General features: G+C 37.1%; 6 protein-coding genes across 7 annotated transcripts in view; 2 read left to right on the top strand and 4 right to left on the bottom strand.

The window, feature by feature from the left end:
• Nucleotides 1-6,249: 6,249 nt before the first annotated feature.
• Nucleotides 6,250-11,042, bottom strand: LOC121829084 (olfactory receptor 5M10-like). The gene is made up of 2 exons (XM_076568647.1): nucleotides 10,962-11,042; nucleotides 6,250-9,342 (listed from the first exon to the last, which is right to left on the bottom strand). The coding sequence occupies exon 2, from the start codon at nucleotides 9,330-9,332 to the stop codon at nucleotides 8,385-8,387; it is 948 nt and encodes a 315-aa protein (XP_076424762.1). The 5' UTR covers nucleotides 9,333-9,342; nucleotides 10,962-11,042; the 3' UTR covers nucleotides 6,250-8,384.
• A 3,146-nt stretch (nucleotides 11,043-14,188) lies between these two features.
• Nucleotides 14,189-20,328, bottom strand: LOC143272704 (olfactory receptor 5AP2-like). 2 transcript variants are annotated; one of them, XM_076568645.1, is made up of 2 exons: nucleotides 20,265-20,328; nucleotides 14,189-15,882 (listed from the first exon to the last, which is right to left on the bottom strand). In XM_076568645.1, the coding sequence occupies exon 2, from the start codon at nucleotides 15,875-15,877 to the stop codon at nucleotides 14,924-14,926; it is 954 nt and encodes a 317-aa protein (XP_076424760.1). In that variant the 5' UTR covers nucleotides 15,878-15,882; nucleotides 20,265-20,328; the 3' UTR covers nucleotides 14,189-14,923. The 2 variants fall into 2 exon arrangements, with proteins under 2 accessions (XP_076424760.1, XP_076424761.1); XM_076568646.1 differs by having other exon boundaries at nucleotides 14,190-15,877.
• A 4,232-nt stretch (nucleotides 20,329-24,560) lies between these two features.
• Nucleotides 24,561-25,514, bottom strand: LOC143272703 (olfactory receptor 5AP2). Its single transcript, XM_076568644.1, has one exon. The coding sequence runs from the start codon at nucleotides 25,512-25,514 to the stop codon at nucleotides 24,561-24,563; it is 954 nt and encodes a 317-aa protein (XP_076424759.1).
• Nucleotides 25,515-35,006: 9,492 nt separating this feature from the next.
• LOC102918720 (olfactory receptor 5AR1) lies at nucleotides 35,007-36,005 on the top strand. Its single transcript, XM_006989678.3, has one exon. The coding sequence runs from the start codon at nucleotides 35,007-35,009 to the stop codon at nucleotides 35,937-35,939; it is 933 nt and encodes a 310-aa protein (XP_006989740.2). The 3' UTR covers nucleotides 35,940-36,005.
• A 15,447-nt stretch (nucleotides 36,006-51,452) lies between these two features.
• On the bottom strand, nucleotides 51,453-52,388 carry LOC102918412 (olfactory receptor 10A7-like). Its single transcript, XM_006989677.2, has one exon. The coding sequence runs from the start codon at nucleotides 52,386-52,388 to the stop codon at nucleotides 51,453-51,455; it is 936 nt and encodes a 311-aa protein (XP_006989739.1).
• Nucleotides 52,389-71,780: 19,392 nt separating this feature from the next.
• Nucleotides 71,781-72,089, top strand: part of Or9g1 (olfactory receptor family 9 subfamily G member 1) — a 918-nt gene continuing 609 nt past the window's right edge. The window contains exon 1 of the mRNA XM_016008028.3: nucleotides 71,781-72,089. This exon is cut by the window's right edge and continues 609 nt beyond it. Within this exon, the coding sequence (XP_015863514.2) occupies nucleotides 71,781-72,089 (309 nt within the window).

Genomic DNA, 72,089 nt, shown 5'->3' with positions numbered 1-72,089 from the left:
TGGGTTTCCCACTTTTCTCAGCAGTGATAATATCTCATTTCAGATACAGGATAAAAAAATTAATATTAACTGCTGCTTTTCACCTACAAGTCATAGATGCCTCACCTAACTTTAGTTATCTAGAGAGAACTTAATATATAGAATTTGTCTTTTAATATGTAACAGATTCAGAATCCAAATTACTCTTTCTTTTTTTTTTTTTTTTTTTTTTTTTTTTTTTTTTTTTTGGTTTTTCGAGACAGGGTTTCTCTGTGTAGCTTTGCGCCTTTCCTGGAGCTCACTTGGTAGCCCAGGCTGGCCTCGAACTCACAGAGATCCGCCTGGCTCTGCCTCCCGAGTGCTGGGATTAAAGGCGTGCGCCACCAACGCCCGGCCCCAAATTACTCTTTCAATTGACAGTTCACACACTTATTCTTGTGCACAAACAAGTGGCATTTTTTATTCTGTTCCATTATAGGAGATTATAACAGTTAGCAAACTCTTCCCATTCCTATAGCGTACATTACACTGTAAGTATCAATCATAGCAAAGTGATGCAAATGAAATGAGCCACTTTCTGATGTTAGAACATCTCTTCTTATAAAGGTAGCCTTTAAACAGTCAATAAAAAATCCAACTATCTTAGAACAAGTGCGGAGTTTTGGGTTTTATTTTTATGTTATTAAATCTTTCATGAAAATAGTTTATGGAACCACAGGTGTTTAAACAATGTCCTCTCTGTTATTGTGTGTGAGGGGCTAAATATATAAAACCACAAAGCTTCCTCTTGAGGCATCGCACACACAGCCAACTGTTCCCCAACTGTATATTTAAAGAACATGCATATGATCTGGATTCTTTAGTGACACAGAAATATGAATAGAATGGTCAATGGCACTTCTTGAAATAAAAATGTTTTCTAAAGTAATAAGACAACACACTAACATTCAAGATACATCTTTACTTACCAAATGCAGAAAATAATTATCTGTGGATATGTATGTACCATATATTATAGAAACAAGGTAGAGGGATTTATAATATATTGATTCAAAATAGTCCCATGGGTTTCAAAAATAATTCCAAAGATCCAATTAATATAGTCTTTGATTCTCAGGGGCAGAACATTAATTTGATGGTTTGAGGAACTGATTTTCCTTTGAGGCCAAAATCTCAACTAGATTTCTGGGTACACAAATTGACATAGGATGCATAAAATCTTAGCATGGATAGAAAAGTATACTGGCATCATTATTAGCCTTTTGGCTAAGATCAAGTTTTACCTCTTCTCAGTTTATTACTGCTATATCCTTAATATGAAGAAAATATATTAAATAGACTTTTGGAATTATGGTATGAAAAAAGACATTGCACATCCTGCCCACATGTCAACTTAATATTGCATCACTGCCTGAAATAATTCATACAAAGGACTAAAAATAAATAAATTGTGTGCCAGAAATCTCAATATATAGGCCGTAACATGAGAATTTTCTTTTATATTTTGCTTTTACCAAGTACACTAAGTACACAACTGTTTCTTCTTATGAACGCAGACTGAGGTCATGGGGAAGAAGTTCTGCTGTATGAAGGGTGTGAAAAAAAATAATTGACAAGAAATTTGAGCAAATCCATTAAACTGGTGTGAAAGAAGCCAGGTGGTGGTGGCTCATTCCTCTAATCCCAGCACTTGGGAGGTAGAGCCAGGTGGATCTCTGTGAGTTCAAGGCCAGCCTAGACTACAGATTGAGTTCCAGGACAGGCTCCAAAGCTACACAGAGAAACCGTGTCTCGAAAAACTAAAATGACTGGTGTGAAAGAACTGATAAAGTCTGGGGTATTTTATAGAGCAGAGCTTCAGGACTTAGACTGGGATTAATGTGACCTGTGCAGTTATGTTTTCAAGAAACTAAGAAGCACAGACAAGTCCGAAAAGTACAATCATTTACAAACGGAATGTCTTACAACTTGTTATTGAAAAGGACATTTAATAATAGATTCAAAAGGGATTGAATACTGTTTGGCAAGGCATTAATTAGTGAGTGAAGGAGGAGGCAAATGCTTTCTTTGGTACATATCTTTCAATGTGCAGATAAGTCCAATTCAAGCCACTTAAATGTGTCAAAATACAGTGTGATGATTATAAGAGAGGCATCCTCAATATCCAAAGGCATCTAAATAATTCTATGACAAATCAGTATTCTTTTCTACATTTTTAAGTCAAAATATATTTCTTTCATCGTAAAACTGGAGAATTCAGCACCTGCCAGGTGAATCTTTTCTAGCCTGAGTATGAAAAATGTTCTCTACTTCCATTATAATATGAAATAAAATTAGTATAAAATAGCATAATATAGTTCTAGATTCCAGCACCCTGCTGGGGATGGGGAGATTGAAGCCTAATGTTCCTAAAGAAATATCTTCAAAGTTCTATGTGATATCTCAAAGGATGAGAATTTTGACTTATATCAAACTTCCAGCTTTGTTGGAGCTGTTTCCACTCTGCTGTGTTCTTTTCCTCTCAAGAATGTCTTACTTGTCTACTTAACTGATGGCTACATAGCTACTGTTGTGGTTTGAATGTAATTATCACATATAATCTCATAGGGAGTGACACTAAAAGATGTGGCCTTGTTGGAGGAAGTGTGTCACTGTGCTGGTGGGCTTTGAGGTCTTCTTTGCTCAAGCTTACCTCAGTGTGACACTCTGACCACTTCCTGCTGTCTAAGGGTCAAGATGTAGGACTCTCAGCTCCTTTTCCAGCACTATGTCTGCCTATACATTTCCATGTCCCACCATGATAATGGACTAAACCTCTGAAACTGTAAGCCACCCCAATTAAATGTTTTTCCTTTATAAGAATTACTGTGGTCATGATGTCTCTTCATGGTAATAGAAAGCCTAACTTTGTGCCTTTTTTACTAAAATGGGGACCTATTGAAGAAGAAATCCAATGTCAACCTCAAACACACACACACACGCACACACGCACACACACACACACACACACACAAGACACACTCATATACACAGTTGCATAAATTAAACACATTAGCAATAAATTCTGAATCTCTAGTTATGTATCAGTGTCACGTTAAGTAAAGAAATAAAAGCTTAGTACGTAAACTGATTACATGGGAAATCCAAGGCAAGTAAGGTAGATTGTTAATGTCATTCTATTAAAGACAGGTTAAAGAAACAAGCTGAGTACACAGTAGGGTAGCAGTCTCAAGTCTTATGTTTATTTCAACAAAACTAATTGCTTTTTATTAATTTTAATAAAATATAAAGTAACAGATTTTATTTTGAAATTTAACTGAGTGAGCTCAGATTTGAATTCATGACTCCATGTTTCCTGTGTCTCCCACTCTATCTGTCTGTTCTATGAGTCTGAATCTGTTCCTGCCTGAATGCTGACTCCTGTATCTGTCCATACGTATGTGTATTTCTTTGTGTCTGTTTCTAACAAAAGGGCTTCACTCTGTTTTTATTGACTAGCACTGAAGCATCACATGGGGAAAGAATGGTATCCTTTACAAAATTTTTTAACAGAATTTTACAAGGGATTAAGTCACTGGCTTCAAGTGATCCCCACTGACTCAGACAACAAACAGCACTAGAAAAAATAATTAATTGTTTATTAACCCATATCCATAAATGTTGATTTCAAACTTTATGGTAGATTTTAGAAGATTGCTTTCAACCTCTGTATTTGATGCTTTATCAAATGATACACATGCAATGGTTTTGGTCAAGGGCACAGAAATGTACACAATTTAAGATTACAGCTATGCATTAGCTTAGGTTATAAAATTTAATTACTTACCTTGAATTTCCCATGGAATCAAATTTTATTTTAAAATTATTTTTCATATTACATATGAGCCACAATCCTTCCCACCCCTCCTCCTGCTCCCTTTCTGCCCCCATCCCCATTCAACATCCTTTAATATTGTGCAGATATTGCCATAATCTAATTTTAGGCTACTTAAAAAATTTTATTGATTCTTTGTGAACTTCACATCATGTATCTTGATCCCATTCCCATCCCTTCATATCGACCCTCTGCCCTTGCACCTTCCCTTACAAAATGAAATAAAATAAAATTTAAATGAAAAAAACTCCTATTGTGGATGCTGTAGGGTGGCCCAGTGAGTCACACAGTATACCCTTTAGTTCATATACCTTTACTTACAAGTGTTCATTGCAATGAGTCTATGGTCTGGTTTGAGACCTTTGGCTTCTGTTACCCTACTGTTCCTGTCCCCTCACTGGGACTCCTGTTGGATATCCTGTTGTTGCCCTGTGTCATGGAGATCTCTCAGCTTTGGATCTGCAGGACTGGCCCCTTCACCTGCTCTAGTGTGCTTCACTTTAACTGATGGGGTGGATGTTGGGGTGGGCCAATCCATAGCCCTGGAGGGTAGCTCTGTTGGTAAGCCCATCAGCTCTCCCTCATCCTCACCACCAGGGTGAGCGCTCCAGCACTGACCTGACTAGTTTACCCAATGCAGCTGGCAGCAAGGGGTAGGGACAGTTCTGATCTCACATCCTTGGGACTGACTCACCTGCATCCACACAACCAGGTGTGGATTGCCCAGCTCTACTGCATTGCCCAGGCAAGGTGCAAGGCCCACTCTCCTGAGTACTGCAGATGGTGATGGGCAGGGCTAGCTCTCCCACTCTCATGCCCCCAATTTCAGCTCTTCCACCTGCCACAGGTGGTGAGCGGGGAGGGAAAGAGCATCTTTCCCTCACCCAGGTTACCACATGGCAGATGGGGGGCAGGGTCATCTCTCCCACTTGCAGGGCCAGCTCGCCAGAACCCTCACTGACAGAGTCAGGTCTACTGTGCTGCCCAGGCAAGAGGCAGCGCCAGATCTCTGGAGTGCTATAAGGAGCAAGATCAGCTCTCCTGCTCTCATGACCTCAGGGTCAGCTCTCCCTCCTGTCAAAGGCAGCAAGAGGTAGGGAGAGCATCTCTCTCTTACCACCACATGGAAGATGACAGGTGGAGACAGCTCTTCCATGTTCATCTGTAGCTTGATTTTTTCGCCTTGCCCACAGTCAGGACAAATCTCTGTCACCCGCCAGTCCCACAGCCGCTCAGACCCAACCAAGTAAACACAGAGACTTATTTTGCTTACAAACTGCATGGCCGTGGCAGGCTTCCTGCTAACTGTCCTTATCTTGCTAACTGTGCTTTTATCTTAAATTGATCCATTTCCATACATCTATACCTTGCCATGTGGCTGGTGGCTTACTGGCGTCTTCACATGCTGCTGGTCATGGCAGCGGCTGCAGTGTCTCTGGTCATGGCGGCGGCTGCAGCGTCTCCTTCTGCCTTTCTGTCCTTTTTTTTCTCCTCTCTGTTAGTCCCGCTTATCTTTCCTGCCTAGCCACGGCCGATCAGGTTTTATTTATTAACCAATCAGAGCAACTTGACATACAGACCATCCCCTAGCACAGCCAAGTGCAGACCATCTCAAACACCTGCACTCAGGCCCATGGTCCTAATCATCCTCTATACGGACCTGCTGGGTAACGCCACAAAGAACCCAAGAAGGGCTCCCACAGGACATACAGAACATCCCACAGCATTCATCCTCTTGGGACTTTCTCACCCATGTTCCTGTTACCAGGGATTAGTTCTACTGTGCTACCCAGGAGAGGTACAGGGACTGCTCTCTTGAGTGCTGCAGCCAGTAAGCAGTAAACTCAATTCTGTGCTGCTCTTTTCTCACCACAGTGAGGTGACAAGAGCCAGGGACATCAGCATAGACCATGACTGGGGCAGGGCCACGGGCCCAGACATGGCCCTTTGCAGCAGTCCAAGCCCATATATTACCATGGCCTCAGATGGCAAGCATTTTACCCACCTCAGCTCACTCCTCATCCTCTTCCTCTCTTCAGATCTGCCTCTCTCCATAGGACATGAACCCTTCTGCCTCTCTCTTTCCCCCATACTCCACCATATATTTGTTCACCATAATGGCACCCAACCACTTGGCCCCTCAAGGTGTCTGTAGGCCTGTGGATTCTTCTTCCCACCCATGGCAAGGGATCTCAGGTGGGTGTGTGGGTCTCTTTCATCTGCCAGGTCCTAATCCACTTTCCTTTAGTATAAAAGTCACTTATAGCATTTTTGCTTCAACAGTATTATTAGCTATAAAATTTTGTGTATTAATCACCAGTATCAGTTTATAAATTAATAAAAATATGCATTTGCTATCTTATATTTAGTTAGGCCATAACAATTACAGATTGTTTAAAACTATTTAATATTAGCTTTGTAAAAGTTTATATAATAAAATTGAATATTGATATAATATATTTTAGTATAACATACCACTAGTATATAGACAGTATTTAGTCCATCTTCAGGAAAGTCTTTGTGAATAAAAGTAAACTATTCTACCAAATTACTGCTTTGAGATAGAAAGTGGACACTCCACGCCTCTGTACCTTTCTCAGCACTCAGAACCTTCTATTTATTTTGTAGGTGGACATTGTATATATCAAACCATAAAAATCAAGAGCTTTAAAATCATTCAAAATAGAGCCAGTGAGATAATTGAAGGGGATAATATGTCTTCTGAGATCAACCATTGGGACTCAAAGAATGGAAAGAATCAACTCCTATAAACTGTCTTCTGACCTCTGCCTACCAGCTTTGGGATATATGTGTTTCCCTACTCTCAATACAAGCGCAAAATGAACCAAAGATAATATTTTTAAAAATATACAAAATATTTAATTCAGAAATTCTGATTCTAAGAATGTATCCTAAATGGAAAAAGAACATTCAAACAAAGAAATAGAACCATATAAATATGTTACATGGATGCTGTAGTAAAATGATTTGCAGGAGGGTGAAAGAAAATATGTCTTTTAGTGAAAACTACAAGTTAGTCTTGTTTTGATTCCTTGTATATTTCAATAGTTTTACATTTGTTATTCCAAATTTGATGTGTATTTTTAACAAAGACAAAATGACAATTACTAAGTATAAAACAATGAATTATTTATGTATTTAAGTATTTATAATTAAATTCTTAAGTATAGAGATGATATTTCCTAATGAAAATCAATGTTGATTTTCATGTATGGCATAAGATTTCAATTTTGCTTTAAAGCTTTATTGATACATGTGAACATGAATTTACTTAAAACAATTGTAAAAGAGTATAATGAACCTCATTCATAGTGTTAGATAAAAGGATTATAAATTTCTTCTTCACATTCACCCTGAATTCATAGTTCTTTTAAGGGGTGTGTGAGCATTTATATTAAGAAAATGCAGTCTAAATAGCTATAATAATTAAATTTTTCTTTCATATGAAACAGTAAGATAATTCTATCTAAAATGGAGAAAATTATTATTTTACACAGAAACTTCAAAAAATTAGGTATTAGATATTTCTAAAAAAGAAAAATCACAGACACCATAACCATCTTTAAAGTTTCACTAATGAGAGTAAATGCATGGTTTAAACTTGTGATAACACCATCCTCAGCATCCCATCTAGCATTCTGATGGGTGGGAATCGACAAATCCCAAAGTTAGGATAACACAGTAGGAATGAGAAAATGAAGGGCTTTTATGTGTGTTATTGTGAACTTCTGTGTAAGTTTATTCATTTCTATGCCAAGGACTCCCAGGCCATAAACAAATACAATGACTACCTCATTATTTCATTAACAATGTATAAGTCAAACACTCATACAAAAATGAGAATTAAAAGTTATTTTGAGCTGGGCAGTGGTGGCACACACCTTTAAATCCCAGCACTTGGGAGGCAGAGCCAGGCAGATCTCTATGAGGCCAGTCTGGTCTACAGAGCAAGATCCAGGACAGGCACCAAAACTACACAGAGAAACCCTGTCTCAAAAAAAAAGTTGCTTTGATGTTTTGAGTAATGATTTTTTATTTGTTTTATGCCATTTAATTGATGAGTTGGAAATCAAAGTAATCATTCTGTAGTGTTCTTTATAGTAGACAAGAATAACCATTGTTAAAAAAAAAACTATAAAATCATCCATCCTTTTTGAAATGCTCTATACCTTCAAGCATGCCACCATTCATAGGGTATAAACTTACCGTGTTCTCTTTAGGACAAGTTAGTTAGAAACTAAATTTTATATAAATTAAGACAATATTTTTATATGGAATTTTGAATAGTAAATAAAGAATACTCTGAAATTATTTTGGTATTTTCCAATTTCAATATGGTAGATTTATTTTAAAAGTATAACTAGAAGGTATAAAGTACAGAGGAAAATGTAAAAAAAAAAAGAGGTGGCTACTAGAGGTATATGCTGTTACACAAGTAGTAAGTCTAAAATACTAGCTTTATCCTACAAGGATACTATGTTATCAGAGATTATAACTAATAAACACTTTCCTAAACCAAAATTTTCTGACAGAAATTTCCCTTGATCACCTGTTTCACAGCATTGATGACATCTTTATTCCTTAGGCTATAGATCAAGGGGTTCAGCAATGGACTTAAAAAGGTGTAAAAAACAGCAATTACTTTGGACTCCTCTACAGATTTCTCTGATGGAGGTTTTAAATACATGCAGAAAAGGGTTCCATAAAATATGGTGACAGTTGTTAGATGGGAACCACACGTGGAAAAGGCTTTTTTCCTTCCTTCAGCAGAACGGATCCTCAAGATGGCTACAAAAATGCAAAAGTAGGACATAAGAATGACAAAGAGAGAGCTTATGAGAGTGAAGCCAGCTACCACAAACATGGCCATCTTTTTGACATGAGTGTCAGAGCAAGCCAGCATGATGAGAGGAGGGTCTGCACAGTAGAAGTGGTTGATTTCATGGGAGCCACAGAAAGACAAGCGGAAAGTGAGCAGAGTCTGAGAGAGCCCATTCAGGAAGCCAAAAACATAAGGGAATGTGACTAGAGAGACACAGACATTCTTGGACATCCTGGTACTGTAATGCAGAGGACTGCAAATGGCCACATAGCGGTCCAGTGCCATTGAAGCAAGGATATAAAACTCAGTAATCGCCAGAGCAATGAAGAGGAGACACTGGGTAAAACATCCAGCATAGGAGATTGTCTTCTGGTTGGAGATGAAACCATGCAGCATGTTGGGAGTAACATTGGAAGAGTAGCAAATGTCTACAAAGGAGAGGTGCCCAAGGAAGAAGTACATGGGCGTTTGTAGGTGGGAATTGGTCCTGATGAGCATAATCATGCACAGATTTCCTGCCAGTGTGATGACAAAGATGAGCAGAAACACCACAAAGAGGATCCTCCCCAACACTGGGCTGTCTGTGAGTCCCACAAGAATGAAATCCATCCCTGCAGTATGATTTAGGGAGGTCATTTTCTTACACCTTGCAAGTTGAAAGTGACAAGAAATGTGAGCAGTGCCTTCTCATTTAATGATGAACTGTGCATTCATCATTGATTATTTGTTGATCTGCAGCACAATTCCTTTTCTCATCAAGAGCTTCCAAATACTTACATTTTGTACCCAACCTGTATGTTTTTGGTAATCTGTTTCTGTTTTTTTCTTTTCATTGTATTTCTCCTAATCACACAACAGACAAGCAGACAAACACCACTGAGGTCTCACTGTTTTTCCTCTTCTCTCTCAGAATTGTATGCTTATTCATCATAGTCAAATATTGTCATATGCATACTTACACAAGTACACCTATGTTCTCAGCAATATCCATGTAGAATAAATTTCCACATTTTTAAAAAAAAATTCTTGATGTAAAAGTTTTAAATGCATGTCACTTCATCATTTCTATCAAGTAAATGAAGAAATGTTTGTGTCCAGTATTTGAAGCTAACATATGCTGTGTATTTGAAGTCAGAATAGAATATAGACATCTACTGGGCAGTGGTGGCACACACCTTCAATCCCAGCACTCAGGAGGCAGAGGCAGGTGAATCTCTGTGAGTTCAAGGCCAGCCAGTTTACAAAGTGAGTTCCAGTACGGGCTACAAAAGCTACACAAACAAAACAAAACAAAATGAGCATCCAATGCAGCATGTTACTTACAATCCACAATTGTCAATAAGAGAACAAAGAGTCCCTGAGTTCTGATGTTTGTCTTTTAAAAATTATGATAGTATCATAATCAAGGCAAATTTTCAACAGACTATGGTGCCATTTGCTTGAATTCTCAATAACCTGGGTGGTTGCATAAAGAAGATTGGTAATATCGGCTAGCCTTGGGAAAATTAATCCACATAGCAAAACCATGTCTACAAAATCTAAACCCCCACCAGTACCACCAATGACAACAAAAAAATAATCCTAAGAATCTAAGAATCTAAGAATTTTTCTCTCTGTGTTGGATGATTATCAGTACATTAACTCCTGTGCACTGATATTACTCATCAATGTAAGTATAGCAGTCATCACATCTTGTGCCCCCACAGAGTGTATGTGGTAGAGCAAAAGGAATAGATATTAATTCATAGAAAAAGCTATGCAACATATTGTCAAGTGAAAATAATTTATGATATAAAAAATAGTGGAAAGGTTTTAGATGGAGTATAAACTCTTCCTGAGAGGGAGTATTGAACAGTCAAAAGGACATTCAAGTCTCTAGAATAAACCCATCTTTATAGTGTGAATTTTTTGTGTGCAAAATGTTCTTGTATTCTAACCTATTCATAAGATCATTTGCTAGGGAAAACATGGATTCTTAAATATGGTATCAATGCCAGTGGGATCTATCACCTAGGATTTCTATGTGTTTGTAACGTGTGATGAAATCGTATCAATGCTTCACTTTACAACCATTCTTTACTTCCTTCTCACACACACATCAGAGTTCACATATAATAATGGATTCTTTAGAGTCACTAAGATATATTGACATATGAATAAAATGGTCAAGGGTAACTGACAACCTATTTCTGCACAATGATAGATAACAATCCACATACAAACAGACAAATATGTTTTAGTTATCAAATACAAAATTTAACCTACCTGTAAATGATGACTTACTACACATCATATAAAGTAGGAAGACTTATAATGTATTTTTTTTGGTATAATCCCCTAAGTGTCTAAAACTAGTCTTACAGGTCCAATTTAAATGTTCTTTGATTCTCAAGAGAATAATCTTAATTTAATGTCGTGAGGAGTTGTTTTCATCTATGAAGCCAAAACCTCTCCTTAACAACCTCCCTCTCTCATCCACATGCTTTGTGTGTGTGTGTTAGTGTGTTATTTTTATGTATTAATTTCAATAATAAAAGACAAGTAAATATAGTTAGATCATGTTTTGTATATTTAGTATATAAAAGTAAAAGAGACTCCACCTGGAGTTTCTCATTTATCTCTGTTCATACTAAGAAGAAATTATCCAATGGGATTGAGGGATAAAGTATAAGTGATAGTCTTGAGGAGAGATCACTGAAACAATAAAATACAAATACAAGTGTTCACTTGTTCCTCATTTCTTGAATTTCATTGAACTCCACAATTAAATTTTTTGTTTTTCCAAAGTAACTCTATCTATACAAATTACAAAAGTAAATTTTGCTCCCTCATAATCAAACAAATCAAAATATTCTCTGAATATTTAGTTTTAAGGTGATAATAAGAAGAAAGTTAATGATTTGGAAATTACATTTCTTCTCTGTAAAAAACAAAAACAAATAAGTTAAATAAAATGGAACAAAGAAATTGTAAGCATGTAGATCATCGGAAATTAGTTTTTTGTACATAGTGGCATCAATGTTCTGGTAGAAACCAAACACTTTCTTATTTGATTCAAAGTCTGCTTTCACAAGATGGTTACTGCTTGCTGGACCAATAACCCATGGCTAATTAATACATAAGCCTAAGGTATAACCTGATACTATTTCTATGCTAAATGAACATATTGTTAAACTTCTCACTAAGTTCTAATCATTACACTCATGTATTAGTGAACCTCTCAATCCTCATCAGAAACGTTTCTTTTTGTAGTAGATGGAGATTAATAGAGACTCTTGACTGGTCAACATTTGAGAATAAGAAACTGTGAAATGCTGCTATAAATGAAATGTCTATGTCATATTCCCTCCCTTCAAGGCTCGGGGATGACTGGAGAAGGAGAGAATGAAAACTTGTAAGAGTCAGAGGTACTGAGCATCTGCAGCAAAATATGTTTTGTTGGACATACCATGACTGTTACACTGGGAGATTAAGTCCCAGTGGCTTTGTCTGTATCCCTGAAACCTGCAAAAGTTCAAGCTAGCCATACTTATTTTATGAAAGACTAGAAATATTTTATGAAAGACAAAATCAAGATACTGTAGCTTTGGTTGATTTTTAATTATAGAAGAATAAGTATAATTCCAATTTTATTGTGGATCATGTCAAAGCTAAGGAAATAAAGTATACAAAAATAACCAGGAATAATTAATTTTCTGCTATAAGATTGTAGCATGAATCTTACAGTGTCTTATTAATAAAATCAAACTTGAGGCCAGGTATTGGGGTGAATGCTGGAAGATCAGAGAAGCAGAATGAGCTACAGCATCCTCACCTTGACAGTTCCTCAGCTGATCCTGTTTCCTCAGACTGGAAGCCTCTGTGTCCTCATTTGAATGGGTCTCAGCTGAACTGTTGATAAAAGCCTAAGAGCTTAACCAGCCAAAATGCTTCTAGTTTCTGGTCTTCACGCCTTATATATCTTTTCGGCTTTCTGCCATCACTCCCTGGGATTAAAGGCTCACTTTCTGGGATTAAAGGCGTGAGTCACCATGCTTGGCTGTATTTTTGTGGCCTTGAACTCAGAGATCCAGACAAATTTCTACCTCTGAAATGCTAGGATTAAAGTCATGTGCTACCACTGCCTAACCTCTATGTTTAATAGTGTAGCTGTTCGGTCTCTGATCCCAGATAAGTTTATTAGGGTGCACAATATTTTGGGGAACACAATACCACCACATAAGATTGTGTCTATGATGATCTGAAAACATATGTATTATAACTCTTTATTCCTTATTGAAGTTAAAAATGAAATCTTGGCTAATTGTTAAAATTAAACATCAAGAGAGTTTAGAAGACTGCAAAAGGTTGTCTGGATGACATAAATTGTTATCAGTTATTGAGAGCTGCTGAGCGCAAAAGGCCATGGGAGTATACAGCAGGACAACTAGGGTTCAGAAGGTAAACCTATCAAACCAAGGGTTATGGTGGAGGAAACCATCAAACAAGGTGTATGGAAATTATTGTCTTTTGAATGAATCGGCTGTTTCTTGTTGTAAACTTCTTACGCAATAACAGTTACGACATCTTCCCATTACTGTGCATTTTCATAAAATGTATAAATATAATTTCATGATTACATCTCAATCTTATGGGCACATATATCTGTAGGTGGTCAGGAAGATGACTTTTCATTTAGCTGTATAATTTTGATGTATAGAAAATATACTAGGATATGCTTCATAGCCAGATCCATTGTCCCACCAGACTATAGACACTTACAGGTTTCTTTGTTGCTTTTGCTCAGACTAACACAGAAAATAATAATCTCCCCTTACTCTAACACAAGCTGCACACATTTAGCTCATTTTTACCTCAGAGCAATTCCAAACTAGACTAAAGGCTTTTGTCTATAGATGATAAGTTTAAAACTTTACAATTATGAGCAAGGTCAGAGTCTCAGGTGTCTCACCAAGGTTACTAACAAAAAAACAACCTAAGAAAGACCTGTCAACTCTTCTCTTGCCAAGTCTGCTGAATAAAAAGCCATGTCTTAGAGTTGGTCATACTGGGCACTGCACCCCCCAACTCCAGTCCTGAGACCTGAAAACCTTATGTCACCATGGTAATGACTCTGCTCCTTATTGTCTATTCTAGGAATGTGCTATAACCTTGAGGGTTTTGAAACTTTTCTCAAGATTGCAAGGAGTCTCCTGTTAGAAAAGTGAGAAGTCAGGCAAGAGAGGAGCTAAGGATAAGAGCTGAAAAGAGGCTGTAGACTTAGACAGAACAACAAAGAGATCAGAGAACTGACTTAGAACAATAAAGTGAATGGACTAAAAAAGCATGGTGTGCATAGATTCAACTGATATCCTTAAGATTAGAATTTCAGCCACTTGGATGCATGTTCCTTGGACTGTGGGAGAAAATTATTAGGGTGGGACTTCAATAGTTTGTGATAATCAGTCCTCCCTAAATTTATTTTCAGAGATACAGTAATAACATTTGGATCATACAGCATAGCAATTTTTTTTAATGGTCTGAGGCAGTTGATAAAATGGAAAGAGGCAAGCATGAGACATTTCTTCAATTTAAATCACCAGAATATCTACTTCAATATGGTATATTATCACAAATAATAGTTGTCACATTGTGCCAGCATCGATTTTCTCCTACCTCAATGGAAAACATAGTGCACATATCTAATTTAACAAATGTTTAATAACATCTCCATGCTATTCTGGAAGAAATAGAAGTAAAATAATGAAATTTGTATTCTACCTTCAACATGCTTCAAATAATTCAAAAAGTTCCAAATATTTCCATGTTATTTCTGATGATCACATTCTATAATATCCAGTAAGACTTTTTGTATTATACATTGTATTCTTGAGACAAATATGAAAAAAATGAGGTTGATAATGCTAATGCATGTCTGATAAATTAGTCAAATGTGCCTATCATGGTTGAAATATTTATTTATCATATACCACATGTTTTGGCAACTCAAAATGCACAGCTCATTTCCATGTATGACATTGACCATACTGAAAAAAATTGTCTTGGTAAGATTTCTGATTCTGCTAGACAGTGCACAACCTTTACTTACAATATTTATTTATCAGATGGGTAAAATAGGCATCTTTTTTTTCCATGCAAGAAGTTAAGAAGTATCTGTAATTCTAACACATCATCTTTAATACATAGAAGCAATTTAAGAAATCAGCATAAAATAAGAATGCACAGCATTACAGAAGGTGTTTCTGTAAAATTTTTTTCACTGCTTCTTTCACATCTTTATTTTTTAAACTGTAGATAAGAGGGTTAAGCATGGGAATTACTACTGTGTAAAATACAGAGTCAATCTTGTCCTGCTCCATTGAGTAGCTAGTAGTAGGTCTCAAGTACATAAAGAGAATCGAACCAAAGAAGATGGTAACAGCTGTGAGGTGGGAGGCACAGGTGGAGAAGGCTTTGTGTCTTCCTTCTGCAGAAGGCATCCTCAATATGGCAATGAGGATACACAGATAAGAAATGAGAACAATCAGAACACAACTGAGAACAGTAAAACTGGAAAAAACCATGATCACAATGCCATTGATATGGATATCAGAACAAGAGAGTTTGAGCAGGGGTGGGGTGTCACAATAGAAATGATTGATCTTATTAGAGCCACAAAAGGACAATCTGAAAGTCATCCCTGTGTGGATGGCTGCATTGCCAAAGCCTGCTAGGAATGAAGTAATCACCAACATGAAACAAATTCTCCCAGACATGAGAACTGGGTACAACAGGGGACTCCAAATGGCTGCATAGCGGTCATATGCCATCATGGCTAGCAGGAAGCATTCAGTTCCCAAGAAGGAGCCAAAGAAGAAGAACTGGGCAGCACACCCATTGAAAGAAATGCTCTTATCCTCAGCCATGAGGTTCACCAACATCTTTGGAGTGACAGTAGAAGAGGAAGAAGCATCAACAAAGGAAAGGCTGCTGAGAAAGAAGTACATAGGTGTGTGCAGACAGCGGTCAATCTTAATCAGTGCCATCATGCCCAAATTACCCACCAGGGTCATCATGTAGATCACCAGAAACAATGCAAAAAGGACACCTTGCAGATCTGGATTGTCTGAGAGGCCCAAGAGGATAAATTCTGTCACTTCTGTCTCATTTTTGCCTTGAACTCCTTTCACAGTTCTGACCATCTGTGCTGCAACATAGAAGTTGGAGCTTTGCATTAATTTAGATGAAAGCATTGTACCAACACAAATCTATATATTAAAACATACAAATGCTAAAAGAATAGTGAAAATTGAGGAGATCAATAAAAAATTTAACTCATCTGATATCAGGTTAAGAATAGCGTGTCTGAATATTGTGTGCCAACTCCTAAGGACCTAGAGACAAGTGCTTTATTATCTGTTAACTTTGATCACATTTAATATCATTTATTGGTTAAGTACAACATGCCCTTAATAGGTATTTATACCAATTATTATAAATAAATTGGTATTTTTCTGGAGAAATAAGTCACATTTTTTGAACCACAGAGTATTCCTTAACAGGACTATGGAAGAATTAAAAATAACAAATTTGACAAAAAATAATCAACAATGAGAAAGATAGATACTAGTTGAATTTGTGAAGAGGCAATGGACTATGAGTTGCTACAGCCGAGGAAAGAAATTTGGGATATTCTGATAGCGCCAATCGAGTTTATTATCACCCTAATTTTAGAGAGTTAGAAACTATAAAAAGATTTGTCTATTCAATATTTAGAATTTTTAATAATTGGAGAATCAGTTTGTAAAATTGACAGGAAAGCCTTGATCAAACAGGCAAGACATTCCAGAGCAATGCAAGCTTATAACTGAGAATCACAGATTCATAACTACCCTACCATAATTTGAAACTGTATACTTATCCTGAAATAAAGCATTTTGCTTGTTTTTCACTTTATGAATAATAAACTGTAAAAAGATAGGTATGTTAACCTCATTTATATATTATAGAACATATGTACCAAATGCTCACTGGTTATCTCATTAGAATATACAGTTTTACATTTTAGCTTTAAGCCAAAATCAAGTTTAACGATAGTATCAATAATAATAATGATGATGATGATGAATAAGCACAAAACACTAGAGATAGCATAAGTAGTTTTCTAGCACTATATTAGATCAATATAATAACAATAGATTGTAATTTAAGTGGAAAAATCAATCTATTCTTGAAAATAGCAATGGAGAGGGATAAAGTACCAACAGTAAAAAGTAAAACCCAGAATATATGTTCAATCTATTCATTCTAAGTAAAATGTAGATAGCAATAACTATCAGTAGGTTGGTTCAGTTATAATCAAACCTTCATACTGTTAAATAGTAAAAAAAAAAAAGGTACTAGAATAAGTATAAATCCATGCCTTAAAAATAGTAAACAAAGCACTGAATTCCACATCACTCAAAGGAGATGGATAATTCCAAACTTAGAACATGCTATGCTCTATTCTATCTAGTTTTTATTGAATAAAAAATTTAAGAACTAATAAAACTTTTATTGCACCTGCAGTCTGATAAGAGACTCCCCACAAATCAGGGGTGGAGAATTAGCAGATACTGTTAAAAGACTATGAATGATATTATCTTCATATGCTGGGGCTAAGGAAGTATGGAGGCACTCACTAGCCAGTGGAACATCTTAAGGCAAACATAGCTTTGTGATGTAACAAAATTTTCCCATCTTCAAGATCATATTGCACTATACCTATGGTCCCTGACACAGATGGATACCTTGGATCCTCTTTTGTGAAATGATAGTCACCTGTTAACATCAATAATAATAACTTCAGAAACAAGGAAAAGAACATTGGGTATTATTAACAAAATGCTCCCTCTGAGAGTATAAATATAATAAAACAAATGAAATAATAAAATGCCTCAGATGTGGTAAACATACAAAAATAATAATTAGTAGAAAAAACCCACACACATAATGTATAAAATTTTAATGACATCCTGTGCCTCACATGGGTAAGTGTTCACTGTGTTGTTTTGTTTTTATTGTTTATATTTATTTTAGGTTCCATGGGGTTAAACAGTGTTATCTCCTTTTGACAGTGAAGAAATGTAACTTATGAATCATCAACTCACTGAGAATAACCAAACTAGCCTAATGTAATCTACATTTATACTCAAAGTCTCATTCTACTAACATTTATGCTCATTCAAAAATGTCAAAAACTGATGTGAACAGTTGTATAAAGAACAGCCATAGTTAATTCTCTCAGCTTCCTTAACTTCCTTAACTTAACTAAATAGAAAATATTTAGTTACTTCAAAAATTAAGATGTTACTGAACAAGAGCATGTGATTGCTGGAAATACTTTGTTAGAAATCTAAATAATGAATAATTTTTTGTTACCCATGCACAGAATGAGTTGCATCTCATAGTATGAGCAGCAAGCTTCCACCTCTACACTTGATCTTAGCCAAAAGGCCGAGAAGCGATAGCTTCCACCTCTATTATTAAATATATTAGCTTTTCTGTTCCCCTGCAATAGCCATCTTCATGCTATTGAAATTTCTCAAGCTGCTATCCCACAGATGATGGTTTTTAGCTTAAATTTCCATGAGTTTCCAGAAATAGCTGTGAGATTTCATTAGCTGTTTCTTATAATCAAAAATGCTCCAAATTACTCTGGACATTGCGGCATACACCTTTAATCCCAGCACTCAGGAGGCAGAAGCAGGCAGATCTCTGAGTTTAAGGCCAGCCTAGTCAACATAGAGAAAGTTCTAGGACAACCCTGGCTATGTAGATAGACTCTTTATCTCAAAAATGACTCTAAATCATAGCATTTATACTGTATTTCTCTCCTGACAATCTGAAATGTTTTAGTAATGAAAGTGAGTATAGCATTTATATCAACCAATGATGATTGGACTCTGTCAGTGAGTGACTGAGCAAATTCATAACATTGTCAATTTTCTTCAGGTCAGGTGGCACAGTAATATCTGAATGGAATGGCAGAAGTCATAAAGCCAGCACAGCTGCTTGACAAAGCTCCAGCAAAGCTGAGCCGCATGATGGCTGCCATGGCACCTTTGATTATCATCTCCACTTGTTGCATACTTGAGGGAATTTTAATATTTGTACAATTTGTGGATATTGAATTGATGGAAAATTTCTTAAGAATCATTTATGCCTTCTCCCAGGAATGCTGCTTCTAAGCTTCTGCAGGAAGTTCTGAACATGCTATTCCCCCCGCTTTTAGGGAGATATCCTTAATTACTTGAGGGTCTTTCTTACGCCTTGGAGGTTGTGACACACAAAGAAGCCAGAGGATTCTTCATGAGGTTATGAGACATTCTTGAAACATCTGTTTCTGTACTTACACAGGAACAGGATATTCAAAATGAAGTAAACTTAAAAAGGTCAACAAGATTCAGTAGGCTAGGTGAGGTGGCTACAGTTCAAATTACAAGCCTCTTCCCACTGTGTACTCAGACAATTACACAACATATACCTCTGCCCTGCACAGAGACATATTGATGAGCAAAGTATGGAGTGGGAAGATGATAAAAGTATGAGATGTCAGGACTTCCCTCTCTTAGAAAAGTTAGCTCATGCAGAGCCACTATAATATCATATGACCAAGGAACCACACAGAATGTCAGGATTAGACATAGAGATAAATTCTATAAAGATATAAATGTGAACATTGTATTAGCCAGAATTTGAATAACTGCAGCAGTATTAGCCTGATAATTTTTTTCTAGGCATTCTGACCATTAGAGTTAATAAGACATTGCTTGGAACATGGCAAAATGCCCAAGATGGCTTGAAGATTTTATTTTGGTCTAGCATCCTTGAAGCAACCAAAGCCACCTTCCTGAGAACAGGCTGTCATATGCCTCTGGATTCTTAAAAATTGGGTTATGGTTAATGAGTAAGAATGATAACTGTTTATTAGTGATGTTAAAACCTGAGGGAAAATAATTGGAAATGATAACTCTGTTCTGTCATAATTTATTGATGATTAAAACATGAGCAAAAGGAAGTCAAACACATGTTCAAAACCAAAAATGGTATGATCTATGTTTTGGGATATCATGACTGTATTTCTGATTACTAAATTCTGTACAAATAAAGAAACACTCTTGCTACTAGTCAGTCAGGCTGCAAGATTCTCCCACCTACCATGACCTGGTTTACTTCCTTCCCTCGTTAACTCCTTACATCCTCTGCAGGACCCATCCACTTGGGTTGACGGCTCTGGCAGTCGGGAAGTTAAAAAAAAACTGCAATTATTTACATTGTTTCATTAACTTTTTCAATTCCTTGAATGCAATTAGATCTGTCTGCTTCTATTTTTTTCTTGCACAAATTCCTATGCACAACAACTCAGAGGAAAAACAAAAAACAAATGTCCTTCGTTTTAGGGAAGGCATGCTCTTTGATTGTAAAGAATAATAGTTCAGACAGACTTAAGAGACTGTTTAGTTCGAGAATAGGAAAATATAAATTCTTTTCTCTGCACTCAACAGTCAATTGATTTTGTCCTTTACTTATCATGTCAGGATACAGTACCTTTCAAACCGCAGTGTCACTAATACAGCTGCTAAACGGTGCACAATTATGACCACTTAGAGTCTTAGGACACACTGGACCACTCTTATTTATTTTAAGTAGGATATTCTTCATGTTCTTTCATCTCTAAAGGCTGAACCTCCTATGTTGCCTCATTGTAATCTACTGCTTTTCCCCTCTGAAATTAAGATAATCTCAATTCTCTTTTGTGTTTCGTTGCTTTCCTCTTGGGATGCCTAAGCCCAGTGGAGAATGATCTGGGATTCTGGATTCCTAACCTCCCTTCATTATCTGTTTATTTCCAATGACAGCTGGAGCTTGTGTGATTAGAAATAATGAGTCCTAAGAATGTCACAGTGCTGCCATCTCTGTTCACCTTCCTATGATGAACTTAGCTGCATAGATAATTGTGGTGAATCAGCACGATGAAGAAGACACCCAGTAGTTGAGAACAAAGGCTGAATAGACGAGCTCTGGCCATGTAAATCACAGGTTATGTGGCTGACTTTTTTACTAAACTTCTTACACCTTAGCATCTCCATTTCTGTTGCCTACATCATCAGTGTCTCCAAAAATCAAATAATGAATGTGAGGTACCATAATTGGTATGTCTAGATGGCAGATATTTTAGAGACTTCTGAGGCATAATCCTCCTTGTTTTCAGAGTAGGAAACCAATACCAGCTTATGTTTTCTAGATGGAGACCTTTAAGATTTGCACTATCCAAATACTCCTATCCTACAGATAACATGTATGAAATAAATTTATCAAAATCAGGTTATGAGTGCATTGTTAGTGCTATTTGTCAAAGTATTAATCATCAATTTCTCTAAGTATTAATCAATGCAACTTTACTACATGATAGAGAATGAAATATTCAGGAGATATATTATTTAATATACAAAAAATCAAATAAGAAATGTTCACATTGTTTGCCTTCTCTCTTAATCTACTACCTTACTGTACTGATAATCTGGAGTAAAAAGAGATGCTATGCAAATTTCAATACAAAACCTGAAATACATTGGGCAGGTGACAAAGATTTACTTACTAAACAAATAAATAAACCCTATCTAAATGCAGACTAGCTGTTTTGTAGGCAGACTCCTTCCTAAATTACATGATATTAGACATGTGAAACTGAAGTGTGTGTAGGAGTTTGGAGAAAGATTGCAAAATCTTGAGTGAATCAGAAGTTATAAAGGAGATCAAGGTATCAGTCAATAATGAAGTGGTAAAATTAACTACTAACCAATAACTAAAAAAGTGCCATGAACCAGAAAGATGTGGAATGTAGTGAAATGCAGGTTATAAAACAGAACATCAAAAAAAGTTTGAATATTATTTTAAAAGTATCAGGTGACACTTAGTGTAACTATCTACTGAAGTTCAAGAATCAATCCCATGAAGTGTGATCTTTTGGTAATATTCTGAGAACTAACACTAGGTATACAGAACATTATAAATGATTAAGATGCTATATTATGGGTAATTAAATTATAATAAACTTTATGAAGAAATATAGGGCTCTAAAACCCATAATTAATCAGTAAACAAATACTAAACAACTAATAGGGAAAATGAAGATATTTGTCATCTCCAATTTGGAGGAGTCAGATACCATTACATTAAAAATACAAAAACAACTTTAATGTATATGAGATATTTTAACTTGTACATACAAAACAAATAAGACACACATTTAATTAACAAGAGCAGAAAAGAGAGGGCAGGCAGCTGGGAGAGGGAAGAGGGAAAGGGAGATAGAAAAGTGATATGACTATTGTAATTAAAGATACATTTATAAAAGAAAATAACTTACTTGTAAATATTGGATAATAATGTTTAGTATAATAAGTGGGAAAATTTAAATATAATTAAGGGATATAGTTCCCTGAGAATTTTCAAAATCAATTCTAAAGTGTGTATTTATTTTTTTATTGCATGTATTTATTATATGTCTACGTGTAGGCTTAGGCTTGTCACACGAAACTTGCAGTGAACAGAGGACAACCTGAGAGAGTTAGCTCTTTCTTTCCATCATGTGAATCAAGGGGATCATACTCAGTTTATCAGACCTGGGAGCAAGTGCCTTACCTGCTGAGCTATCTCAGCAGCCCCAATATTCTTTATTTCTCAGGGTCCTCTATAGCCCACAGCTCCTAAGGGCATACTCCATACCTGCCACAGGAAGTTGTGTTTAATCAATCATGGCTTTCAGGAACAGCATCACCCATCCCTGCAGAATCTTTTCTTTGTAACCTAAAGTTTTTACCTAGTTTACAGAGTAGTAGGTTGTCATATCACTTTTCTTTTCAAGGTGGTGAAAGTTAGTTTTTCTTTTTTTTTACTAATATTTTTGAGATTATAATATAATTAAACTTCACCCTTTCCTTCCCCTATACTTCTCCTTATTCTTTTTTCAAATTTGTGATCACTTTTTTATTGTCATTAAATTCATATTTGTATACATATATATATATATATATTCCTAAATATAATCTCTTCAGTGTGTATGTTACATATATATATATATATATATATATATATATATATATATATATTCAAGGCTGACCATTTGGTATTTGCTAACCTATTAGTGTGCCCTTCCCTGATGAAGACTATTTCTTCCATTCTCAGAATTAGAGAGTTGCTTCACCAATATGATTCCCTAAACATGATCTGAACAAGGACAACACAACTAGACATACCAAAGTGAAGAGGGGAGACCCATGAGGCCCCAACCCTGCACATATCACCATTTCTCTTTTCTCACACCTTTTGCTCTTGTTAACTCTCCTCGTCTTCTTCCTTATTCTCCCAAATCCATCCTTGAGTAAATTTTCCACCCAAGGAACCCCTCTCTTTTTTTATCACCAATCTTCTCCTACCCACCTCAATTGAGACATCATTCACCCCATTAGCCCTCTTCTCTGAGGAGACAAGATAATTGAAAGACTAGACTTATTATAAATTTAACAGAAGAAAGGTGTGGGCTCTAGTCATAGCGGAGGGTCTCATAATGTGTAGAACTTTTGCATCTATGCCAGAATTAATCTGACTTATTGAGTTAATGTCATTATCAAATGTGGAATTCAAGACAGATTTGCAAAGCAGACTTGTTTATAAAATATGTAATTAGCAAAATGACCCTTCAAGATAAATTTTAAAGACACAGTTTTAAAAAGCAATGAATATTATTGTTGGAAAAGAAGGTAGATACATATTTACAGTTTTCTTATCTTACAACACATTAGTATTTCCTGATCCATCCAAATGTAGCTCTGAACACACACACACACACACACACACACACACACACACACACGACAATTTACTTTGACAAATGTTTATTGAAAAGAACCTGACTCTTTTAGGTAATATAATAACAGAGTTAAAATACTATAATTCTGACTCCAAAAAAATTAATAAATGAATTGACAAAGTCAACAAATAATCCCTTACTCTTGCTCTAGCCCTTCATTAACATATTACTTGCCAAGATTCCTTCTTGAGTCTCATGTAGGATGTTTGGCAGCAAAAGGCATGAAGGTGCTGCCATCTGCAGTCACTGAGTGATATGTAGACCACTCAGAGTATTTGATGGTTTCCTAAATTCTAGGTATTTGTGACACTGACAGTCTACAACTGTCTTCCATGTTAGGTTCTATGCAGTGCTGAAAGGACGATCATGTTTCAAATTATTGATCTTCCTACTGCCCAACCCACAGACAAAGAGGCCTTTGTTGAGCTGCAGTTTAAGACAAGCAAGTAGTAGAGTTCCAGAGCAGAATGCCATGTAGGATCCATTGAGTCCTTTATGCTGTGCATCATGTTTCAGCCCAACCCCTGATCCTGCTTTCTTCTTAATAATACATTCTAACAACTATGCTAAAAACAAAATCTCTTTATTTAAAACTCAGTCAAAGAAACTAAAATAAAAAATCTGTAAGAAAAGATATCCATATACACACAGAGAATTTTAAACACAACTATGTATATATACGCATACATATTGAAGCAAATTGCGTAACTGCAATTATCTAATATGTAAATTGAAAGTTGAGCCCATGTCAAATAATTTCCAATATTTTGATACCCACATCTCCTTCAAATATTCTTTTGATTAATCTAAACATAAGGGTCCAGGTCGACTGATATAATACACTAGGAAATTAAGATGAATGATATTTCAAATCACCTATGCTCATCCACAGGTTTTAAGCAATTATACTATTTAAAAATAACAAGAAAAATACAATATAATCAACATAAGCTAAAGACATATACCTGGCATCAAAGCAAATGTTTCTGTAGGATTTTCTTCACTGCCTCTTTCACATCTTTATTTTTTAAACTGTAGATAAGAGGGTTAAGCATAGGAATCACTACTGTATAAAATACAGAGACAACCTTGTCTTGTTCCATTGAGTAGCTAGAGGTAGGACGCAAGTACATGAAAAGAATTGTTCCAAAGAAGATGGTGACAGCCATGAGGTGGGAGGCACAGGTAGAGAAGGCTTTGTGTCTTCCTTCTGCAGAAGGCATCCTCAATATGGCAATGAGGATACACAGATAAGAAATGAGAACAATCAGAACACAGCTGATGACATTGAAGCTGGAGAAAGCCATAATCACAATGCCATTAATATGAGTGTCAGAGCAAGAGAGTTTGAGCAGGGGTGGGGTGTCACAATAGAAATGATTGATCTTATTAGAGCCACAAAAGGACAATCTGAAAGTCATCCCTGTGTGGATGGCTGCATTGCCAAAGCCTGCTAGGAATGAAGTAATCACCAACATGAAACAAATTCTCCCAGACATGAGAACTGGGTACAACAGGGGACTCCAAATGGCTGCATAGCGGTCATATGCCATCATGGCTAGCAGGAAGCATTCAGTTCCCAAGAAGGAGCCAAAGAAGAAGAACTGGGCAGCACACCCATTGAAAGAAATGCTCTTATCCTCAGCCATGAGGTTCACCAGCATCTTAGGAGTGACAGAAGAAGAATAAGAGGCGTCAACAAAGGAAAGGCTGCTGAGAAAGAAGTACATAGGTGTGTGCAGACAGCGGTCAATCTTAATCAGTGCCATCATGCCCAAATTACCCACCAGGGTCATCATGTAGATCACCAGAAACAATGCAAAAAGGACGCCTTGCAGATCTGGATTGTCTGAGAGGCCCAGGAGGATAAATTCTGTCACTTCTGTCTCATTTTTGCCTTGAACTCCTTTCACAGTTCTGACCATCTGTGCTGCAACATAGAAGTTGGAGCTTTGCATTAATTTAGATGCATGTAGAGTATACATGACATAAGTATTCACAAATGTTATGGTAAAATGCAAATACTCATGTAGATTTTTGTTACACACAAATTCTTACAGAATAATGAAATATTGATACCATAGTCAAAAGTATCTTGGAACTTACATTGAATCATACCTGAGTACTGGATCCTCAGGACCTTAAACAAATTTAACTTCTATTGACTTTAATTGTGTTTGTGTTTAACTATTTTAAGATATAACTGTCTTCATTATAAATGATAAAGAAATTTGTAAGTATGTATGCCTCCTACTTACAATTGAAGAAAATTGGCTCATGTTATTTAACCCACTGACTTCTCTTCCTCAGTCCATATATAGTAACTAAAAATGTTAAAAGTTAGCAAAATGAGTCAAGAGTAGCAAGAAGGGTCTTTGAATTTCTGTGTACTTTATATTTTTATGGACAATGAAAGAAATTGAAGCTATGTCATGCACTCAAGGGATTTAAATCAACTAAACATCAAGAGAGTTCAGTAATACATTCTAAATGAACCAGATTGTAAGGATGTATAAACACTCATGATGAAAAAAATAGCATAGACATCCAATACAGTTCAAATCATTGCACCGAAAGTTATAAGATTGCAAAACTATTATAAAGCAGGTTAACAATGGATAACAACTATGTACTAGATTATTCAAGCTTTTAAACCTGATTTAACAGTTACATGAATTCAAGCATTATTGGGGAAAAACTGCATGTTACTCCTTGAAGAAACACGATTGTGATATTTGTCTTCATAGTTAGAATAAACTTAGTTAGCAATACTAACAAAATAACAGGACCATAAAACACAGCACATAGAAATGCCTAATAGCAATAAAGAATCAAAAGAAATACTTTTGTCGGGCGGTGGTGGTGCACACCTTTACTCCCAGCACTCGGGAGGCAGAGCCAGGCGGACCTCTGTGAGTTCGAGGCCAGCCTGGGCTACCAAGTGAGTTGCAGAAAAAAAGAAAGAAAGAAATACTTTAATAACACAAAATCGGAATGTAAGTAAAATTAACACCTAGCAGCATGGAATGAAGTCAAACAGAGGATAAAATAGTAAAAAGGACAGCTCAGAAGAGATGCCAGCTTTATCCTCTAAGCAACAACTTATACAGCACTGCCATCCAGATGGACTTTTCACACCTATTCCAGGACCCCACACTTTTTATTATCTCATGTTATTTACCAGTAAACTAAATTGGCATAACCTCCTCAGGAAATTATGGTTCAGTATGCTGGACCAACCTCTTATCACTCACAGAAAGGTGTTTCCTTGATACATTGTAAAATTAAAGAATAGGGACAACATTACCTATTACCTTTGCTCACAATGATAATTAAGAAGTTATTAAATACATACAGCTGGTTAGAAGAGAGGACAAGATCTGATTTTTGTCTTTCAGAAACACCCATACATACAAATGAATATTGATATATAGTTTTCATTGAGATAGGCACTCAAGAGTTAATCACCACAAACCCTCATATTTTCATATTTACTATAACTCTGTCGAGGTATCATTGCTTCTATTACTACATATGAACCTCACCAATCAGTGATGGAGTATTGGAAGATACAATCCCAAGAGTAGACATTGGAATATGGGGGTTCTCAGCTAACCAGTGGTACATTTTGTTTCATAATATGGATATTATATTGCCACAATATTTGCCCTTTCTCAACATGACATTGTCCATGTCAGTGATTCACTGGCACAGACAAACTTTGAGAATGGCATCTTCAGGCTCTGGAGAGATGGATCAGTGGTTAACAGCACTGGCTGCTCATGCAGAGGACCAGGGTTTGATTATCAGCATCCACAAATAAGCTCAAAACCATTTATATCACCAGTTCAAGACAAAACACTCATGCACATAATATAAAAAATAGACATTAAAAATAATTTCATCTCCAGAAAATAAGAACAAATCTTTTTTGTCATATTTCCAAGCATAATTCCCATGAGAATAGAAGTCTAACAAAAATAGTGAAAATAAAATGCCTCAGAAGTACTAGAAATGATGAATAGAAAGTAATCATCAGTACAAGACCAGAAGTAGTACAATGTACTAAATATGCTTTTAATCATGTCTATGTTGTATGAGCCCTGAGCTAAATGTTCGGTTATGTTATTTTATTGAATGTCTATGGGATGAGCAGAGAGCAAATATAAGCTGCAAACTATTAACTTCCCAAGAGTCACAAAGCTACCTTAATTGAGCATAAACATATACTCAAATTAAATCTTCTTAATAAACAATTTGAAATAATTTATAATATCACCATCAATGTTGAAGTGGGCACTGGTGCATGGCAGCTCAATTATATGAGCTCTATTCATACTGCTGAATTGACATAGTTACATTGAAGTCATGCATCACCTGGGGATAAGCTCAGTGGTAGAGCACTGACCTAGCATGTGTGTGTGTGGTCTGGGACAACCTTAATTGCTGCCCCCAAAAGATTGTATCTCCAGCAAAGGAACTACGAGTTCACATAGTTATAGCAAAATAGGATCTGTTTTACAACCTTATTTGTGAATCATGCTCTTGAGTCTTCTTTTGTTTTCTTCATATGTAGATCCTCCCTGTGTCTAAATTGGAACTGGAGACCATCCTACCACAGCCTCTCCACAGCTGCGATTACAGGGATGAGCCACCAAGCCTCACATCCCTTCTCTATTTTAATAAGAATATGTCCTGTTTCTCTGCAATATGATTCCTTCCCACCCTGTTGTGATTTTGCAGGCAAACCCACAGTCCAGACAATATTGAATTGGTCTGTGCACATCTACATGTATTGGAAAATAACTGTAAATTTTTTTAAATTACTTCTTACATTTAAAATGTCAAGGAAGGGTATATAGGAGGGCTTGGAGTAAAGTAGGAGAAGGGTAATGATGTAATTTTATTACAATCTCAAAAATAAATAAAAATGAATTTTAATAAGTCATAGAATCATATTTCGTATTGATGTTTATCTTTAACAACTACAAATCTCTGAGCAATAAAAATGGACATAGAATTAATTTAATACATTTCCTTCATCCCAAGGTGCTTTTGGAATTTTGAATCAGTGGGTAGCTCAGGAAATTAACACCAGAATGGCTTTTGCTTCAGGTCAGGCCTCTAACAAAGCAGAATATTGAAAGTACCCCCCTTACCTTATGTAACTGTTTAAACTCTTCTGATTCTGCTGTTTCTTTTCTATCAAATTCACAAATAAGCACAGCTTCAGTGAGAATACGTCTTTCTTCTTGAAGGAGTTATTGAAACTCTTGACTCCACACACAAAAGAAATTGAGATTTTTTTTCTTTCACGTTTCCTTAAAGGTGAGCATCCCAACTTATTATATTGCAATGAAGTTCTCTTCAAAAAAGACCATATGTCACTGTGGTCCAGCGCCCACTCTTGCCAGAGACTTCAGAATATACTGGATAGTATCCACACCAGTTTTAAAGAGGATATGGTTCTCATACCATGGTCTCTGAGGACTGATTCTCTCATCCATGAAATCTACATGTTTCCTCTCTGAAATTTAGAAAATATCAAGTCTCCTATGTATGTCTTTGCTTCTCCCTTGGGAAACCAGCACCCATTGGAGAATGATTTCTCTGTTCTATGTCCCTAAGCACCATTGTACCTTCCTCTGCCTCCTCTGAAAGCTGGGGCTGTGTCTGCTTGGACAATCTGAGTCCACAAAAGAGCTTGTTAGGCCCATCTCTTGTGTCACTGTCTGCAAGAAAGCTATGTACACACAGAGGTTAGGTCACTGGGTGACAGTGACGGGTGGGATGGGAGGACACTGGGTGCCTGAGACCCCAGGGTTGTTTTGAGGGGTGACACCTCTGTTCTTTGTCTCAGTGACTGTGTCACTTTGGAAAGTTCCCTAGGTCTTTCTTAGCTCTATCATTTCTCATGGCTTTGGAGAGAAGTGTGAACTGCTGCATCTAGTACCCAGAGACAACCAACAAATGGGAGCATGTACATACAAATTATAAAAGAAGACGAAGAAACATAAATTTGTGAGGAAGTAGAGGCCCAATTGGTATTGGATGGGGGAAACGAAGGCCTGGGAAAGATGTAAATATAGTATTCATGTATCAAAGTCTCCAGAAAGTTAAAATTTAAAAATCATTTCCTCACCATTACACCCATTTTATACACATATCTAAAATCTCCAAAAACATAATTATTAAAATACAGAATGGTGTGAGATTTCCTTGTAAGACTTTGAAGCCATATTGCACAAACCTCACAACTGACCTGATCACTCCAGTGTGTGAACATAACCTGGCCTACCTAGGGAAACCCTGCCTCAACTTACTGTTTTTAAGATATTGCATCACCCACAGATGACACACTAAAAAGAACTTCACATAGTCAACATGTAAATTTGGATGCATTTAGACATTTAAAACACTGATGTTATACAGAAAAGTTTAATTAATAGACATAAACTTCTGAAAGTTTTCTTGTCTTCCTTTCTTTTACTAATTATCCACAACACTTTTTCTTTAATACATTAATGTCATTCTATAGGAAATGGCTTTTTCAAAGGACTTTCAGGTATAAACAGAAAGCCTTCTCATTCATCTCTTAAATCATACCACAAAAGATACTTTAGCCTAGACAATTTTTAAAAAGCCTGTCTATGCAGGATGTGGTGAGGCACACCTTTAATCCCAGCACTGGAGAGTCAGAAGCAGGCAGATCTCAATGAATTCAAGGCTAGCCTGGTTTACACAGGGTGTTCCATTCCAGCCAGGGTTTCATAATGAGACTCCATATCCAAAAAACAAACAAAACAAAAAACAAAAAAAAAGAAATGAAATGAAATAACAGAAAATTAAATGGCAGTGTTTACACCAGATCATTATTATAGCATCATATTTTAAAATAAACCTGTACATCTTTCTTTTATTACTCTCAAAGGATGGAGAAAGTTAAATTCCTTAGGGGATAGCACTTCAGCATATCTCTGAGTCTCTAGTGAATGCAGAAAATCATTTTGTGATATTCCTTCTGGGAAACAATGTGTGACTCTGAGAATTAAATACCTCCTGCACAGAGGTGGAACAGCAGGATGAGCAAGTGGCCCTGAAATAAACGCCAGGGCGAGTCATAACCTGTGGACTAGCTGCAGAATATCCACTCAACAAGACCTAAGGAGAGAAAAACTTCAGCCTCTTAACAGGTAGAAAACAGCTCAGCTCTCTATCGGGACAGAATGGGAAGAGATGTGACCTGCTTAGAGTAGGCTCACATTGACCAGTGCTCCTCTGAGTACTGTCTCTCCTTGACACCAGGTCCTTATACCACATTTCAACAACAACAATGCTCAGGCCTGGTTTTAACTTTTATTTGTTGTTAGAAGTCAGAATTCAGAAACTGATAGCATTAAAAGTCTTCTTCTCCACCACATCCAAGTCATAGGTCAGAAATCCACACTGAAATGAACAGTTCACCGATTGGAACCAATCACTGCAAGAGATGCAGCGGCGTCTCCAGATTCTTAATCCTTGTTTTCATAGAAACTTCAAATTCAATTGAAGCATATAAACGTAAAATGTGTTTGTTTAACATTTGCTTTGACAGGATAGTGCTATTTTTAGACTTTTCTTAAATAGTTATGCTTGTAGCTACAAATGTGATCAACTCTTTTTGCAGTATTGTACCATTTCTTCATAGGGGTTGAACATTCATTACTTGAAACTAAAAGGGAAACTCTCGCTCGCTCGCTCGCGCTCGCTCGCGCTCGCTCGCTCTGTGTGTGTGTGTGTGTGTGTGTGTGTGTGTGTGTGTGTGTGTGATTATGGATATTACAGCTTACTTTCTGCTCATTTTTAAATATAACTTAGTTGTCTTAGAATTCAAATATTCTCTCCCTTACAGTAAAGACAACAGGTGATGCATCACCACTGTGAGATTTAATAACATTTAAAGATTTATGAATATGAACTTATATACTGAATTAAGCATTAATCTTAGTACACAATGGCCAAATGCATTCAATACTCAACACAAAACTATCATTGTACCTGACACTTTAAATGTAGTCTAGCTGAGTTTTGCACAGTATTGTTTAGGTAAATGTTTTTCCTCCTATTGAACAAGTGAAAACTTATGGAGACAAATACTGTGCTGAGAATTGGTAGCAGCAAGTGATAATGGATTCACTTCTCTGACCACAACACAAGAGAATAAGCGGGGTATTTTGTGCTGAGTGAAGCATCTTATTATATTCTCTTTTTAAATCAAATCTTGAATCTATAAGGAGGGAGAGATGCACTGCTAATCACATTGTTTAATTGAGTAACACATAACCAGCTATGGGTCTAAAACCTAACTCATTACAAGATATCTCTTATTCCTTCAAATACTACAGTTCAATGGCATGCCTGCAATTCAGAAATAATGTCTTGGTCTGGGCTTTTATCCACAAACGTATAAAATTGGCTTATTTTTTCAATAATATTATTTCCTCTCTTGCTGAAAAGAAAGGACATCCTAGTAAAGATTAAACTATTTCTTCAAGGGTGTGCTTGTGCCTGAATGCATGTGTGCATGTATAAATATATATATATATATATATATATATATATATATATATATATATATATATTTATAGGCACCTGCTTGCCACAATTCATGTGTGAATGAGAAAGGACAAAGGACATCCTTAAGTATTGGTCCACCTCCTTCAAAAGGTCTCTTTTTGTTGTACAGCACTGCACACACCAAACTGTCCCATGAGCTGACAGGGATTCACCTGTCTCCCCTCAGCTCTTCTAGAAACACGGAGATCATATACATGCATTACTATGCCTGGCCTTACATGAGTTCTGAGGATTCAAACTCAGATCCTCACTTGTATGTGGAAACCACTTTACCTACTGAGTCAATTCCAAAGCCTTTTTTTCCCTTATCATTGCTATTAGTGAACTGTTTTTAAATTTCTACATGAAACATCAAGGGTGAAGGATGACCACAATCTAGAAAATCAGCCAACTCACATTTGTATGATTAACTAACTTATAGCAAATTCCTTCAGTGAAGGTGGCTGTTTCCTAAGGAGAAATATGAAATAATACATGTATTCAAATGCAATAATGAGGTGAGAGTAAGTAGAACAGTGTCATCTAATTTGCTTTGGTTTTCTTCTTGATTTTTTAGGTAACTACATTGAAGTACAATTGACTTAGAATACACATGAAGTACATACTATTTGATGTATTTGAATATATGTATGGAAGTATGAAGTTATCATTTTATCATTGCAAATAGTGTCATAAGCCAATTCATCACAGGCAAAGGGTTTCCTGGAGCTCTAAGCACTACTACCATATATATATATATATACCAAACAATCATACATCTATTTTCCATCATTATTAATTAATCACTCATTTAATATATCTTTGTAAATGTAAATGGGATAATGCAAAGTATCCAGTTTTTAAGTTTTTGTTCTCTGAGTATAATTAATTTTGTGTTCAGCTTTCATAGTACAGATATCAACAGTTTTACCTTCTTTTTAGTTGAGTGGTGTTTCATTAGTAGTAGTCTATTAGACTTGTCCCCTATGCATGGACACCTAGGTTTGTTTAAATTTTTGATAGATGAATTATAAAATCACTATGCACACGTTTATTTTTATATGAGGCTAAGTACTTGTACACTTTGTATTTCTACTAACAATGATAAAAACTTTAATTCCCCTACTTTCTTATCAACATTTCCATATTATCCAAAATTTAATTATTTCTCTGTGCATTTATCAATATTTCACTGTTGTTTAATTTGTATTTCCCTGCTATGAATATTTGAGTATTTTCTTTGTTAAATATTAAATTTATTTAAAACCAAGCAGTATGTTCTGTGTAATCAAGAAAGATACAATTTTCTAGTTATGTTTTTTAATCTTATGGCAGGTTTTAAATATATACTCAATTATAGTAGTATGTGTATGAAAGACAGACATACAGACAGACAGATAGAGCATACACAGCACATGCTCATGTGTGTGCAGGTTCATACAGATGTCGAAAGAGGGCATCAAATCCACAGGAACTAAAGTAACAGGTGTTTGTGAGAGACCTGATATTGGTGCTAGGAGTCAAACTCCAACCCTCATTGAGATCAGCAAGTACTTTTAACAGTTGAGCCATCTTTCCTGACCCTCAACCAGAATTTTTTTTAGAAAAGGAAATTTTATGCTCTTAAACTGAAAAGCATGGGGAAAATTAATAGACAACTTTCACAACTGTCCTTACCTTTTTATTCAGTCATCACATTCATGGAAACCTGGCTCATTCTGTGTTGAACCATTTCTTTTTTACTGAGTTCTCAGGTTTCTATGTGAGTTAAAGTTATAAACCTTTGTCAGAAAGGTGCTCTCCAAATAATTTCTTCCAGAAAGGCCTTTCCATTCTGTTTCCTGGTTGATCTAATGGATGTAATAATGTGCACATTCTGTTTCCTGGTTGATCTAATGGATGTAATAATGTGCACATTCTGTTTCCTGGTTGATCTAATGGATGTAGTAATGTGCACATTCTGTTTCCTGGTTGATCTAATGGATGTAATAATGTGCACAATGGACTAAGAATAGGTTGTCAGATGCAGGTCTGGAAAATGATAAACTTCTAGGATAATGTGTATCTCAGACACCCTCTTTTGTTGTGATTGATTATATTCTTGTACAAATTAAAAGCTAAGGGTACAATTTGTAACTGTTTCTAATCTTAGGATTTAGTCTTATGTAGTATGAGTTGCTTTTTTTTTTCCACAACCCCATAAATACATCACTCCTGCTTCCTCTACTTTGTTAAGCAGTAAAACACAGAAAGAACAGTGTTTTTCTCTTAAGTTTTATGTTGGCATTCTGTCCTTTTCTAAATCACTTGCTGTTCTGTCTTGTTTGTTTTGATTCAGTTTAGTGTGCCCACTGCCTTTAATTCTGCAAGTGAATAGACAGCCATTTAATCAAGGAAGGAAACGAAGCATCACAAATGGGTATTCTTGTGTTTTGTTTCAGAGAGAAGAACATCAGAACTTATCTTTGCTCCTAGTAAATACAGTGGATAACCACAAAGAACAGGTCAAAAATCTGACATCTCCCACATATGATGCACCTGGAAAGGATGCACAACTTTGACAAAAGTCCCCTGAGTCACTGTAATAGTCACTGAATTGAATGAGTGGGTAAAGCTTTGAGTATCATCTAAAATAAAGCCTTATTTTATTATAAGAAGTAGTCTATAATATCCTGACCACATAATTGCTTAAGTTTATTTTTAGTACATCCAGTGACAGGAAATTTACTAAACTCATTAATAAACTAAACTTGGGTACACACACACACACACACACACACACACACACACACACACACACACACACACCACTGCTTGAAGTAATGGATACAGAAAATCACTCAGTTGTGACAGAGTTTATCTTTGTGGGCATCACTCAAGACCCTCAGCTGCAGATCATCTTTTTTGTGGTCTTCCTCATTGTCTACCTGGTCAATGTGGTAGGGAATGTTGGCATGATCATCCTGATCATAACAGACAATCAGCTTCACACTCCCATGTACTTTTTCCTCTGCAACCTCTCCTTCGTTGACCTGGGCTACTCCTCTGCCATTGCTCCCAGGATGTTGGCTGATTGTCTGACCAAGCACAAAGTTATCTCTTTTGCCAGCTGTGCCACCCAATTTGCTTTCTTTGTGGGTTTTGTGGATGCGGAGTGCTATGTTCTGGCTGCTATGGCCTATGACCGATTTGTGGCCATCTGCAGACCTCTTCACTATAGCACTCTCATGTCCAAGAAAGTCTGCTTGGCCCTGATGCTGGGCTCTTACCTGGCTGGCCTAGTGAGTTTAGTGGCCCACACTTCCCTCACTTTCAGCCTCAGTTACTGTGGTTCCAATATCATCAACCATTTCTTCTGTGAAATCCCACCACTCCTGGCTCTCTCTTGTTCAGATACCCACATCAGTGAGATACTGCTGTTCAGCTTGTGTGGCTTCATTGAGTTCAGCACCATCCTTATCATCTTTGTTTCCTATGCCTTCATCCTCATTGCAATCATCAGAATGCGATCAGCTGAAGGTCGCCTAAAGGCTTTTTCCACCTGTGGGTCTCACCTTACTGGTGTCACTCTCTTTTACGGTACAGTCATGTTCATGTATCTGAGGCCAACATCCAGCTACTCCCTGGACCAAGACAAGTGGGCCTCTGTGTTCTACACTATTATCATTCCTATGTTGAATCCTTTGATCTACAGTTTGCGGAACAAAGATGTGAAAGCTGCTTTCAAAAAACTGATCGGAAGAAAACCTCAATAATTATGAGAAATTAAAATCCAATTTTCTAGAGGTAAATGGAAGTGACAGAAGGGAGTTGTGGGATATTTTGAGTGTAAAATGTCAGGTTCCCATCTCCTTGCTGAGCAAACTTGGATGGATTTTCTAGAACTTTTGCAACCTGAATCTTGTCAAGTTTCTACAGCTACTATATAGGTGGAAATTATCTCATTTTACAGTAATACAATTAAAGCTCTAGCAGGCCAACAAACTTATCAAAATTAATAGAATATAAAACTGACCTGAGGGTCACACTTCTCATGGCATACATTCAGGATATGAATTACCTAGAAAACAATCTATATACAGATTCTGTGTCATTTTAGCTGTGTAATCTTAGTCAAGTTATTTGATATCCCTAAAACCAAGTTACCTTAATATCATTAAAAAATTTAAAGTGGTTTGAGAGCTCTACACCTTTGTGTAATGTGTTTTGATCAAATCCACCTCCCATTTCCTCAACTCCCATTCCTTCCCTATCTATTTGTCCCTTCAAATTTCATATACATTTTTTAAGTCACTGAGTCCATTTAATGCTGCCTAATGCGCAGCTGCATAAGGCCATCCACTAGAACATGGGTAGCCTCTGAGGAGCTGCACTTCTAAAGAAAACGTATACTCCTCCCGCCAGCAGTCATTAATTGCCAGTAGCTCCTGATTTGGGAGTGAGACTTTGTGGCCCACTTTCCTGGGACATCTGTGCTGCGATTCTGTCTGGCTTGATCATGTGCAGGTCTTGTATGCACAATCACAGCCACTATGAATCCATGTGTGCATTTATCCTGCCATAGCCAAAAAATAGTGATTTACTGCAGACATCCACTACCTCGGAGTCTTAGAATCCTGTTCTGTAACTATCCCTGAGCTTTGAGAAGAGTGTGTGTTTAGAGAATAAGACATGGGAATGCTCAACTCTAAATAGAAAACCTTATAACATTTTAAAGCTACTACACGACTAGGTTTCCATCATATAAAATACACCAATAAGATAAGACCCACAGATGGAAAAAATAATTATGTTTCTTTTTAATCTACCTACCCATATTTATGGCTGTGCATAATCATACCAGCAATGTGTGATGACAGGATGAATAGCTGTAATTTTTTATTTATAGAGAAAATTTATTGTGAGTGACAAGCAATATTTTATATTTTAGACTTAACAATAGTGCATTTTGATTAGTAGTTTACTGTCTGTCTACGTGTATGTAGATATGCATGCACTTGTGTGAATGTGAATGTGGAAGCAGAGGTCAGCCATAGATGTCATTCTTCCAGGGTGATGGACTTGCTTTTGAGACAGAGTCTCTCACAAACCTGGTGCTCCCTGAGTACAGCTAGGTTGTATTGCCAGTGAGCCTGGGTAACCTGCAGGTCTCTTCCCTGGTAGTATGTCTACACTTAGCATTTCTTCTTTAGTTACTACATTTTTATTATTTAAAACTAATTTTTTTGATATTTCTTATTCTTTTTTTGTTTTTGTTTTGTTTTATATGTTGTTGGTTTTTTTTTGTTTCATAATTTAATTTACTTTTACATGTCAGCCACGGATTCCCTTGTCCTCCCCTCTCCCGTTTTCACCCCACCCCCACCCTACCCCGCCTTCCCTCCAGCCCATCCCCCCATTCCCATCTCCTCCAGAGCAAAGACTCCCCTGGGGATTGAGTTCAACCTGGTAGATTCAGTCCAGGAAGGTCCAGTCCCCTCCTCCCAGGCTGAGCTAAGTGTCCCTGCATAAGCCCCAGGTTCCAAACAGCCAGCTCATGCATTAAGGACAGGTCCTGGTCCCACTGCCTGGATGCCTCCCAAACAGTTCAAACTAATCAACTGTCTAACTTATCCAGACGGCCTGATCCATTTGGGGGCTCCTCAGCTATTGGTTCATAGTTCATGTGTTTCCATTCATTTGGCTATTTGTCCCTGTGCTTTTTCCAATCTTGGTCTCAACAATTCTTGCTCATACAAACCCTCCTCTTTCTCGCCAATTGGACTCCTGGAGCTCCACCTGGGGCCTGGCCATGGATCTCTGCATCCAGTTCCCTCAGTCATGGATGAGATTTTTAGCATGACAATTAGGGTGTTGGGCCATCCTATCACCAGAGTAAGTCAGTTCAGGCTATCTCTCACCCATTGCCAGTATTCTATTGTGGGGATATCTTTGTGGATTTCTGCGGACCTCTCTAGCACTTTGCTTCTTCCTATTCTCATGTGGTCTTCATTTATTGTGGTCTCTTATTTCTTGTTCTCACTCTCTGTTCTTGATCCAGCTAGGATCTCCTGCTCCCCTAAGCTCTCTTTCCCTCGAGACTTGCCCTTCATTACCCCCACTCATGTCCAGGTTGTTCATGTAGATCTCATCCATTTCTCTGTCATTGGGCAATCCCTGTGTCTTTCTTAGGGTCCTGTTTTCTAGGTAGCCTCCCTGGAGTTGTGAGTAGCAGTCTAGTCATCTTTGTTTTACATCTAGTATCCTCCTATGAATGAGTACATACCATGTTTGTCTTTCTGAGTCTGGGTTACCTCACTCAGGATGATTTTTTTTCTAGATCCATCCATTTGCCTGCAAAACTCATGTTGTCATTGTTTTTCTCTGCTGAGTAGTATTCCATTGTGTATATGTACCACATTTTATTTATCCATTCTTCAGTTGAAGGGCATCTAGATTGTTTCCTGGTTCTGGCTATTACAAACAATGCTGATATGAACATAGCAGAGCAAGTGACTTTGTGGTATGATTGAGCATTCCTTGGGTATATTGTCAGGAGTGGTATAGCTGGCTCTTGGGGGAGATTGATTCCCAATTTTCTAAGAAAGCACCATATTGATTTCCAAAGTGGTTGTACAAGCTTTGATTCCCACCAGCAATGGAGGAGAGTTCCCCTAGCTCCACATCCTCTCCAGCATAAACTGTCTTCAGTGTTTTTAATCTTAGCCATTCTGACAGGTGTAAGGTGGTATCTCAAGTCATATTGATTTGCATTTCCCTGATGATTAGGGATGTTGAGCAATTCCTTAAATGTCTTTCAGCCATTTGAGCTTCCTCTGTTGAGAATTCTCTGTTTAGTTCGATAGCCCATTTCTTAATTGGACTGTTGGGCATTTTGATGTCTAATTTCTTGAGTTCTTTGTATATTCTGGATATCAGCCCTCTGTCAGATGTGGGGTTGGTGAAGACCTTTTCCCATTCTGTAGGCTGTTGCTTTGCCTTGTTGACTATATCCTTTGCTCTACAAAAGCTTCTCAGTTTCAAGAGGTCCCATTGATTGATTGTTTCTCTCAGTGTCTGTGCTACTGATGTTATATTTAGGAAGTGATCTCCAGTGCCATTGCATTCAAGACTACTTCCTACTTTCTCTTCTATCAGGTTCAGAGTAACTGGATTTATGTTGAGGTCTTTGATCCACTTGGACTTAAGGTTTGTGCATGGTGACAGATGTGAATCTATTTGTAGCCTTCTACACATTAATATCCAGTTATACCAGCACCATTTGTTGAAGATGCTTTCTTTTTCCATTGTACACTTTTGGCTTCTTTGTCAAAAATTATATGTTCATAGGTGTGCAGATTAATGTCAGGGTCATCAATTTGATTCCATTGGTCCACATGTCAGTTTTTATGCCAGTACCAAGCTGTTTTTATTATTGTAGCTCTATAGTCGATCTTGAGGTCAGGGATTGTGATGCCTCCAGAGGTTGTTTTGTAATTTTTATGCTGTAGTTGCAGATAGAAGTATTTCCATAAAGTTGTAATTACCAGAAATTGTGGCTATAAATTCAATCATCATACTTTTGATCCCAGTCCTACCAACTGTGTCAGTTAAATTTCTTGGTATCTGTGTACTTCTGTTTCTTCATCAATAGAATGAAGACTATATTTATATTTTATTAAAATTATGAGTATGAATAGTTAATAGTTCAATAAATCCCTTATTGTTGAAAGGACTGAGCTTTCTTTCACTTATTAAACTTTTTGACAGTAATTATAAAAACAGTAAATACATCATTCATATTCTCCATAATAAGTTGTAAAATTCACAATCATTGGTATCTTTAACATCCAAAGAGAGTTTGTATCACTTTCTTAGTGGCAATAAGGAAAAAAAAACTGGAGGAAGTGGACACAAGTCGAGACAGTAACATGACATAAAACTGAGATTATTCTGCACTTGCTCTATATTTGAACTATATGACCTCAGGTGAGAATGTTTTTAACAATCAATAGTTAAGATTGATATAAAATAAAAGATACACAATTTTATGGAGTTTATCCTTTTAGGAAAATACAACAATTGCAAATATCTTACATCACAGGAAAACTAATGTTAAATATTAAGAAAGAATCACAAATTTCTATGTTGATTCACAAAACAACAGTGCATTTTATCCAGAGATGAGAAAAATATTATGAAGTATAGGGCATTTGAATAATCTTTAAAGCTTGAGCAAAAAAATAAGAAGAAAATGATAGGGAATTTATACTAGTGGGATAAGTCACAGTGTCAGAAACATTTGATCTAGCTGAATGTATACCTTCATTATCTGGTAACAAATTTAAGACACGGAATTTATTCCTTTGGAAGAAAGAAGTTTATATTGTGTGCATAGTAGAGAACAAATTCACTGCTCTCTGAAATCATGTCAAATAGCCACCCCCACACAGCACTCTGCCCTCAAGAAGTCTGTTCTTCCTCTTCATCAGACTTTATTACAGCTTGGAATTTTTGCTATCTGTAAACTCTTGCTTATTCCAATCCCCATTCTCCAAACTCTACAAATTCACTTGTAACACATAAAGTTCTATTATATTTGCACCTCCATCATCACTTCTTCACAAATCATTCCCAGACACACACTCCAGGATGTTCTCATCTGTAACTAAATGAGAACTAGGTAAAGAAATGTCCTTGAAGAAAGATGCCCCTCTTACTGAATATGGTTTTGGTTGCCACCAGTTGTTCTGGAGAAAATACTGACAGTGCTGCCTCTCTCCCAGACACATACTGAAACATTTGGAAAGCTGAAATTTAGTATTTTTAAATAATTCCATATTAATAAATGGTGACATTCCAATGTGCTACTCCAGAAGCACTGTGTACATAATTCTGCTATAACATGAAGCATCTATAACTTAACATGAAGGCTTCCTTGGGAAACCAGAAAACATATAAGGATGATTAAGGACTAGAAAATATTACTTATGCACTAAAGGTTCATAAGCAAATGAATAGTCATGTCTCATGGAACAGAAGGAAGCCAATGGAATCCAGGCCAAATTCTCAAACTAGAGAAACATATGAACTCCTGAAGGGGTGTCAACAATTCAGCTTCTTTCTCTTCTAAGTGAGACTAAGATATTGGGCATCCATCTTTTCAATATAGCAGTGTTTCAGAATTGTTAACTGAATGTGCTATCGATTGAACTCTGAGCTCTATACATTTGCCAGAACTGTAGCATCAAGCTACATCCTCTGCCCTTAGTAGGACCACTTCAGGAAATGATGAAACCAGAGTTAGAGAGAAATAATTGCTCTTCTGACCATGTCCTTAGCTTATGGTACTGTAGGTAGAATTAAAAGAAACTAAAATTTTATTCCTGTGTATATCTAATGTGGTGACCATAATTGCTGTGAACCTAGGTATGCAGCAGCCATGTCTTCACTAGATACCTTCTCCCCCTCTTCCAGCAGTACTCTCTCTGCTTCTTATTTACAGATGTTTCCTAGCCTGAAGACAGGATGTGTAATCAAGACAGACTGCATGCTTTCATAAAATCATCAAAGAATAATAATAAAAACACGTATAACATTAGCATCATAATATTGACCTTAAAATTAATCAGGTATAAAATATTGTTCAGGATAAAATTTGACAGGTTTATGATAAATTTACTTTTATAGTTGTTATATGATCCATAAGTAGATAGATAAATAGATATGCTTATCATAAATTATGCTTTCTTTTTAAATGGAAAAAAGCAAAGGTCATTAACACAAATAATATCTCATATTATCATGACAAAGTTAGAATCTAGAAATTATGATTTTGTTCTTTTTTAAAAAAAACCCTCCTGGTTTTTCCAAGATTTTTATCATGAAGGGGTGTTAGATTTTGTTAAAGACTTTTTCACAATCTAATGAGACCATCATTGGTTTTTGTTTTTTCAGTTTGTTTATATGGTGGATTACACTGACAGATTTTTGTATGATAACCCATCCCTGCATCTCTGGGATGAAACTCACTTGATCATGGTGGATAATCTTTATGTGTTCTTGGATTCAGTTTGGTTTGTGAGTATTTTATTGAGTATTTTTGCATCAATGTTCATGAGGGAAATTGATCTGTAATTTTCTTTCTTTGCTGTGTGGTTTGGTATCAGGGTTACTATGACCTCATAAAGTAAATTTGACAATGTTCCTTCTGTTGTATATGTTGTGGAATCATTTGAGGAGTGTTGGTATTAGCTCTTCTTTGAAAGTCTGATAGAATTACATGCTAAAACCATCTGGCCCTGGGCATTTTTTGGTTTGGGAGACATTTAACAACTGCTTTTATTTCCTTCGGGGTCATGTTATATGTCTGTGTAAATTGTTTGTCTGATCTTGATTAAACTTTGGTGTTATCTATCAAAAATTGTCCAATTCCTTTAGATTTTCCGATTTTGTGGAGTGCATGTTTTTGAAGAGTGATGCTTTGCGATGTCCACCTTTCTGTTTTTTATTTTGTTACTTTGTATATTCTCTGCATCTTTTAGTTGGTTCAAATAAGGATATAAAGTACATACCTAAACACAATAAACACAAATTACAGCAAGCCTATAGCCAACATCAAATTAAATGGAGAGAAACTCAAAGCAATTCCATTAAAATCAGAAACAAGACAAGGCTGACCACTCTCTATATATTTATTCAATATAGTACTTGAAGTTCTAGCTAGAGCAATAAGACAAATAAGATGATCAAGGGGGTACAAACTGGATAGGAAGAAGTCAAACTATTGTTATTTGCAAATCATATGATACTGTACATAAGTAATCTCAAAAATTCTACCAGGGCACTCCTACAATAAAAACCTCCAGCAAAGTGGCTGGATAAAGATTAACTCTAAAAAATCGGTAGCCCCCCTCCCCATATACAAACAGCAAACAGGCTGAGAAAGAAGTCAGAGAAACAACACCCTTTGAAATAGCCACAAATAATATAAAATATCTTGGGATAACTCTAATCAAGCAGATGAAATATCTTTATGAAAAGGACTTCTTTGAAGAAAGAAATTAGAGAAGATATCAGAGAATGGAAAGACTTCCCATACTCATGGGTCAATAAGATTAACTTAAGTAAAAATGTCAGTCTTACCAAAGCAATCTCTAGATTCAATATAATCCCCATCAAATTCCAAACTCAATTTTTTTACTTTGTTTTATTTTAATTAATTAATTTGTTTATTTTACATCCCAACCACAGTTTCCCCTCACTCTTCCCTCCAAGTCTCTCCCCCACCCTCCTCTGACCCCCCACAATCCACTCCTCCTTCATTAACACCCAATAACCTAATCACTCATATTCTCATCCCCACCCACCCTCAGTCTGCTTATGAAATCCCTTCTATTTCTCCTCCCCAGGAAGATCTGAGAATCCCACTTAGAACTCTCATTGCTACCTAGTCTATTTGGATCTGTGGATTACAGTATAGTTATCCTTTATTTTATAGCTAGTATTCACTTATGAGTGACTATGTACAGTGTTTGTCTTTCTGGGTCCAGGTTACCTCACTCAGGATTATTTTTTTTTCTATTTCCATCCATTTGCCTGCAAATTTTCTGTTGTCATTTTTTTAACAGCTGAGTAATAAATACTCCATTGTGTAAATGTGGCTCATTTTCTTTAACCTTTGATGGATGTCTAGGTTGTTTCCAGGCCAAACACAATTCTTTTCAAACCATGAAAGAACAATACTCAACTTCACGTGTAAAAGCAAACAAAAAAAGCTAAAAAAATAAAACAAACAAACAAAAAAACATTATAGGTAAAACATAAAGTAATCTTGTACTTCGGGTAATATCACTATCACTGATTTCAAGCTCTCCTACAGAGCTATAATAATGAAAACCACATGGTATTGGCATAAAACAGACAGATTGATCAACAGAATCAATTTGAATGCCCAGCTATAAATCCACATACCTATGGACACCTGATTTTTGATAAAGAATCAAGAAATATGCAATGGTAAAAGGAAAACATCTTCAACAAATGGTACTGGTCTAACTGGATGTCAGCATTCAAAAGAATGTATATAGATCCATATCTATTGCCGTGTACAAAATTCAAATCCAAGTGAATCAAAGACCTCAACATAAATCCAGTTACACTGAACCTGATAGAAGAGAAAGTGGAGAATAGCCTTGAACACATTGGCACAGGAGACAACTTCCTAAACAGAACACTAAAGCAGAGGCACTAATATTGACAACTAATAAATGGGACCTCATGAAACTGAAAAGCTTCTGAAAGGTAAAGGCAAAGGACACAGTTAATAAGTCAAAATTACAGCCTACAGAATGAGAAAAGTTTTTTGCCAACTCCAATCTAACAGAGAGCTAATATCCAAAATATATAAAGAACTCAAAAACATAGACAGCAACAAATCAAATAATACAATTTAATAACAGGACACAGCTGGCTAAGCTAGGACACTCACCTCTGGCCCAGAAGGAAAGTCCGGGACAGGATGGGAGCTCTCTCTGGTCCAGAAGGGAAGTCCGGGGCAGGATGGGAGCTGGGGGCCGGTCTCTAAGTCTCAGGAAGTGGCTGGGGTCTCAGGCGGATGGGAATGGGGGCAGGGCATGGAGATTGCAGGGTCTTCTGGGGGTCTTGGAGAAGGGGATCCTTCCTGGTGGGGCTAGAAGGGAACCTGCCCAGTGGCCAGAACCACCCAAGAAATGTTCAATCATACCACAAGAGCACTTGCTCAGCTATGTTTATATCAGCATTGTTTGTAATAGCCAAAACCTGGAAACAACCTAGATGCCCTTCAACTGAAGAATGGATAAATAAATTATGGCACATATACACAATGGAATACTACTCAGCAGAGAAAAACAATGACATCATGAGGTCTGCAGGCAAATGGATGGATCTAGAAAAAAATCATCCTGAGTGAGGTAACCCAGACTCAGAAAGACAAATATAGTATGTACTCACTCATAGGAGGATACTAGAGGTGGAACAAGGATGACTGGACTGCTACTCACAACACCAGGAAGGCTACCTGGAAAACAGGACCCCAAGAAAGACAAGAGAATTGCCCAATGACGGAGAAATGGCTGAGATCTACATGAACAGCCTGGGCATGAGTGGGAGCAATGAACAGCGAGGGTCGAGGGAAAGAGAGCGGGAGATCCTAGCTGGATCAAGAACAGAGAGAGAGAACAAGGAATAGGAGACCATGGTAAATGAAGACCACATAAGAAAAGGAAGAAACAAAGTGCTAGAGAGGCCCACAGAAATTCACGAAGATACCCCCACAACAGACGGCTGGCAATGGTTGAGAGACATCCGGAATTGATCTACTCTGGTGATGGGATGGCCAAACACCCTAATAGTCATGCCCGAAACCCCATCAAAGGACTAAGGAATCTGGATGCAGATATTCATGGCTAGGCCCTGGCTGGAGCTCCGGGAGTCCAATTAGCAAGAAAGAGGAGGGTTTATATGAGTGAGAATTGTTGAAATCAGGGTTGGATAGAGCACAGGGACAAATAGCCAAATGAATGGAAACACATGAACTATGAACCAAAGGCTGAGGGGTCCCCAACTGGATCAGGCCCTCTGAATAGATCTCTGAAGTATTCGAAGGCCACCTGGCCAAACATCCCAATTGTCGTACTAGAAACCCCATCCAATGACTGAGGGAGCCGGATACAGAGACCCACGGTCAGGCCCCAGGTGGAGCTCCAGGAATCCAATTGGTGAGAAAGAGGAGGGTTTGTATGAGTGAGAATTGTTGAGACCAAGGTTAGAAAAAGCACAGGGACAAATATTCAAACGAAAGGTAACACATGAACTATGAACCAATAGCTGAGGAGCCCCCAACTGGATCAGGCCCTCCGGATAAATGGGACAGTTGATTAGCTTGATCTGCTTGGGAGGCATCCAGACAGTGGGACCGGGTCCTGTCCTCAGTGCATGAACTGGCAATTTGGAATCTGGGGCTTATACAGGGACACTTGGCTCAGCCTGGGAAGAGGCGACTGGACCTGCCTGGAATGAATCTACCAGGTTGAACTCAATCCTCGGAGGAGTCTTTGCCCTGGAGGAGATGGGAATGGGAGGTGGGCTGGGGGGGAAGGTGGGGGGGTGGGAGGTGGGAGAACAAGGGAATCCGTGGCTGATATGTAAAATTAAATTTAATAAATAAATTTTAAAAATAAAAAAAAAAAAACAGGACACAGATCTAAATAGTATTCTCAATAGCGGAATCTCAAATGTCCAAGAAACACTTAAAGAAATAGTCAACATCCTTAGCCATCAGGGAAATATAAATCAAAATGACTGTGACATTCCATCTTACACCAGTCAGAATGGCTAAGGTAAGAAACACAAGTGATAACTCACACTGGCAAGGATGTAGAACAAGAACACTCCTCCATTGTTGGTGGGAGTGTAAACTTGAACAGCCACTTTGGAAATTAAATTGTCAGTTTCTCAGAACATTGAGAGTAGATCTACTTCAAGACCCAGTATATATATCCTGGGTCCATGACCCTACTGTTTGTATTGATGTCCATGGCTTGTGATACCACTGAAGGTGTTATAAATGCTGGTGGTCTGGGCTGCTACTTGAAACCATGTTGGTGTCTGTCTTCTCTGTTACCAGGGCCATACAAGTATGAATGATCTTTGCTGCTACTCAGGACCATAGTGAATTCCAAGCCCAAGCTGCAGCTGAGGGCCATGCATGGGTCATTGGTCCTACCACAGCCAGGGATTGTGTTGATGTCTGTGGCCTATGTTACCACTGGGGCCATGGTAGAGCTGTCTCTAACCCTCATTCAAGAGGGAGGGATGGCCCTGGCCCTCAACTGAGGGGGTCAGTCCTGGTGGAATACTAGACTGACCAACTCAGCTACCACCCAGGCCCACATCCAGAGCTTTGAATTGGCCCATCCCAACATCTACCCCATCTAAGACCTATTGGAGCACATGAACGAACATAGCGACAGGATCTCCATGAATCTGTGCAACAGCCGGATATCCAAGAGAAGCTTTGGTGAGGGTCCAGTATTGATGGTGTACCAAAAGTCAGAGGCTTTGAACCAAACCAACAACCTATTGTAATGAACATGTGCAAGAAAAGCTGTTTAGGCAAAAGGGTATGCTGTGTGCCATGCTGCAACTCCAACGGCCACTATGACAAAAGATAGTGATGGAAAAGTGGGAAAGAAAGAGGAATAAGGTGGGTTTTGTCTGTTTTCTTTTTTCTTTCTTTCTTGTTCTTTGGGGAGTGGGAGTAGGGGTGGGGAAGAGGCTACAAGGGTGGATGGTGGACATGGAAGGACTGGGAAATAAATGGGATTGGTGTGTATGATGTGAAATTCCCAAAGAATCAATAAAATATATGTTAATCAATAAGAAAAAAAGTTGCCTCTTAAACTGCACTGTAAAACTGATACAACTAAGCTCTGGAAGAAATACAGTTCATAACAAGAGAATATATTCTGTTAATGCTAGACTTTGTTAAAGTATCCATTCTCACAAACACAGTATAAGATTTTTTCAATCCCTTGTTATAGGCAGAGGCAGGTGGATCTCTGTGAGTGTGAGGCCAGCCTGGTCTACAGAGATCCAGGAAAGGTGCAAAGCTACACAGAGAAAACCTGTCTAGAAAAAAAAAGGGTGATGGGGGTGAATATAATAGTGCCACAATGAAACTCATTACTTTGTACAATCAGTACTAGAAAATAAAAATAAAGATACCTAAATAATAAAATAAATAAGTAAAAATACAAACATTTTAAATACTTGCATCTTTGAAAGCTATATATTTATTTCCTCTATATGCAGGCTGTGTGTCGCAACAGTCACAGAAAAACATGGGGAATTTACATATCTGGAAACTCGATAGAGTCAATGATCAAATATCCATCATTTTATTAGATTTAAACCGTGGTTGGTATGTAAAATGGAAAAATTAATAAGATTTTTTTAAAAATACATGGAAAAATGAGTTCCTCTTTGTTCAATGCCAATTATATAGTGAGTAAATTTATTCCTGTAACATTTCTAAAATATTGTATTCCTCTTTCATTCCAGAAGAATCTAATATAAGAAGGACCAAACTCTTGCTTGGCTGGATCAAGATGAGACCTACCAGGTGTCCGGATTATTTTGTTTACTTGATTGCACCTGATCATAGTTTGCTGTGTATGTAAAAACTAATACAAATGACAGGTGGCGCATGCCCTTAATCCCAGCAGTCGGGAGGCAGAGGCAGGCAGATATCTGTGAGTTTGAGGCCAGCCTGGGCTACCAAGTGAGTTCCAGGAAAGGTGCAAAGCTACATAAAGAAACCAAAAAAACCAAAAAAAAAAAAGAAAGAGAGAGAGAGAGAGAGAGAGAGAGAGAGAGAGAGAGAGAAGGAAGGAAGGAAGGAAGGAAGGAAGGAAGGAAGGAAGGAAGGAAGGAAGGAAAGAAAGAAAAAGAAAGAAAGAAAGAAAGAAAGAAAGAAAGAAAGAAAGGAAGGAAGGAAGGAAGGAAGGAAGGAAGGAAGAAAGAAAGAAAGAAAGAAAGAAAGAAAGAAAGAAAGAAAGAAAGAAAGAAAGAAAGAAAGAAAGAAAGAAAGAAAGAAAGAAAGAAAACACTAATACAGATGAAAAGGTTAATAATGAATTCAGAGAGGGAAGAAATCATTGCCTCCAGTTGTTTATCCAGTGGCTTTGGGCCAAGAAACTGCTTTTACAATATTTGTGAATGTTTAATTCAGGGCTTTTAGGGTTAGGAGGCAACCATCTTTTGTTAACTAGAAGAGAAAACTTTTTGTTAATTAAGAAACAAAATTGCATATCATTAGCAATTTTGAGTTTTTTTTTAATTAGTAAAGTTTTTTCTAGATTATCCACTATCAAATTAGCATATCTGTCTTATTTTGTAATATTTGGAAGAATTTAAAATGTGATCCTATCCTTTCAACAAGTTATTCTGAATAAAATTTATTAAGCATGTATGTTTCCAGACCTGTTATGCATATTGAGAAAATTTATAAAAATGTTTATAAGTCAAGACAAATAGTAATACTAAAAGTACTGTATAATGAATTGGATTCTTGATTAGTTATTTTGCTTTTTTATTTTACTTTCTAAATATTTAAATTTTATGTTTATAGTGATGACCTACATAATCAGAGCTGTCTTTTTACTGATTGTATGTGGCCCTTGAATTTAGGTAGAAGAAATGTTTATATTACATATGCTAGATATTACTAAAAAATGAATTTCAACTTTTTATTTTTAGTCTAAAGTATGGAGTAAACAAGTAAGGAACTCTTTTAGAAGCAGTTTAAGCTAAGTCTAGATCTTAACTATTGGTTATATTTTAATACTAATCTATATTTGACTATTCTCTTAATACAGATAATTATTCCCTTTAGAAATGCCACTGATTTAAAACCTCCAAAATACAGAAAACTGTATTTTCACCAATATGCAAATTGGTGGGAGGGGGTGTTGTATGAATGTATGTGGGGGGTGTTAGTCCTTCACATACCATAGAAAAAATTCAAAACTTATGTTTTGTCACATCAGCCTTCAGAATAGTGATAATAGTAGTAGTAAATGCTAGTCACTGCTCACCATGGCCAGCGAGCTTATTGTCTGGTAGCTCCCTGCCTTCCTGGCCACCTCTTGCTGCTCTTTCCATTGGTTCCAGTTACTGAGCTTTTTCTTACTCTCCCTCTGCTGAGACAACTATTCTATTTCACCATCCTGGTATCCTTCCTTCTGGTTCTTATGTGAGGCTCGAAGGAGGACAACCTGCCTATTGTGTGTCATTGTCACTGTCGATCACTTTCTCAAAATTATAGTCATTCCAAAGTAATAATTGTCAGGAAATAAATATAATACATATTTGTGTATTATAAATAATTATGAAAAATACTTTATTTTAACTAATATGTTATCATATAGTCATTCAACAACAGTTTACAAAAGAATGAAATTATTGATTAGTCTAATATATATGTATGTATATATATTCTTTTATTGAAAATAAATTTTTTTCATACAATATATTCTGATGACTGTTAACCTTCCCCAATTCCACCCAGTTCTCCTCCAACCCCCTTCCCACCCAGATCCAAACTATCTCTGTCTCTCATTAGAAAAAAAATCTAAGTAATAACAATGAAATAAAAATAAAACAAAAACAAATAAATCAGGATGGGACAAAACAAACAGAAGTAAAAATGCCAAAGAAAAAGCACAAGAAACACATATAGACAAAGACACACATTTCCACACACAGGAATCCCATGAAAACACAAAACTAGAAGCCATAATATATATTCAAAGGACCTGTAAATTAACAACAACAAAAAAATCCCTAACAAAACATTGTGAGACAAAGAACCTCCAAACAGGATGTTGAATTCAATTTGTGTTGGCCATTTACTACTAGGCATGTGGCCTACCCTTAAAAGTGGTTTGTTTCCCCATAAGGCTTCCTTGAAGAAAACTACTAATCACTTCCAAGTGGTTATTAATTGGAACTAGCTTTGGGATTAGGGTAGGGGTATGTGTCCACTTCTTTCAGCTCTAGTACCCCAACTAGTGCAGACATGTGCAGGCCATGTGCATGCTACCTCAGTCCCTTGGAGTTCATATGTTCATGGGTAGTGCTGAGTTCAGAAGGGCTTGTTTCCTTGGTGTCCTCCATTCTCTCTGGCCCTGACATTCTTACTACCTTCTCTTCTGCAGGGTTCCCTAAAGCCTGAGGGGAGGGATTCAGACATCCTATCAAGCAAGGCCATATGTAATATCACCACGAAGTCTAAACCAAAATGTAGACTATGGAGTCCTGTCTCCAGGGAGACTATAAAACTGTCAAAATTATGGAATCTTACATCAGAAAAGACCTAACTTGCAATTCTACGTGTGGTGAGAATTTGCATTTCTCTTATCAAAATTATTTACATTCTCTAGGCAGAGGGAAGAGGTTTCATCTTGCTGACAATTTCAACTAATTCATTTTACAACCTGATTCAAGAGATACACACTTTACCAGTGAGTAACAAAATGCATTCATGCAATAAAGGCAAATGTTTTGACACATTAAAGCCCTACTGTGTACTTGGAATAAATTTTTTTTCCTGTTTCTGCAGATAGATTTATGTGTTTCTTTATGAAAAACCATGAAACACCTGGTGATCTAAGTATGTTTTATTCTTCTCTCTTCATACTTAGCTGGTAATTATCTTAGATTAACAGCTGAGCTTTTGGGCCCTTTTAAGTTTTCTTTTTTGTGATTGCTCTCCTCAGAGACCCTTTTACATCCTGGTTCCTTAGGCTGTATATTAATGGGTTGAGCATAGGTGTCACTACAGTGTAGAATACTGCAATGACCTTACCACCAGCCCTGGAGGACTTTGACTGTGGTCTCATGTACATAAAGATGGCAGTTCCATAGAATAAGGTCACAACTGTGAGATGGGAGGCACAGGTGGACAGAGCCTTGTGCCTCCCAGAGGCTGATCGCATCCTGAGAACAGAAAGAAGAATTCTGGCATAGGACACAATAATAAGAAGGAAAGGAATGAACACGATGATTATACTGAACACAAAAACCACCATCTCAGTGAGTGAGGTGTCAGTGCAAGCCAGCCTCAGAACTGAAGGAACCTCACAGAAAAAGTGATTCAGGACATTTGGTCCACAGTAGGGCAAGCTCAAGGTGAGAACATTGATGACCATGGAACTCAGGAAGCTACTGGACCAAGAAATGGCTGCCAGTTGGACACACGTGTTTTGATCCATAATAACAGTATAATGAAGAGGGTGACAAATGGCTACATATCTGTCATAAGCCATGACACCAAGGAGAACACATTCAATCATTCCAAAGGAGAGTGAGAAGTACATCTGGGTAGCACAGCTGGCAAATGGGATGGTCTTTTTACTCCCCACCATGTTGGAAAGCATCTGTGGGACATTGGTGGATGTATAACAGATGTCCAGAAAGGACAAGTTAGTGAGGAAGAAGTACATGGGGGTCTGCAGGCGAGGTTCTATCTGGATAATAGTGATGATGATGATATTGCCCACCACTGACAATATATAGAAAAGCAGGAATACAAAAAAGAGAACCAGCTGTACCTTGGGATCAGATGAAAGCCCCAGAAACACAAACTCAGTCACTGTGAAGTTTGTTTTCATATGACCCATCTTTTCAGGCCACCTTTAACAGAATCAGGCACTCACCTGAAGACCAAGTTTCCAATTGGGCAGTATATTTTTGAACAGAGATTTAAGAAAATAGTTAAAGATCTTAGTGTTAGAAGGGATTTTAGTATTCTGAACCTTAGTGCAATTGGAAAGCTGCCTTCAGCTTCTGGAGAGGGTTTTCAGATGATGTCACAACGCTAATTCATAGTTCGATGTAATTAATCAGAATTATTGCCATTTCTAAAAGAGAATTTCACTTTGCCAGCCAATAATCACCCCATGTTCTATTCATTCTCCAAATCCTTTGTCATAAATCACCTACTTCAATGAGATACAATTCAGAAGGGCAGGAGGGAATAGCATTCATAGAGACAGTAATGAATGCTACTGCTCTGTGCATGGCCTACTAATCAGTAAGTAAAACCATGGTGGCAACATATTCCACCTCATAGTTCCCTGCAGTGTCTTACACTGCATAGCCACCCTGACACAGAGAAGAACAAAGACTGAAAACCAGTTGAAGTAGGGATAAGGCACACTAATAACTGGTTCTCCTCATTTTCCTATGTTCATACTATGTGATAGAGAATGGTCTTATTATGTTTAAATGATAATAATACTAATAAACAATAACAATAATGATAAATAATTTGTGAGAATTTTAAAAATTAAAGAAAATAATGTCTGAATAATTTTGTGTAGCAATAAGGAGAATACAAAAAAATATCTAATTCTAGTACTACCAACAAAATATGATGGTGCTACATTTACCTGGAATTCACATCTATGATTATAACCAGTGGAAATGAATAACTTTACTGAAAAGGATCTAAACATGTTAAAGTTAGTAGGACTTTTTACAGAGAGTTCCTTAGGCTCTTCCTATTTGCCTCAAGAATATACACAGTGTTATATTTGGCTCACCTCATTCCAGCCCATTTAAGATAAATAACCTAGAAATATATGAGATAGCAAAGAAATCTTGAGCACAGACACATTGCTGAGGAGTATCTGGTAACCATTCACCCATCCATTTGTCCATTCTGTTTTCATTTTCTCATCTTCTTGTTCATTTCTTCCTTTTGATATTATTTTGATAGTTGCATCAGATGTCTGCACACTGATAGATATAATAAATACTCTTGGTTCTCTAAATGATTGAGTTGTCCATGGGAAGATATAAAGAATGAAGTTTTATGGTGCCTGAAGAAATGGAACATATGCTTAAGAAGCTTTTTCACAAAAATGTATTTACAAGTCATGAAATGACCACAGCTTGCAAAATACCCTTTTGCATGCAGTTTTCTTTAGAGGTATTTTAAATACTTGTGTTTAAGTAAAAATTTTCAGGTAAAGTCCTGATTTGAAGTGATGTTAAGATACCTAGACTGTGAAATCCAGAAACTAAATTAATGATGGACTAAGAAAGTGCTAAGTTGCAGGTGTTGCAGGTTTTCTTTTCCTCTTAAGCAACAGAGGAAGAGGAGAGCAGGGGAAGCTTCCAAGTTCCTTTGCAGATCCTCCAAAAAGCACTTAGACCTTATATTACAAACAGGAAACGTTAGTGTGGTTGTTAGAAGTAACGATAGTGGCAACAGATGGTATCTATGGTTTCTTCAATAGATCAGATTTCTCTACGTATAACAGCATGATGATACACAGTCAGGAGAGTGGATGTCTAGGGGTGCAGAACTCTAGAGGGTTTGCTTTACAAAAGCCTTCCCCATGTGACTGGCTCCTTCACCCACTGGCTGATAGGTCTTGCACATTCATATTATCAGTCTGTACCTTGTTGAGCTCATCTGTAAAACAAAACAAAGATATCATCTATTTCAAATATCTGATATATAACATACAAAACAAATGAGATAATGAATGCAAACATAAAACAAAAGTAGGCATTGATCATAAGTTTTCAATGCATGAAAACTCATTATAAAATCATTGTCACATGATCCATATTAAAGAACTCTTATATGTACAGAAAAAGAATTATTGGCAATCATAAAGGAAGACTAAGTCTTTGTTACATAAAACACGTAAATGATTTGCATTTATATGATTTTACAATTTATTAATAATCTGACTTTTTGGGGATAAATACAGAATATTTATTGAAAGCCCATATAATACACATGTATAGGCATAGGCACACCAATGTGAATTTCGACTAATAGAATCATCAAATTTATAGTTGCATATATGTTAATATGTGTGTACACAAAATTGGGTAAAAGTAAAGGACATAATATTTTGAGTAAACTTCTAAACACTCTATATTTCAAAGTGTCAAATAATAGGATAATTCCTTAATACCTTCTTGTGCACATTTGCCCCAAAGAGCATCTTTAGTCACTTAATGTCTTCAACTGCTACAAACATCTAGAAACTATGCAATTACAGAGCTATTGTGGATATAAACCAACTCTCTTCCTATCTGAACACACAGTTGTGTCTCTTTCACAAAGGAAAGGGGGAAGTATATTTAGAAATAAGAATAAAATCCAAATGGAGCAAATTCATAAAAATGAGGAAGAAGTTTCAGGAGAGTTTGCATAACTCCTTATAGATTTCATATAGGCATCACTACCAATACCTCATTAACTATATGACCTCCATTTGCTTCACAGGGAAGTGGCCACCATTATCAAATGTCTTTTTCCAACATACCTGCTTTGAAAACTGTTTATACAATAGGCATGATTTTCTTCTTGCAATAACCAAGTCTTTTGTTTCTAAGAGCCTGTTCATTTTTGCTTATATTCCTTCAGCCGATGGCTAATAATAAGCACTATTAAATGCTGCAAAACTCCAATAAATCCTTGCTTTTTCCTGTATTTGTCTTGATCTTAGATGAAGAGTAAACCTATTTTCATGATAGCCAAGATTTAGTAAAATATGTACTCAAGAAAAAGAATTACTTACCAGTGATAATTTTGCTTAGTGCTCAATAACTCCTTAATTCCATTAAGAAGCAGTTGAGGTGGCATGATGTTTAGAGATCAGAATGTGTGGCTAAACTACAGTTTTTCTCAAGTAAGGTCCATTGGCATTATATACACACAAACCATTCTGCATTTATGCACTACAAAGATAAGAACAGGTAACAAAAAGTCTGAATATCTTTACAATAAACTAGAAAAGTCTTATGCTCTGTCATAAGTTCAATAACAAAATCTAATGTTCAAATATATGTGAAGATTACCTATGAACTTCAAATACATATGAACTCAATATGTTTTCTGATGTAATCAAGTTGTTTATCACTTATATTTGATTGTTAGATTTGGTGGACATCAGGGTTACTTTTGATTTTTTTTTTTTGTAACTACTTCTTTCCAGGGATAATTTTTCAAAACAATATATTGTAGGGATTAAAAGAGAAAATTCTGGAAAAGAAGACAAGACTATGAATGATAAGCCCAATACACAGTACCACATCATTTGGGCAGACTGAGTTTATTCTTGTCCTATGATAAATGAGAGTTATGTTAGTATTAATTAATTAAGTATTATGAGATGATGTAGATACTGTTGCAGAATATGTCCAGAAGTTTAGTACAGCATTTAACAGAGAATTTTACAAATTACAGCAAATAATATTTTATGCACTCCAAATTGACTCAATTTGCTACAAATATTGTTGTTCTTTTTATGATTATTTATTTAAAGAGAGAATCTCATGTGAATCGGTCTATCCTTAAGCATCATATCTAGCTGAAGTTGGCCTTGAGCCCCTGATACTCATCTCTCTAGCTCTCAAGTGGTATAATTATAGGCACACACTACTACATGCAGATTACTAAAATCTGAACTCAATATAATCATACTATGAATGTTCAACATATTACTGTAAAGGCATTTATAGCCTACTTTGGCTCATATAAGCGTTGCTGTCAAAATGTATGCTTTCTTTCCATGGGTCATTAGTTCCTCAAAACTAAAATTTATTTTGTTAGAAATAAAATAGAAGAAGCAAAGTAGTTTAAGGAATAAGAAACAATAGAGATTACCTTAGAAAACATTTATGAGTGTAAGAAAAGTTAATCGATCTACTTTAAAACCAACTTTCTAATGAATTTATCACTGACATGAAAATTATGCTGGAAAAATAATTACCACTTGAACAAATAAGGATACAGCATTAGTAGTGCTTAAAAGTTAGATATGGATGTTAGATTACCATTTGCCAGAAATTGATTTCATGAACCATTTTGAATGAATTTTAAACTGTGTAAAGAAGAAAATGTGGAAGAGCTTAAATCAACAAATATGTCTACGAAATATCATAAACATTTAAATAACTCTTGATGTTGAATAAAAGGAAGTATATAACTTCACCCATAACAGATCTTTTCTTTACTGAAAATAAAGAAAATATTACATTATTTCTGCCTCTTATAATCTTTATTACAGTTGTAAATACATAAATTTCATCTTCATTATACTTCATTTTAAATGCAATAATACTGAAGATCAGAGAGACTATGTAATTTCTTTAGAGGATTATCTAAACACACATAATAATCTATTTTTTATTCCTAAAAATCACTCTAATTACTCATTATTATATTTATTAATTTTATACCTCAAAATCTACTACAATTAAAGTGTAGATAAAATGTGCTCCAAATCATAAGAAATACATGGAAATAATCTATGTTGTACCTGACCTCTTCATGTATAAATGCAGATAAAAGGCCTTAAGGTACAATGCTGGTGAAATTCACGTACAAGTAAGCACAACTTCACAGAAATTATTTTGTAATAATAATATATTAGAATGCAGTTCAGCCTCTTTATATAATGAAAGAAACAGTTAGTGTGAACATAATAAAATTTCTAAAGCATCTGAGTTCTTTATCATGTTAGACAACTGAATTTTAAATTCTTAAGGGAAAATGTCCCAGCCCAATAATTAAAATTTAATTATTTGTACTGAGGAAATCCCGGCTGATGTGTTTGGTTATTGTCCTTCTCTTAGATATTTGTGCACATACTTTGCATAATTTTTTCCATTGTCAAAAAGATGATCATTAATCCTTCAATCCCTGTGGTTCTAAGACAAGAGAACTAGTTTAAATTTAGAAATTCAATAATGTATCAATGTAAACTAGTGAAAATGTCAAAAGAGAAACCCATCATTTTACACAATGGCCCCTAAGATTAATTTAAAACTTGAGTACATACATAGGAACAGCAATACCTAAAAAATGCATCCTCACATATCAAAGTGAAGATTAATTTTAAGAAGTCTATGACACTGTTCAGCTGCTGTGCAGTAAGAAATAAATGTAGAATTTCTGTGCACAGAAATGAAAATAATTGCATTTCTACTATGTGAATAAATTGAAAGTATATTAGACTCCATTTGCATCTAAATTAGCTGGACTACCTGAAGAAGAGGAAACCTTGCCTTACCAAATTTGAATATTATACAGCTATAGAATTAGCAATATGCCCTATGATACTAATGTTCTTTCTATTAGAAGCTCATTAATTTATTTAGTAATTTCCAAGTGTTGTATTCTTTAAGAAGGGATTTTACAACACCATATCCTATAACTTTTACAGTAGTTTTAATTAGCAGTTGCAATTATTCTTGTTCAATTAATGAGGCAATAAAAAGTATTCCAGCAGATAGTTATCAGAGAGCTACACTATAAAAACCCAAGATATAAACGTAAAGGCCCTATATCCAATCTAACCTCCTTCTCATCATAGTGACCACTAAGATAGCAGATAAGGTTTTTAATATCTATTGAAAAAGAAAGACAATAGCTTTTGAGCAGAACCTAATTCTATGAGCACATTATATTTTGAAAAATTATAGTCAAGAGTTGGACCTGATGATACATACATACTATCAATACTGATACTTACCTGGTAAAAGCAAAAGGATTTTGAGTTGGGCCAAATCTGAGTTACAAAGGAGAACTTAAACTGTCATTCCTCACAGTCTATTATGGGTTTTTGTGAGACAGGGTCTCTCACTAGACTTGAATTCATCAAATAGTTATAATGACTGCTCATCAAACCCCAGGAATCCATGTATCTACATAGTCCCAAGTGAGATTACAACAGTGTTCCACCAGTCCAACTTTTTCACATGGGTTCTGGGGATTGATTTCAGGCCCTATTGCTTAGAAGGCAAGGGCTTTACCAAATGAGCCATCTCCATACCTAACTTACTGTCTTTTAATTATTTAGAAAAATGCTTCATGCAATGTATTTTGATCATATCCTCCCCCTCCCACAAATCCTCTGTGATCCTTCCTATTCTCTCCCATCAACTTCATGTTCTTTTGCTCTCTTGCTCTCACTCTCTCATTCTCTCTCAAAAATCTAAGTCAAAATAAGCTAACTTGTAAACAAAAACCCAATAAAACAGAAAAAAAGTATACAAAAGGATGGAATCTCTATTATATTTGCCAATACAAGGCATGGAGCTTGCCATAGAATGTAGATGATAATATACTCCATTGGAGAAAAATTAGTTTCATTTTTTTGCGACCCCACAGTAAGTTCAGTTTGTGGCTTGACACAAGGTCAGAGACTTCAAGCTTGTCTTTATTCCTTAAGGCTGGATAATAGGATGTTTGGCCAAAATCGTGGTTGCCAGATGTCTTGATAATTAAGGAGGTGTTTATGCTTGTTTATTCCTTGAACCATGGTGTCCTTGAGAGGGGGAGGTCTTTTGCCCCCCCCCCCATTGCTTTGGGTATAAAAGGGCTGTGAGAAACAAACTCAGGGCGACTGTGGTATTGACTCAGAGCCCTCCTGAAGCTATCCTGTGTCTCTGTCTTTTTCTTTTATGTCTACATCTCTGTTTTTCCTATCTGTTTTTTCTCAGTCCTCACTCCCCTATTCAGGGCTGTTTGACATGTCGGGTGAGACAGGACATGTGGCACCTGGACAGTGGATCTGAAGACAGGGAATCAGGTGAAGGACACCGAAAGTTGAATTGAGTGCTCAGATATCAATGTAGAAGTACAGTGATTAACTCGGGAATAAATTGTATATAGAGAGCAGGGTAATAGTAGAAAGCTGTTTAAAGATGTTTTAAAAGCCAGAGGAGCTAAAGATAGGGCTGCAGCAAGTAAGTTCTGAGAGTTTTTTGTTTGTTTGTTTGTTTTTGGTAATTTTTTTTTTTTTTTTTTTTTTTTTTTTTTTTTTTTTTTGGTCTGAGAAAGTAGTTTGAAAGTGTGAATGTCGGGTATGTCGTGTGGGTTTGAATGAGTGATGGCGTGAATCTGAGTGAGTGATCTAGATATGCCGAGGATGAAGGCCTAAGTTAGGTCTAAAGTTGTAATATAACTAAGTCATAAAAGTTTTTTGTTTGTTTGTTGTTGTTGTTGTTGTTGTTGTTTTTCGAGACAGGGTTTCTCTGTGTAGCTTTGCGCCTTTCCTGGAACTCGTTTTGGAGACGGGCCTGGTCTGGAAGTCACACAGATCCGCCTGCCTCTGCCTCCCGAGTGCTGGGATTAAAGGCGTGAGCTACCACTGCCTGGCTCGTAAAAGTTTATTATGAGGTCTGAGAAATGTAGGCTTAAGGTATAAGAATTTGTGAAGGCTTAAAAGAAAGTAACTTAGGGTAGAGCAGGTATGCCCTTGGTTTTCCTGAGCATGGGACCTTGGATGCAGGCACATGAAAGAGAACTAGAAAGCAGTCTGGGACCGAGCACCCACCTCGAATCTAACAGTCCAAGTACAAGCAGTGGCTTCAGAAGCTGCCACCACCACCAGCAGTAGCAGCAACAGCGGAGCAACAGCTGTCCCAGCGGGTGCCAAGAGAACAAGCTTGAGTAGCAGAGGTCTGCATGTGCCTTCTGCCATGAAGAAGCCATGAAAGGGAGAATGCAGGCAGTCGGGGTGTTTGTGGGAACCAGATCAGCATGATTGGAAGCTGCTTTCCACAACCTTAAGGAGCTGTAAAGCTGAAGGAGGTCTTGGACAGTGGCATTGTGGGAATTGCTCAGGCTGATGGAACCCAGACGCTCAGCAGCAAGGTGAAGCGCAGCCTTGGGGCTGCCTGTGTGCATCCATGGAGCAGCGGATGAGAGAGCAAAAGATGCAGGGCCACAGACAGAGCAGGTAACAGAGCTGGGGTGCAGCAGCCATGGCTGGGTTTCTTCCGGGACAGGGGTGCTGAATGGAGAGGACCAAGGCGATGCTGAGCTGTGGCTCATAACAGTAGGGCAGCCGCTTGTGTTGGGGCTGCCAGAGAAGAGTGTGGAGCCTATGCGGCATGAGGCAGTTGAGAACCTTCAGGACGCAGGACACCGGGACCCTGGACAGGCAGGCCGGCAGCAGAAGCAATGCAGCTGGCCTTGCAGCAGGCCAGCGCATGAGACCTCACCTCCCCAGCACCTGGCCTCAGATTCTTGACTAAACATGGGTGCATTTTTGGATAAACACAAAACTGAAAACCACAATGGGAATGGTTTGCACTGTGGCATGGGCAGCATATAAGGACTTCAGGACAGCTGGCAAACCGGGTCCTGATTTTGAGCTTTCAGTGAAAAATGTTAAGACTGGTATCAGAACTGGCTTTTTGATCAACTGTGGTGACTCACAAACTGTTCCGTGTAGGAATGGAGAGGTCTGCTTTTCTGCCCAGGCTCAAGATGCAGCTTTAAAATATATATATATTTTAAAGAGGGAGAGTTACATTCTCAGTCACCACCCTCTTTATTTTAAATTTGTATATGTACTGATGAATAGGAGTAGGATAAAGGTCTTGCTGCTGAAAGGACTGGAGCTACTCATACTTCTTCCACCACAAAAACATTTTCTTGTCCCTTGATTGGGATCAAAGTTATGAGAATTATAATTTAACCAATTGTGTGTACATTGTTAATAATCTAAGTAGAATTATGGTGTTAACCTGTTAATGCTAGTAACCTCTTCTATTTACAATGAAATAGAAGGTTACTGGATGAGAAAAGGGCTCATCTGAGAGGAATTTGGCATGATACTAATGAATCCTTAGATTTGATGTGGTCGCATCAGGAAATTACTGATTTAAATAAGGCAAAGTTGATTTTTATGCAGCTAAAACTGCTGTAGACATCCTGGACCAATTTAAAAAGGCCATTCCACCTTAGTCATCCTTTACTCCTTATTTAGGAAGTATTGCAACCATGGGAACATGTGTATTGCTAAGGATTATTTGCTTACCTGTTATTATAAAGCTATTTGTGAACTCTCTGTGGAAAGTTGATTCAGAGCTGCATAGAATTAAGCTCTGCACCCTCTGTCGAAATTTTCCAGAGGCCGGTAGTCAAAGATGGGTAAGTCCTTCATCCTTCTTTCATCTTAAGATAGGGCATGAATGATTGGACTCATGTACCAAAGACATGTAAGACTGGTTTGTTAAAAAAGGCAACATAAGTCATCTGAGATACAAAGGACCTTTAAAAAATAAACTTAAAAAGAATTTTGGGATCCCATAGTGACTCCAGTGTATGGCTTAATTCCATCTTGACTCAAGGTCAAAGAGTTCAAGTTTGTCTTTATTCCTTAAGGCTAGATAACAGGATGTTTGGCCAAAAGCATGATTGCCAGATGTCTTGAGATTTAAGGAGGTATTTATGTTTGTTTGTTGCGTGAACCACGGTGTCCTTGAGATGGGGAGGTCTTTTGCCCCCCTTGCTTTGGGTATAAAAAAGTCTTTGAAAAATAAACTTGGGGCTGCTGTGCTATTGACTCGGAGCCCTCCTGAACCTATTCCGTCTCTCTGTCTTTTTCTTTTATGTCTATGCCTCTGCTTTTCCTATCTGTTTTTTCTCAATCTTCACTCCCCTATTCAGGATTGTTTGTCAGGTCAGGAAGGACCTGATACATTTTCATAGTTAGTATCAATTACAAATAGATTCTTAAGGACAGGACTTTGTGTCCATTTGCTTCCCTTTCTCCATTCTAGAATCTCGTCTGGTTTAAACTTGTGCAGGTCTTATGCATGCTGTCATAGTCTCTGTGAGTTCATATGTGCATCAGTCCTGCTGTGTCTTGAAGACACTATATGCTTGGTGTCATCACCACCTCTGGCTATTGCAATCTTATGCTTCCTCATTTGCATATATCCCAAGGTGAGGGGTTTGATGAAGACACGTCACTTTATCACTTAAGAATGACTGCTCCAAAGTCTCTTATTCTCTGCACCTTGCCCAGTTGTGTGTTTCTGTACAGAATTCATGTTAGTTTGTGTGCTTTTTATTTTGTTTTGGTTTGGTAATTTTTTTGTCTTATTGGTGTGTTTATTGTTTGTTCTGATTTTAATTTTTTTAAGTTGTGAGAGGAGGAGGGTGGGTAGGGAGGACCTGGGAGATGTTAGAGGAGAGTAATAATATGATCAAAATATTTTGTATAAAATTCTTTTCAATAAAAAAAGAGTTTCTGAGGATTGATTCGAATACTTATGTATTCAAGGTAGAAAAAAAAATTTACCACTGAACTATATTCTCAGCCTTGGTGCAAGTATTTTGGATGTAAACATACTGTGGCCTATAAATGAAGTAAATGTGTGTGTGTGTGTGTGTGTGTGTGTGTGTGTGTGTGTGTGTGTGTATCTCAGTCTGTGGAGAAAAATGCAAAGACATATCTAATGAAACTTATCCTGAATAATAAAAGTCCACATAGATAAAGAGAGGTTTCATGTCTACCTATGCTATACCCACTTGATTGTCAATCTTCTTTTTCTATAGAAGCTGAGTTCAGTGCTGGAAGGACAGGTACCAGCTGTTATTTATACCTTTTCCCGACAATGATTCTGAAGGGGAAGCTGATGAATCACCAATCTTTTATCATGAGCCATTATTATATCAAAATATGAACTTTCAGTTTGTTCTTGAAATTCTGTAATTAAGACAAGTAGATAAGAAGAGAAGAGAAAACAATACTTTGCATAAAATCTTGTACAGGGTCTTGATTTCAGTGTCTCACAAATTGAATTACAGATTCCACCTTTTGTGCCTCATTATCCAATCAAGTTTCTTCTTCTGTTGCTGAAGTTGCAAAGTGGGGATGATGATGGTGTCCTCAAGGGCACTCAAAAGCATTACAAAGCACTGTGTTCTGGTGATTCAAACAGCATATTTTTCTCTTACATTATTAGAGAAAGAAAATCCAAGATAAGAGCTCTTAAAGTCAAGTTTTGGTGAGTGCCCCCTATCTAGAACTAAAACTTCAAGACCAGCAAGGTTACAAGAAGAGGAAGCAAAACTTTTCCTAGTTGGTCACTAGAGGTGGTAGTGAGTGGAACCATTCTCTGGTTCTGTGGATCCTGATATGAGATAAGTTGTACCATATATTGGGTACTTATTCAAAAGCATATACTGCCTTGTAGAGAACCCTGCTCTAGCCCTCTAGACCCACTGTCACACTTCTGTGGCTATGAAGTGAGTTCTTTGGTCAGAAGAAACACTGTATGCAATACCATGATGGTGGATAAGGTATTTGGTAAGTTTTGGCAGATGCGTTAAATCCAAAAAGGCAAATTCACAACAGTATCTATTCTAGTAAGGGCAAAGAATTGTACTTTCTATGAAGAAAGTGGTCCAATGTAGTCAAACTGCCACTAGGTTGCTGGCTGGTGTGGTGATATTTTATTTGCATTTTAACAAATAAAGCTTTCCTGAAGATCAGAGGGTGGAGCTAGCAACTAGTTAACCATAGAGGGCTGGAGGTCAATACAGACAGACAGGGAAGTGACATGGCTGGGTGGAGAGAGGAATATAAGGTGGGCAGAGAGAGGAGCTCAATCCTTCTTTTGGCTGAGGAGTTGGAGAGATAAGAGGTGACTGTGGCTGCTTTACTTCTCTGGTCCTTCAGCATTTACCCTGATATCTGACTCCAGGTTTTTATTATTAAGACTGATTAGAATCCATGCTGGTCACACTGGGAGAATGGTGCCATATTAGGGACTGAGAGTTGTTCTCTGCTATCGGCAGATCTGGCCTTCAGCAGTTTCTGTAGCCACGTCAGTCTTGGTAAATGGAAATCCATGTTAATGTGACCCCATATAACCTCCATCTTTGCCATTATAGTCATTTTTTTCCATAGGCCCATTGGGCAATGACAGGGATGTCTAGGAAAAGAGATTGACTATCCACAGAATGAGTCATGCTATCTGCTGATGACTGAACTTCTTCTCTGCTGAAGTCACTTTTTGCTGAGCATTTACATGAACACATCCTTTGCTTATTCAAAGTAATCTATCCACATATTCATTCCCCAAAAGTCCTTCTCACCAATTTTCCAATCATGCTTCCTTAAAGTTCCCAACCATCCAACCAACCCATTGGCTATACCCCATAAGTCAATAAACAATTGCACATCTGGTAATTTCTCCTTCCATGAAAAAGTGGTCAACCATGTGTAGTCCCAGAATTTCTGCACACTGTGACGAATTCCTGTCACCTCTGTCTTTCAGGGTTATCTCAGAAAGAGGTTGGAGTACACCAGCTATCCAATTCTGAGTAGTGCCTGCATAATGTGCAGAGTCATCTGCAAAACCAGCCTCTATTCTTCTCTTCCTCGGTCAGCCAATCATAGGACACACTTCAGAAGGCTGTATGTACATACTTGGGAGAAGAAGGCCTTTTAACACTATTAGAAACCACTTTGGTGACTCTTCATGTGACTTGTTTATGTCTTCAGGATCTGCTCAGGCCTAATCACGTATTTATCACTTCCATTTGATAACAGATTGCTGCTATGTACATTCTACTTTATGACTTGGTGGGTCAGATAGTGCTCAGATTGTGCTCTTGATTGTCAGCGTAGACAACATGGTAATGTGGTGGACCATTGTCAAAACTTCGGTTTCCAAGGCCCAACTATAGGTGCACTGCTGTCTCTCAAAGGGGGAATAGTAGTTTGCAGATTATGGTGAAGCTTTGTTGCAAAGTCCCCAAGTGTTCCTCTGTGATTCACTTCTAGGGGCCTGATAAAACCTCTCCAAACAGCATCTCATCTGTCACAGCAACCTGCAAAGCATTCTGGACCTGTTGAAAAGCTTTCTCCTGTTCCTGTTCCAGATCCTACTCCAAGTTAGCAGCTTTCAAATTCACTTGGAATATGGGTTGGAGTAATACACCTGAGTGAGGAATGTGTTTCCTCTAGAATCCAAATACACCCACGAAGTGTTGTGTTTCTGTCTTGGTGGTGAGATAAGCAGGCTCAGACAAAGACAGAGAGGACAACATTACAGGAGGTGGAAGTTGGGATGCAGCCTCTGCTAAGAGTGAAGAGACTACCCCAGGTGAGACAAACCCTTCAGAATCTGATGGTTAAATGTTTACAGCCTTGGTAGGGTCTTTCCACACATCTCCATCCTTAACAATCCTTAACAATCAGTGCTCTTACTTTAGCCTCTGATATGCTCTGAGTCTGAGACTTGAATTTTAGCTGTAGTTCAGCAAGTCTTATAAGAGCTTCATTTTAATTTTCTGAAACTTGAGCTCTATGGTTGCTAGAAAAAAAGATTCTCTTCCAGACCACACTTGGAAGATGTAGACTGTTTATGTGCCCATCAATTGTATCATTGAGTTCATTCTTTGGCATTGTACTTATATTCTATGAATTTGTTTATTATATCCCAAAATTCATTCATTTCCTTAGTCAGTTTATCCAGAAATGCTAGAAAGAACTATTCAGCATTAATATTTTACTTATTTTCCCACAAATTGCCAAGAGTTTTATATACAGAGTCCTTAAATTCCTTATTCCATGAAGCAAGTCCATCAGATTTTTCTAACCATAGGCATAAAGTGTTCTCCATTCTACCAAGGGAGTCCACAGTAACTAGAGTTGTTGGCAAATTGCCAAGCCTGCTCAAGCTGCTTAGCAAATGCATACTTAATATTCCATTCCCCTAGAAACACTCCTGGTACCACAATCTATATTAGACAGGGTTCCCTAAGGAATGTAACTAATAATTTTATTTGAGTGTCCTACAGGTTTTAGTCCAAGTAGTTCAGCGATGGCTGTCTCCTGACAGAAAAGCAGAGGATTCAGTAGTTATTCACTCCATGATACTGGATGTCTCAATAGTCCAAGAGAGCTGCCAGTTTTCAGTCCTAAAGGAATTGGAATCCTAAAGGAATATGTTCTAACACATGTGAAGGAATGGGTCATAATAAATGAACTTCCCAGTGACAGTTGGGAGAGATGTTGATGGAAGGCAAAAGCTCCCTTCCTCAATGTCCCATGTGGCATGCCACCAAAAGTTGTGGCCTAGATTTAGGGTGGTTCTTCTGATCTCAAACAACAAAGCCAAAAAAATCCTTCACAGGTATACCTAGCTGCGTGGGTTGCAGTTACTTCCAAATGTACTCAAGTTAACAATCAATATTAGCCACCACATGTTACTACCCTCTCCTCATCACTTCTGTATGTTTGAAACCTTCAAGATCTATTATTCTAGGGATATAAACATGTGTGTGTGTGTGTGTGTGTGTGTGTGTGTGTGTGTGTACATATACAAGCATACAGTAGATATTACTAGCCAAAATTAATAAAGTTGTACCATTTGTTATTGATTAGTCTGCATAGGACAGTATCTTTTATGACTTTGTTCATTTTGAATACTTTCATTTATTCTTTGAAAATTTCATTCACATAGACAACATAATTTAATATTATCCACCTCTACTACTTCCCTCCATCTCCCACCAGTATTGATCAACCCATCTTTCACTGACTTCAAATCCTCTTTAACATTATTATTATTATTATTATTATTATTATTTTCATTAGTTCCCTGGCTAGAATTAGTGCTGACCATGTGCAAATGGTTGTATGGGCATCCACTGGGGAATGGACAACCTAAAAGCAGGCACACCCTGAAAGAAAAGTGACTCTTTCTCAGAAACCACCAGCTGCCCATAACTTCCCAGGTAGGAGTGAGACCACAGAAGCCCTCCATATCCATGCTGAAATTTCAGCTGCTTTGAACTTGTGCAAGTCTTGTGAAGGAAATCATAGTTGCTGTGAGTTGATGTGTGCATTAGCCATGTGATACCCAGAAGACAATGTTTCACAGCTCTCCTCCTCATCTTAATTGTCTTATATTCTTTCCAGCAACTTTTCTCTGAGCTTTGGTTGGGTGAAGTTTGATATAGATTACCCATCTGTGTGGGAACAGTCACAATTCCTTATTCTCAGCACTTTGACCAATTATGAGTCTCTGCATTAGCCTCAATGCATTGCAAAAAAAAAATGTTGTGAGATGTTCTGATGATCTGGATGTTAAATGTGTCACTCTGGTTGGTTAATAAATAAAACACTGATTGGCCAGTAGCCAGGCAGGAAGTATAGGCAGGACAAGGAGAGAGGAGAATTCTGGGTAGTGGAAGGCTGAGTCAGAGAGGCACTGCCAGCCCGCCACTATGAGAAGATGTTAAGATACCAGTAAGTCACGAGCCACATGGCAACTTATAGATTAATAGAAATGGGTTAATTTAAGTTATAAGAACAGTTAGCAAAAAGCCTGCCATGGCCATACATTTTGTAAGTAATATAAGTCTCTTGTGTTTACTTGGTTGTGTCTGAGCAGTTGTGGGACTGCGGGTGAGAGAGATTTGTCCTGACTGTGGGCCAGGCAGGAAAACTCTAGCTAGACAAAAAAACTTCTCTAATCTAGCTTGAGAGTAGTAAAAATCTACAGATATGGACATACATATTAAGAAGGGAGTTTAACAACATGTTTAGCAAAACACTATAGTAGGTTCCCCCTGGCCTTATGATCTCCCTACCCACAGTCTTTTGACCAGAAGACAATACCACACATGAAACTGCTCTTGTGGAGCAGGCCTCAGATCCAATCAGAATGTGGGCAATTGATTATATAACTATCATGCCACTATTAGACCAATTTTAACAGTTTGACTGATGGGTCTGTATTGTGGCATGAAGGGTCCAGTGATGGGTAAATTCTTTAATTTCTTTTATTCTCAAGAAATACGTAGTGCTACTTCTATGTTTCAGAAAACTAGTCTGTAAAATGAGAATAATCACATTTATACTACAAGATCACTTTATGGCTCACTGAGATTATGTTTATAAAGTACTTAACAAAGTACCCAACACTACAAAATGCTTGGTCTATTATCATAATGTCAAAATTAATAAATTGCTCTTACTATGTCATGTTGCTAAAAAAAAAAGAGCAATCACGTTAGCCAATGTTGTCATACTACCAAATAAGGCATCTTTCTAATGGTTTTAAATTCAAGTAGTGATTAGTAAGTAATAATGGTATGACTGTTGCAAAATCTGTTTACATAGAAACTCAGAACTAGTAAACTCTTACCCCTAAAGCAATGTGGCTAAAGATCTATCAAATTTCATAGTGTCCTTGAGGACTGGAAATGTAGCTCAGTTAGTAGAATGCTTATCTAATATTCATAGACTCTTGAGTTCCACAACAACACACCACAAAAGTGAACAAGTGATACATCTCTATAATTTCAGAATTATAGGTGATGAAGAAAAGAAGATCAGAACTTCACAGCCATCCTTAGCTACAGAGTGAGCTCAAAAGGAGCCTATGCTACATGAGTCTGTCTCAAAAATCAGTTGTTTTAAATTATCAATGTAATAAACTATTACCCTACTGCAAAGCCTCATACATCCTATCAGAACAAACATGAATTTTAAACTGAAAATGCATTGGGCACAAAACCTAATTGCACTACCTTGTCTTGATTTTAGAAAGGTAACTACTTCCATACATATTTGCTTGACTATAATAGTAATTACAATATGTATTTCTGAGTTTTTGAAACTAGAGTGGTTTTGCACAGAGTGGTTTCCTATACGTAATAATCAACATCATTTTAGTAATTTTCTTATTTTGCATTGAACAAGCAAATCAACAGACTTTTGCTTAATTGCCTTTCAGACACTTTCAAAACTGTGAACCCCTGAGATGGGAAAGAAATCATATACACAAGGGAATCTGAGCAGGAATAAGTTGCCTGGATCTACCCTGCGTCTGCTGTTGGTTGTGAGTGTGAGAGTCTCAGGTAAGTGTTCTACCCTAGGTGGTGACAGTAGAATCTTTCTGGTCTCATTAGTTATCTTTCACATGAAATGCATAGGGATCTTCCAGCAGATAATTTGATCACTTCTTAGGAGATCACCTGTGACCACACCTGTGACCTCTTAGAATTATCCTCTGGTCTCTAGGTTGAAATCCAAGCCTAAGAGCACCACAGTGCCCACTAGCAACTGATAACCTGATGAAAAGGAGTGGCTCTCTGGTTAAGTAGCAGGTCTCAAAAAAAAATGCTGCTGAATAAATGTTAGCTACTTAGCAAACCTCTATTTGGTAATTTGTGAAAATATTGCCATTAATACTTAAGTACATAGAATATGAGTGCTCTAAGCAAAAAAGGAAGTACTACATATGAAATACTGTACTTGGGGCAAATTATTCTAAATGATCAATTATGATTTCTATAAATAAAAACAATGAAAACTATCATAGGAAGCCAAACAAATTAGAACCAAAAGATGTTAAGATTCAGATTAAATCCAGGAGTTTTCAGGGTTTTGTTTCTCTAACAGAAAAATCTTTGTGTAGTTACAGCTTGTGCTAAAACTATTTTTACTTTGTATGAATTGTTTTACAATAAATGAGTCATAATTTCATAGTAAAAGTCAGCATGATACAAATATTACATTTTACATTATATTACATTTTATAGTGAAGATGAAAAAATTAAATTAATGGGATATTGATATTAAATAACTGTTGGTGGTCAGGTGAGAACAGATTAGAAAGGGATAGGAGAAGGGTCAGGGGATAGATTGCAGTGGACTGCTTGAATAATACATATCTTAAAAAGTCATTTGAGAATATATTAAAAACTGAACTATGAAAGTTAGACCCATAAAGGTACAGGAAGGACAAGCATTTCAACAACAGGTAGGGACACCTAAGAATGTATTGAACACGTCCTATTCAAGGGCAAAAAGAGGGTAACGGCAGGAATGGAGAGAAGTGTGTGGGGTCCTAAGCAGAGCAGTAATGGGGCCAGGAACAAACATATGGCCTCAGCACCTTTGTGAAGATTACAAACATTTCTCAGAATAGGCTGAAAAATGACTCAAGTGTTTAGAACAAAATTATAAACTGTTTAGAACCATGATAACATTTATACATAACTACTCTGGATGCCATGTTGACTCAACTCAGGTGAACACAAAGGTATGTGATTGCATGTAGACCTCCAAAATAATACAGGTTAAAAATAACAACAGTGACTTCATGGAGGAGGCATATGTTAGAGCAGTGGAAAACTGGCTAGATAGTGGGTACATTTTGGTAACTAATCAGAGGCAGTGTGAAGCTAGAGCTCAGTAGAGAATATGACTGAATGATTTTCTGCAATGGGAAATAATGCCTCACTCCTCAGTGTAGAAAGTGGGAAAGAGACAATGCACAAAACTGCCCTTTCATCGCATTCTCAGATGACCTCCTATTAAGGATATTAAGTTGCATTTGAACTCAAGTACCTAAAGTGTATGGAAGAAACACAATCAAGAAATATAGCAATAAAAATCCTTCACATGGGGCTGGAGAGATGGCTCAGAGGTTAAGAGCACTGACTGCTCTTCCAGAGGTCATGAGTTCAATTCCCAGCACCCACATGGTGGCTCACAACCATCTGTAATGAGATCTGGCACCCTCTCCTGTATACATAATAAATAAATAAATCTTAAAAAAAAAAAATCCTTCACATGTGTTGAGCATTTAAAGTCATCAGGATGTATTCACCAAGGACTGATGGGAATGTGAAGGAGAGGAGTTGACTCATGTGTCTCTTTAAAATTGAAAAGTTGGCATAATGATACTAAGAGGATGCAGTAAAAGGAGGAGAAAAGCAACGCAGGAAGCTATGAGAAGCCAGTGATCTGACAAACAGTTTGGTTTCCAGGAGAAAGTAGAGAAAACCATGTCAAATACTATAAAAATCAAGTCAGAGGAGACTCAAATGTAATTATGTATTTAGCCACATGAGGCCACTGCATTTGTAGTAAAGTAAGATTCTGATAGCCTTCATGCTCCATCACATCTTTGTGTATTTTACTCAGAAATAAATCTGATTGTTAAGACTGATATTTAATAACATGAATATGAGTTGAGTGTAAACTACTCATCTAGGTTTTAATGACCATAGACACGAAAAAACATTTTCCAGAAGTTTTATTTGCCTACTAAATAAAAATTATTTCTAAATGAACCCTTAGAGTGTTGCATCTGAGATTTCCATGATTACCAGGAGGAATAGTCTGATTTACCCTTTTGCTAATTTTTTTTTCAGCGCAGTCATTAGAAAACATTCTCCTTTTTTGTCTGCTAAGGTGAAAATCTTTATATCCATGGAGAGGAGCAACCACACAGTGTCTGAGTTCATCCTCTTGGGATTCACCTCTGACCCTGTCATGCAACTGGTCCTGTTTGTGATGTTTCTCATCATGTACACATTGACTGTGTTAGGAAACAGCATTCTCATTGTGTTGATCTGCAATGACTCCAGACTGCATACACCCATGTATTTCTTCATTGGAAATCTGTCTTTTCTTGATCTCTGGTTGTCCACTGTCTACACTCCAAAGATCCTAGTGATCTGTATCTCTGAAGACAAGAGCATCTCCTTTGCTGGCTGTGTGGCTCAGTTTTTCTTCTCA

Source organism: Peromyscus maniculatus, chromosome 4 (genome assembly GCF_049852395.1).
Source record: "Peromyscus maniculatus bairdii isolate BWxNUB_F1_BW_parent chromosome 4, HU_Pman_BW_mat_3.1, whole genome shotgun sequence".
In the NCBI taxonomy this organism is placed as follows: domain Eukaryota; kingdom Metazoa; phylum Chordata; class Mammalia; order Rodentia; family Cricetidae; genus Peromyscus; species Peromyscus maniculatus.
The sequence above is the reverse complement of the archived record's forward strand: the minus strand, read 5'-3'. Positions and strand labels throughout refer to the sequence as shown.

Bases quoted from the DNA above. Each gene is read 5' to 3' on its own strand.
- LOC121829084 (XM_076568647.1), bottom strand. From the start codon at position 9,332: ATGACCTCCCTAAATCATACTGCAGGGATGGATTTCATTCTTGTGGGA.
- LOC143272704 (XM_076568645.1), bottom strand. From the start codon at position 15,877: ATGGTCAGAACTGTGAAAGGAGTTCAAGGCAAAAATGAGACAGAAGTG.
- LOC143272703 (XM_076568644.1), bottom strand. From the start codon at position 25,514: ATGGTCAGAACTGTGAAAGGAGTTCAAGGCAAAAATGAGACAGAAGTG.
- LOC102918720 (XM_006989678.3), top strand. From the start codon at position 35,007: ATGGATACAGAAAATCACTCAGTTGTGACAGAGTTTATCTTTGTGGGC.
- LOC102918412 (XM_006989677.2), bottom strand. From the start codon at position 52,388: ATGGGTCATATGAAAACAAACTTCACAGTGACTGAGTTTGTGTTTCTG.